At 38.9% G+C, this 68,390-nt stretch overlaps 8 protein-coding genes across 15 annotated transcripts in view; 4 read left to right on the top strand and 4 right to left on the bottom strand.

The window, feature by feature from the left end:
• Positions 1–13,628, top strand: part of LOC149942639 (aquaporin-9-like) — a 24,059-nt gene extending 10,431 nt beyond the window's left edge. The window contains exons 2-7 of the mRNA XM_090178517.1: positions 9,397–9,523; positions 9,684–9,821; positions 10,888–11,006; positions 11,094–11,311; positions 11,603–11,754; positions 13,182–13,628. Coding sequence (XP_090034643.1) covers positions 9,397–9,523; positions 9,684–9,821; positions 10,888–11,006; positions 11,094–11,311; positions 11,603–11,754; positions 13,182–13,207 — 780 coding nt within the window. The 3' untranslated portion in view covers positions 13,208–13,628. The remainder of the gene's footprint in view (positions 1–9,396; positions 9,524–9,683; positions 9,822–10,887; positions 11,007–11,093; positions 11,312–11,602; positions 11,755–13,181) is intronic.
• A 9,168-nt stretch (positions 13,629–22,796) lies between these two features.
• LOC149942638 (uncharacterized) lies at positions 22,797–25,706 on the top strand. Of its 2 annotated transcripts, none has more exons than XM_090178307.1 (3): positions 22,797–23,305; positions 23,375–23,692; positions 25,219–25,706. In XM_090178307.1, exons 1-2 carry the CDS (start codon positions 23,078–23,080, stop codon positions 23,690–23,692), a joined length of 546 nt encoding a protein of 181 aa, XP_090034433.1. In that variant the 5' UTR covers positions 22,797–23,077; the 3' UTR covers positions 25,219–25,706. The 2 variants fall into 2 exon arrangements, with proteins under 2 accessions (XP_090034433.1, XP_090034432.1); XM_090178306.1 differs by having other exon boundaries at positions 22,798–23,305; positions 23,375–23,700.
• A 13,371-nt stretch (positions 25,707–39,077) lies between these two features.
• On the top strand, positions 39,078–46,584 carry yata (N-terminal kinase-like protein yata). Of its 2 annotated transcripts, XM_090178456.1 has the most exons (16): positions 39,078–39,220; positions 39,476–39,589; positions 39,651–39,707; positions 39,774–39,854; positions 39,911–40,036; positions 40,106–40,311; positions 40,385–40,475; positions 40,545–40,859; positions 40,921–41,142; positions 41,208–41,300; positions 41,383–41,445; positions 41,515–41,779; positions 41,844–41,972; positions 42,045–42,190; positions 46,084–46,309; positions 46,370–46,584. In XM_090178456.1, the coding sequence occupies exons 2-16, from the start codon at positions 39,479–39,481 to the stop codon at positions 46,501–46,503; spliced, it is 2,265 nt and encodes a 754-aa protein (XP_090034582.1). In that variant the 5' UTR covers positions 39,078–39,220; positions 39,476–39,478; the 3' UTR covers positions 46,504–46,584. The 2 variants fall into 2 exon arrangements, with proteins under 2 accessions (XP_090034582.1, XP_090034583.1); XM_090178457.1 differs by lacking the exon at positions 39,651–39,707.
• A 458-nt stretch (positions 46,585–47,042) lies between these two features.
• On the bottom strand, positions 47,043–51,404 carry LOC149942636 (galectin-6-like). Its single transcript, XM_090180057.1, has 7 exons — positions 51,180–51,404; positions 51,017–51,108; positions 47,955–48,165; positions 47,786–47,896; positions 47,660–47,719; positions 47,517–47,602; positions 47,043–47,457 (listed from the first exon to the last, which is right to left on the bottom strand). The coding sequence occupies exons 1-7, from the start codon at positions 51,198–51,200 to the stop codon at positions 47,109–47,111; spliced, it is 930 nt and encodes a 309-aa protein (XP_090036183.1). The 5' UTR covers positions 51,201–51,404; the 3' UTR covers positions 47,043–47,108.
• Positions 51,405–51,849: 445 nt separating this feature from the next.
• Positions 51,850–60,147, top strand: PCB (Pyruvate carboxylase). Of its 3 annotated transcripts, none has more exons than XM_090180049.1 (19): positions 51,850–51,978; positions 52,050–52,148; positions 55,036–55,198; positions 55,277–55,461; positions 55,544–55,578; positions 55,650–55,926; positions 55,986–56,374; positions 56,441–56,603; positions 56,676–56,858; positions 56,927–57,161; positions 57,298–57,679; positions 57,735–57,880; positions 57,948–58,042; positions 58,106–58,355; positions 58,419–58,663; positions 58,728–58,907; positions 58,972–59,220; positions 59,277–59,420; positions 59,484–60,147. In XM_090180049.1, exons 3-19 carry the CDS (start codon positions 55,051–55,053, stop codon positions 59,733–59,735), a joined length of 3,558 nt encoding a protein of 1,185 aa, XP_090036175.1. In that variant the 5' UTR covers positions 51,850–51,978; positions 52,050–52,148; positions 55,036–55,050; the 3' UTR covers positions 59,736–60,147. The 3 variants fall into 3 exon arrangements, with proteins under 3 accessions (XP_090036175.1, XP_090036176.1, XP_090036177.1); XM_090180050.1 differs by having other exon boundaries at positions 51,866–51,956; XM_090180051.1 differs by lacking the exons at positions 51,850–51,978; positions 52,050–52,148 and adding an exon at positions 54,535–54,640.
• LOC149942635 (galectin-5-like) lies at positions 51,902–54,396 on the bottom strand. 2 transcript variants are annotated; one of them, XM_090180055.1, is made up of 8 exons: positions 54,306–54,396; positions 54,145–54,220; positions 53,987–54,075; positions 53,692–53,908; positions 53,520–53,630; positions 53,340–53,459; positions 53,187–53,272; positions 51,902–53,114 (listed from the first exon to the last, which is right to left on the bottom strand). In XM_090180055.1, the coding sequence occupies exons 2-8, from the start codon at positions 54,163–54,165 to the stop codon at positions 52,808–52,810; spliced, it is 951 nt and encodes a 316-aa protein (XP_090036181.1). In that variant the 5' UTR covers positions 54,166–54,220; positions 54,306–54,396; the 3' UTR covers positions 51,902–52,807. The 2 variants fall into 2 exon arrangements, with proteins under 2 accessions (XP_090036181.1, XP_090036182.1); XM_090180056.1 differs by lacking the exon at positions 54,306–54,396 and having other exon boundaries at positions 53,987–54,044; positions 54,122–54,163.
• Positions 60,148–60,160: 13 nt separating the features above from the next.
• On the bottom strand, positions 60,161–66,830 carry LOC149942632 (glycosylated lysosomal membrane protein A-like). 2 transcript variants are annotated; one of them, XM_090180052.1, is made up of 7 exons: positions 66,670–66,830; positions 62,058–62,144; positions 61,717–61,992; positions 61,080–61,277; positions 60,782–61,015; positions 60,457–60,716; positions 60,161–60,388 (listed from the first exon to the last, which is right to left on the bottom strand). In XM_090180052.1, exons 2-7 carry the CDS (start codon positions 62,133–62,135, stop codon positions 60,229–60,231), a joined length of 1,206 nt encoding a protein of 401 aa, XP_090036178.1. In that variant the 5' UTR covers positions 62,136–62,144; positions 66,670–66,830; the 3' UTR covers positions 60,161–60,228. The 2 variants fall into 2 exon arrangements, with proteins under 2 accessions (XP_090036178.1, XP_090036179.1); XM_090180053.1 differs by lacking the exon at positions 66,670–66,830 and adding an exon at positions 66,498–66,626.
• Positions 62,214–66,626, bottom strand: mor (SWI/SNF- related protein mor). 2 transcript variants are annotated; one of them, XM_090180048.1, is made up of 3 exons: positions 66,533–66,626; positions 66,292–66,460; positions 62,214–66,200 (listed from the first exon to the last, which is right to left on the bottom strand). In XM_090180048.1, exons 2-3 carry the CDS (start codon positions 66,302–66,304, stop codon positions 62,377–62,379), a joined length of 3,837 nt encoding a protein of 1,278 aa, XP_090036174.1. In that variant the 5' UTR covers positions 66,305–66,460; positions 66,533–66,626; the 3' UTR covers positions 62,214–62,376. The 2 variants fall into 2 exon arrangements, with proteins under 2 accessions (XP_090036174.1, XP_090036173.1); XM_090180047.1 differs by lacking the exon at positions 66,533–66,626 and having other exon boundaries at positions 66,292–66,517.
• Positions 66,831–68,390: the final 1,560 nt, after the last annotated feature.

The following is a 68,390-nucleotide window of genomic DNA, read 5'->3' as shown; positions in this document are numbered from 1 at the left end:
AATAATGCTTTAATTAGTTTTCTATCCGAAGGCGATCGCCCGCCGTAAAACGTTATAAATTATCGTTGAGACGCGTGAATGCCACCCTAAGGGGGTACGTGTTTTACCGCGGATTTTAAAATAAAATTATTTAACCCGTTATACTGAACCTTATGATTGATGGCATTTTTTGTATGGTTATTACCATAAGTTTATAAATTTTTTACATAAGTTTGCCAGTTAGTTGAAATTCTAATAACTAGGCGTGGTGTAGAATTTACGTCATATTCCGTTAATACGTTCTAGTCATGTCGTGTCACCAGCGAGAATTGACGGAAATTTTACCTTCCCTGTTAGGGTTAAACTCTCTTTAAGCGCGTACTCCGCGGAAGACCTTGACAAGTTCACGGGGTACACGTTTTGTAACGCTCATCAGGAACATCGGTGACTAATTGATGTTATCATTTTCTACAACTTTTTGCGTTTCCGGGTTTGACGTCATGATGCCCATTTGATGCCACCAGAAAAACTAGCTAGAAGATATGTTTTTTTTTATGGTGTGACGTCATACACGTTTTTCGTATAATCGGCGCCATATTTTAAAACACCGGTGCCTGAAAAAAAAATCATTGCTTCGCTACGATGTCATCAAGCAAACAGCTATCCTCAACTGATTTTCGTCACTGAAAGTACCCCATGATTACATCCTCAGCAAACCACTAAACAGCGCCAAAACCCTTTGGAGAGGTGACAAAAAATTCCAAAGGTTATGTTCCATTTAAAAACAAATTATCACCCCCCCCCCCCCCCCGCACCGCGCAGCTCGATACACGCGCTCTATATAAACTAGTTAGGGAATTGACACACTTAAGTGAAAAGAATTATAAACTTATGGTATTACGCTGGCCGCTAAAGTTGAAATGGGTTTTATTAAGCGGATGTTTTTGCATCCTGAATTTCGAAAACCATTCTAAGTCCTGTCAAAATTTGCGCCTCAAAACCATAGTCTAAGGCATGGCTTATTGATAAAAGACTCGATTTTCGGAGCGAGTCCTTTTTTATAGTGGTTTCAAATCCTGAAATTATTTCCCCCGAAAAATAACCTTAGGCTCGTATTAGCGACTCTTCCCCACTTTATATTCGGGTTTACGCAAAGTGCGAAGTTTCTCCCAAGTAAGAGGCTTATTTTTAGAAATAGCCAATGCGCGCTATATTACGCCCCCGAGAAACCTAGTTCATACTTTTCACATTTTCAATTTCTAGCTTGTGATTTTTTTTGTTGGTGAAATTTTAAATAGCTCTCAGTAATTTTGGGTCGCAGCCAGCGATTTTTTTTGTTCATTGAATCCGGAGAGAAAAGCTATCTCATCTAGACGTAATAGATTATTTTAAGTAGAAGAATAGTGTCTATCTCTATTTATTCGAATGAAGATGCGCGATTCTAAAACATTGTCGTTGAAAGAAAACCAACAAAAAATGTCAGATTAATTGATAGGGTTCATTTATAAGTTGGCTAGAATTGTGGCATTCTCTCGCCTCTCTTTTTTCTTCGCCGCCACCTCAACGAAAATACATCAGCAATTTTCGGTTTAGTGTGAATTATCTCGATTTCAGCATTCTTCCCTTGTGGCTTGTCCTTGATCGAAAATTATCTCTTTAATTAGCGCTTTCGATGTGGAAATTCCGACTCATTCAGGTCGATTGAGAAATAAAGCAAACACTCTAGTTTTTATTCATATTTAATAGATAATGCCATAAGTAAATAACATACGAGATAAGAATCCATCTCCCAATACTACTAATGTACTTCGTTAAAAATATTACTTTAACGGGCTGAGTTATCGACGAGGGGCTGATCACTCCGCGTAATCGGTGTACAGAGCCGTACCTTTGACTGTACTAATGGGATTACGCTTAATCTTTGAAGTCCCTGCCTTTGGCAGTGCTAATCTAAGCGTAATCCGGTGTACAGACTTCCTAAGAGTGGTTAGCCCCTCGGTTATCGAAATAAGTTTTGAAATTAAAATACCTTACATAGTGATTTACTAAAGCCAGAAGGCATATTAGGCACAGTTCGCGGGGCCTACGAAATGTTTGGGGTCTACAAATAGTGCTCGGAATTGTTTATTCATTATCCACAAATTTTCCGATTTATTTAAAAAACGTTGGTAAGAAGAATATAATTTTAACTTATTTAATTGTGTTTTTTTACGCAACCAAGCATTTATTTGAATAAAAGTGGCATTTATTTAAATAATAGGCTTATTCACTTCTATTGGTTATTTTAACTTATTTAAATAAATATTATTTAAATATCGCCGAGCTTATTTTATTCATGGATAAAAATTAATCGAAATCCGAGCACTATCTACAAACGAGATACGATAAAACATTAAAAAAATTTAGAGAGGAAAAGATGCATGGAGTCAACCAACACCGAAATCTTACCCAGTAGATAAGGTGGTTTATATAATATTTAAATTTTAATAGGAGTTATAATGGCGTCAAATGTTAAGCCACGTTAAGGTGCTTGAATTAGAAATTCGCGTCGGCGTAGAAGTTCGAGTTCATTTCAATTACCTGCCCCGAACCTGCGAAGGCGCACGTTTAATTTTTTTAGCCTAGCCGAGTACTTCTATCATAAGGCACATATTATATACTTTTGATAAAAGGTAGTTTTTTTGTTTCAATTGGTGCTACTCAAGAACACTCGAAAAGAAGAAATATCTTAATGAAAAGAGGGTCATTTTCCAAACTACGTAACTTTTCAATCAGTAATTATCGAACACTCATTAGCTCATCCTTTTCTGATTACGCAGGCACCTCATTCACCTTTTTTGTGAGAGAGAATTTTGCCACTTGAAGGAGTCAAACTCCGTGCCAACAAACGTCGCGTTTCCAAAGTTCGATTTTTGCGTAAGTGGGTCTGACGTACAAGAAGGCGCGGGGGGGGGGGGGGGAGGGGGGGGCTATCTTCGTCGTTGTCGCCAAACCTTCTTTTCCGTCATCCCATCTCTTCGGTGCACCCCTCATTCCCCGCGCAATGTTTATCTTTGGGCCAAGATTGCCAATCTCTATCGTTGGGCCGCTCCAAATCGGAGGCGCGAAAGTTAATGGGAATCCTCTCAGCCTCATTCGATTGTGATTCGACTCAATGGAATTATCAATTAAAATGCTAAGTACGACACTCACACGCCACCTGTTGCCGTTTGTAGGAACCCTGGATAATGGCGCGTGCTTTACATTCATCAGGTGTTCCATGGAAATACTAGAGATGCACCGTTATATCGGCCTATTTTTTATAATATAAAATAATAATAAAATAAAATAATAATAAATCATAAATAATAATAAAAATAATATAAAATATTTTCAGAAAAGCATTTAAAAATAAGAAATTCTCGATTAACTAACTAATGGTAATATTTTATTTGATTGGCGTACGAAAGGCTTCAGAAGCTAGATAATACCTTTTTAGACAGGGGGTTACGAGTGTAAACAAATAAAAAATACAGATATTCGATTTGTGATAGAAAATATGTATCACGTAAAATGAAATGAAAAATTAGAATAAAATGTATTACCGCTGATATTACCCATATCGGTGCCTCCCTAAGCTAAACCATAACTTTATAATTAATAATAAATAAAAAATAAATAAAAAATAAAACAAACAAAAATTAAAAATAATAGTAATAAATTAGGTTTCACATGAGTGTGTCGGTTTCTTTAAAAAATAGACTATTAATTTGGGTTTTATTGATGACAATTTTATTATAACATCATTTGTTTTGTATATTTTTACTTACTTTATGTGATCTGGCGCTGCAAATTTTAAACTAAAGACGTTGTCAAGTTGCACAAAATTTGTGGGTTTAAGTATTTGTATTCGCGTAATAACTATGTTTCACATAAATGTGTCAGTTCCCCGTCTTCCACGTGTTTACTGAGGGCCGTTTCAAGAACGACCGCGCATTTGTGGTCAATTGGAGACTAACAATTGTAAGTCATGAAGCCTTTTTGTCTCGTTGTCAAAGTGAAGACCAGACGAATAATCATGCCCTTATCGCAGTGTCGTAAACAAGGGGAGGGTTTCCGGGTCCAAACCCCCTCGGGTATACTAAAATTTAACCCCCTTCTCAACCACCTCTCAGGTATTTTACATAGTTAGAATCCCTCCCTGGGAGGAGTTTGCAAGTGCTCTAACCTTAGACCAAGAAACACAGGGACGTCTCGCTCATAGCATACCCAACGCTTTATTTTTCGGCGGGGCTTTGTTGCGGCTTCGGTAGGGAGAGGGGGGTTAGGTGATACAGATAGTCAATAGGCGCCATCCATGATAGGTAAAAATAACGTTTTTAAAGAACTTGAAAAAAAATAATCAGCTTAGAGTTACATATTTTTAAATTATTTTATATTTTTTTAATATTTTAGGGACACAAATATTAAAAAACATACCAGAAATTTCGTTTTTTGGAGCCCCGCTGTTGCAGGCCACGTGCTAACAGATTGTAGGGCTGTGCACGTGACTCAAATAGCCAATAAAAATTGACACACCTTCGCTACTAGCGACACAGCGCGAGATAAATAGGAAATAGGCAGCCGCAACGAAGCTTCGGGCTCGAAGTATCTACCGTGCGACGTCCCTATGTTTCTTGGTCTAAGCTCTAACCACTCGTTGAGGTTAACGATAATAGCAAGTGTATTTGAGCTGTTGGCTCGCGTGGCATGAAGGGCTTGTCACCACCCTCCTACGCGTTGTAACCCGGCCACCTGATTAAAGGCTGAAAAAAGTCGCTAGATGACTTGGGCCTAAGCTGGTGCCTTGGGTATTAGCCTAGCTGATTATTATTTATTTATTTCTGGCTTCGCCATAGGCTTATCGTTTTAGATATGTCGTTAATTCTACGTCACTCCTCGCCAGCCTCTCAGAATTTATGTCAATGAACTGATACACTAGTAATTATAAACTTATGTTCAAAGAGAAAATTTTAGATATTTGAGGTTTGGTTTTTGTTAGTTAGTTTATTGGTTAAATTAATTAAAGTCGTACGTGTAAATACTATCTAAGCAGTATCTGTAACAATCAAATGACGCTATTATAAACCAATTGTATGTTACTTAAGTCATTAAAGACCTTCAGAAATTTGTTTTACCACGAGAAAGAGAAATAAAATCACATTTAATCCCCAGTTACGTGTAGCAAAAAGTGTTCGGCGCGCCAACATCTGACAACTCGGAATGTCGCGTGTGGCCAACTGTAAAGGTTTAGGGTCGGCATTCTGGTATTTTTGTGAGCTTCCAAAATCTCAATGGTTTCTTCACAAAGTAACTTGTTCAATCGGCGTGCTAGCATTTTAAGAATCGCAATCGATTGTTGTACCACTGGTCCAAAAAATCAATGTTCCGTCGACAAAGTATCATTTTAGGAGAGTAACCAATATTGTTTATAATACATTGCTAGATTAAGTTGCGTAGGAAAGCAGACATCTAACGGGAACCAAATATAGGAGATTTACATAGTTTTCCATTTAAAAAAAAGGGTACAAAATTCAACATATCCATGGTAAAACCATAAAAGTATTTATTTATATATAAACGTTCATGGTCTAGTTTCTAGAATCTTTACTTCTCCCATAGTGAAATCAATAAACTGGACTTTAATTCCCCCATCGTAAAACTATCAGGGAAATTTTTTGGAGTGCAGATTGTAAAGGGCCACGCAGGCGTTTTAAAAATCTGGGTGAAAATCCAGCAAATCATATTCTGGAAATTTTCAAAATCTGAACGAAAAAATTGATATTTTAGATGAAATTTGTACCGGATTCGTAATATTATCCCCGAACCCTAAAATGAATACTAACAAGGAGACATCCCGAAGTGTAACCCACCGATTTTGTTCAAACTCGGGGTTTTGGTAGACGTTCATGTAACTTGAAAAATCCTAAAGGGAATTTATTCAATGGGCAACCGTTTTGCCATGGCAACGAAAAATGTTTTTGACAATACAAAATATTAAATTTTCCCATTGAAAATAACATGGGATTTTGACCTCAAATTGATCAAAAGTTGATCAATTTTGATGTTTTTATTGTCAATTTTTATTTCTTTTTTCTTTTTTTTGGCATTTTCGAAATTTTGAAATTTGTTGAAATTTTTGGGGCCCTAGGAATCGGTCAGAATCCCATGTTATTTTCAATGGGAAAATTTCCATTTGATGTTGTCAAAAACATTTTTCGTTGCCATGGCAAAACGCTTGCCCATTGAATAAATTCCCTTTAGGATTTTTCATTATACATGAAGGTCTACCAATCCCCCGAGTTTGAACAAAATCGGTGGGTTACACTTCGGGATGTCTCCTTGTAAGTGGAAATATGATAAAATGGTGTTTACTAGTTTCTGTCGCGGGAGAGTCGACCTGTTGAACGTGCTTTTGCGGGGAAATAAACTATGGTATCCGCCTCTCGTACACATTTCTGTCTTGTTTACGCGGAATATGAATGAACTAGAAGGGGCTTCTAACGCTCCTTATCTTGCTCGCATTGCGTTTTCCCTTTTAATTATATTTCCGTTAATCGTACATAATGAAACTAATTAACTCGGTGAATTCGTCCATATCGATTTAGCAACTTTAATTTCCTCCGTGCTTCTAAATGCCGAGAAATACGCTCCTAATGAAAGAGTCTTAACGTCGCAGGAAAGACAAAGGATTGTTCGATGCGTGAAATGTAGAACCTCGTTTATTTCACCCTTAACATTCAGCAACGACCGGCCACTAACGACTTAAAACATCCACTGACAAGTCAAATTGTCCAAGAAGCTAGAATTACCAAACATAAACGCGTCTTTATTGTCACTATTCTTAAAGGTAAATTAGGTTCCTTCGAGAAATTCTCGGCTTTTGCCAAAAATAAAAATCATCTCCGATTACTTAAAGGGGAGCCCTTGGCCTTAGTCAAAGCGCTACGTGGAAGAATTATTTATAGACGAAAAATATAATTTGAGAAGGGGGGGGGGGGTGGAGAGAGCAATTTTTCTCGTAGCGTGCGTGGTTGAAATTATACAAGACATCTTATATCCGAAATGATGAAACTGAGGAACGGATAAAAATAGAGTACTCGGGGCTGGAAGAGAGTAAGCTGCCTTTCTGACAAGGCTTAGCGGCGAGGATGAAAAAAAGAAAATAAAAGGTGGGACCAAAATAAAACACGCCACGAAGGAACAGGTTGATGGTCGGACTAGAATGATATTTGGCTGACGGCACGTTCCCGCAACACACCCTTGTCGCAGTGTCGATTATTGGCCGCTAGTTCGGTAAACGAAAGGTTTCGTTTACCTTAACTTCCCAAAAAGCGATATATCTTACGTTCAAATGATATCGCTTGGAATGAAATTTCGTGAAATTTCGCCTCGTTATCAATATGGCCCGGGTGGATTTTTTTGAAAATGGTACATTGGTATTTAAACTCTACTAATTTAATTTTATCTTCGTCGCGTTGTATAAGAAGGATTAAACGGCTTGAAAGTACGATAAAATAAAGGGGGAATTTCGCTAAGAACGCTATCTCGCTTTTAAAAGTTTCCGAATCGAAAGAGTTGGAAGCGTCGCCTTAAGTAAGAAATCCCTTAAACTGGAGGCGTTAATCTTTCGAATTGTTGCGTGGCCCCAAATCTTTGGAACACTTTGTTCTCAATTCGAAACTCCGCCAGGAATATCGATTGCTCCTGCAAATGACAGCGAGAGTTTATTTTCCAATAAACCGCGTGAAAGATTACATCGTAAACTGCCGTTGCAGATCTAGAAATAAGGACGACGGCGGTTATAAATGGATTTTCGCCGATGGATTATTAATAAACTAGCGAAGAGGGCGACGTTCCAGTCGCTCCTTCAATAGACCCACGCGAACGCTCGAAATTAAACGTCATTTGTGTGATTCAAAAACCTAATATAGTTTTACTAGGCTATTTTGAGACCGCTTTTGTGATATTTTGTGGTACATTTTGTAAGATATTTTGGTATTTAAAGGTAATTTTTAGGATAGTTTGATGTAACTTTGTTTAATATTTTGGGCTAATTGTTTGCGATATTTTGAGGCAATTTTTAGGATAGTTTGAAGTCACTTTGTTTAATATTTTGGGGTTAATTGTTTGCGATATTTTGAGGCAATTTTTAGGATAGATTGAAGTTACTTTGTTTAATAGTTTGGGTTAATTGTTTGCGATATTTTGAGGCAATGTTTGATTTTTTTTAGGTAATTTTTAGGATAGATTGAAGTTACTTTGTTTAATATTTTGGGTTAATTGTTTGCGATATTTTGAGGCAATTTTTGATTGTATTGAGGTAATTTTTAGGATAGATTGAAGTTACTTTGTTTAATATTTTGGGTTAATTGTTTGCGATATTTTGAGGCAATTTTTAGGATAGTTTGAAGTCACTTTGTTTGATATTTTGGGTTAATTGTTTGCGATATTTTGAGGCAATTTTTGATTGTATTGAGGTAATTTTTAGGATAGATTGAAGTTACTTTGTTTAATAGTTTGGGTTAATTGTTTGCGATATTTTGAGGCAATTTTTAGGAAAGTTTGAAGTCACTTTGTTTAATATTTTGGGTTAATTGTTTGCGATATTTTGAGGCAATGTTTTATATTTTGATGTCATTTTGGGGTATTTTAAGATAATTTTCGCGATATTTTGAGGTCATTCGAGGTCATTTTCTTGATATTTCGATTTCATTTTCTTTATATTTTGAGGTCATTTTTCTGGGTATTTGAGATAATTTTCTTTATATTTTGTGGTATATTTTCAGTATATTTTTAAAACATATTTAGGATATTTTGAGGCATCTCAGCCTACCTGTAGCTGTAGCGGTGTCGATGATCGCATCAAGACTCAGTTTCCCATACCAATACTACTCCTGAAGATGATGTAAAATGTCTAGGGGTATTCAGTAATTCACTGATTTATAAACCATATTTTTAGAAAGACCGTACTATTTTGAAAAATCAGGGATAACCTCAAGAGTTATACCATTAGCAATATAATGAAATGGAAACTTCTTTCGTAATATATAACGTCTTAGATACTTCTGTTAAAACAGTATGTTTTAAATAAACTTAAAGGCCGACTACATAAATCTTCGGTTTACTCTGTCTTTCACTGGAAGTAGGCTGACTGCATGGCACACGTGTATTGCAGTAACCCTACTTCCAGTGAAAGACAGAGTAAACCGAAGATCTATGTAGTCGGCCTTTAAATACGTGGTATGTCAGGTACTTGTGGTATTTTTTAACCCCAAATTTCTAAAGGGTGATGGTCCCGATGAAGGTGACTTTTAGCTGTCGCCAAAACTATTTGTCTCAGCTCGTTCCCCTTTTCGAAAGAGAATGACATTTTCAGAACGTTTTAATTATTTTTAGTTAATCGGTGACGCAGCCTTCGCGCAGACCATCCTGACGGGGAATCACGTCAAGGATGTCTTGGCCGTTGTCTTCGGATGGGCCATCGCTGTCATACTGGGCGCCACCGTCGCGGGAGGAGTGACGGGTAAGTGAAACGCCATCTGCCGTTTCTCTGGCGTTTTCCATAAGCCGTCCTTACCCGCGAGAACCACCGGATAGTTCGTCCCGAAGCTGCTGTAAAGGGTGGCGTCGACTATCGCTCGGTCGTTGGAAGAGGAATTTAAACGTTCTTTCCGTTCATTTAGGTGGTCATCTTAATCCGGCTGTCAGTTTAGCGCTGGGCACGATGGGTAAACTTCCGTGGAAGAAAGTTCCGGTCTTCATCGCCGCTCAACATTTGGGAGCTTTCCTGGCATCCGCCGTTCTATTCGTCACGTATTACGGTCCGTCGATTAGTACCATCAGAAGTGTATAATATGTATCTTTCGAGATAAGTTTACCCTCTACGCGTTTAAAATGAAACGCGTACCTTTGAAGGGTCAACGCAGATTCTATTATTTGCTAACTTCCGCCACATCACAATTCAAAATATACGCATTTATTCCTCCACCTAATTATGTAAAATGCAGAAATTACACCGCGTAGAGATATGTACTTATTTATAAATTATATTTTCCCGATGTCAGGGTGACCACAGAAAACTAAAAAACCTCTTTATAGGAAAATAGGAAATTTGTAGTCGATTTAAAGGATTTTATAGGAGATATATTTTTGCAAAATAAAGGAAAATATAGGATAAATTCCAATAAAATTACAGGAAAATATAGAATAAATTCCATTAAAATTACAGGGAAATACAGGATAAATTCCATTAAAATTACAGGAAAATATAGGATAAATTCCATTAAAATTACAGGAAAATATAGGATAAATTCCAATAAAATTACAGGAAAATATAGAATAAATTCCATTAAAATTACAGGAAAATACAGGATAAATTCCAATAAAATTACAGGAAAATATAGGATAAATTCCATTAAAATTACAGGAAAATATAGGATAAATTCCATTAAAATTACAGGAAAATATAGGATAAATTCCATTAAAATTACAGGAAAATATAGAATAAATTCCATTAAAATTACAGGGAAATATAGAATAAATTCCATTAAAATTACAGGAAAATATAGGTGTATTCAAAAATAGGCTAGGTGGACTTAAGCGTAATCAATCTTGGGGGCCCAGAGGATAGAGCAAGTTCACGCCGGTATACCCTACAAAAACTCAAGCTCAGGATAGCGGGTGAAAGCTAATCTTCAACCCGCAGTGTTCATTCTTCCGAAACGTCTTTTGCAAAATGAATGAGAGCCTGCTCGGGTACATGTTTCACGCGAATAACATTAGTAATACAAGGAGACGGATACGTGTCGCGTAAGAGATATATTATATACTTCAGATACAGCGTATATTCCCCGGGATGTCACTTAAGAATCTATCTATTTTTCTTAGACATGATCAACGCTTTTGACGGCGGCAACCGTACCGTTCTTGGCGAAAAGGGAACCGCTTTGATTTGGGCCACCTACCCTAGGGACACCATCTCTCTCGGAACCGTCTTCATCGATCAGGTTCTTAGGAATTCCTTTACGGCCCTAGTCCATTAGCCCTAATACGGAATAGAGTACCGTGTTCTTTACCGTATGGTTTTTCCACAGCTGGTTGGCACTGGTCTGTTGATGTTCACGGCGGCGGCCATTATAGATAAGAGAAATCTGGACGTCCCCAAGTGGATGCATCCCTACACTATTGGCCTGATGATCGCCGCGTTGGCCTTGTGCTTCGGACCCAACTGCATGGCGCCGCTCAACCCCGCCAGAGATTTCGCCACCCGTCTTTTCACCGCCATGGCTGGATACGGAGGAGAGACGTTTAGGTGCGAACTCGTCTCTAAACCCGTAGTCACCTTAAAACCAGTTTAAAGGGCCATCACTGTCGTTTGTGTTTCGCTAGTTTACTTCGCAATTTACGAAAAATATGATTGGTCGAAACCGCTATCAAGCGGTCGGAAGAGGAAGATCTCCTTGACTTCCAGCCCAGGTTTTTTCAAACACCAATGTGGTCCTTTAAATCGGTTTGGATTCCAATGAAATTGAGATCAAATTAGCATTGAGATAGTCCTCTTTGCAGGCGGTAGTTAAGCTATTGTATAAATTCTTCTTTGCAGTCACATGAACGGCCACTACTGGTGGGTTGGAGGCTTGGTCGGACCTCACGTCGGTGGCATAATTGGTGGTTGGCTGTACTATCTAGGAGTGGAGTTGCATTTACCCGAGCCAATCAAATCTGACGAGCACGAGCTCAAGGAACTAATGGAAGGTAAGGACCCTCGTGTTCCAATTTAAGGCACTTTGCGGGTTAAGCTCACGCTATAAACCAAATGGTTAGAATGTGTAAAGGCTGGTTCACACGGGCAGTGTTTTCCTGATTTTCTCTATTTTCTCGTTTTACCACCCTTTCCCGTTGTTCTGGCGCACGGGAAAACGACTGCACACACGGACAAAATTAAACGGATTTTTCCGCCGTCAGCGCTGCCGGTAAACGAGAAAACGGAGGAAAAAATGTTGAAATATCTCTACTTTTTTTCCCGGTTTTCTGAAGCACTTTGAGCTCGACTAATCAGCGAGCGTTTCGCTGTCACGGGATTTTGAAATTCTTTAAAAGTAGGCTTAAGAATTTTTGCGTCTACCACGTGACGGCATAACGCTCGCTGACTTTTCGAGCCCAACGCCCCTCAAAAAAAGGTTATCCGATTTCTCATTCCCCGGCAGCGCTCGCTGTGATAAAATCCGGCAAATTTTGTCCGTGTGTACAGTCGTTTTCCCGTGCGCCAGAACAACGGGAAAAGGTGGTAAAACGAGAAAATAGAGAAAATCAGGAAAACACTGCCAGTGTGAACCAGCCTTAAGACAACGTCTGGAATTCTACACGTTATTCCAACAAGTGTTCTAGTACGAGCTTAAAAGTCCACGTTTGAATTTTGAGGGTGAGGCTAAAGATGGGGATTAGACTCCCAAAATTCTACCCGAAAATTCTAAACGATTCTGTGGACCTTTAAAGGGAGCGTATTCGGCTTCGAAAAATTTAGATACCCCAGGTAGGTTGTATCATGCAGTGGCGTAGACAAGGGGGGTTTCCGGGTCCAGATCCCCCCTTCGGCCTACCTTTGACTGTACTAAATTTTCACCCCCTTCTCGACCACCCTCTTAACATTCACATACTTTTACCCCCCTTGACGAATTTCTGGCTACGCCACTGGTTGTATGGGAAATGTCAAATAAGGTGATCCACCGTGGTGGCGAATTAGCCAATAGGCGCACTAGACGCGTGCCTAGGGCTTCGTCGTCTGGGGGGGGGGGCTTCAAAAATTATATAGCAATAAAAAATACAAAACCACTTAAAAACGCCTTATGAAGAAATTGCGCCTAGGGCTTCAAAAGAACTGATCCACCCGTAAATTTGAAATTGTATTCTCCCTTTAACCTGTCTACTGTCTCCGCGACGGGCAGAAGTAGATCAATAACCATATAGCACAATCTAATTAATTATAATTTTCTATCAATTAAGGAATTCCACTTTTGTATAATACAGTTTTATTGATGATGCTCCCGAACGGGAAAGCGAAACAAGTCGTACTTTTTTAAAATTTTGAAATTGAAAAAATACAAACTATAAATTATACAAATGTAGAATTCCTTTCTTAAAATTGCCTTATCAACTTTTTAATATAATTTTCTCTATCTTAGGCAAGAAAAACCGCGCGATATGCTAGTGAAGCCACTAGATGATCTCCAAAAATTTACTACTACTAAGAAAGTGTTCAACTACGCCAAGTTTCGTCAAAACAATAAATTAATATACATATCTTGTACTTGTATCATTCAAATTTTCCCGCCAAGAACTTTCAAACGCAAACGAAAAAAACTGTTTTCAACAAATTCTAGTGGTACAGACTGAACGCGTCATCGTCACCGTCATTTTCATCAGACTTCATCCTTCCTTAGTTCAAAAAAAATGTGCCTTGCAGTACTTTAGTTTATTATATCTTCATCAATTTTGGACGTAACTACATTAGCCATTTTTAAAAAAACAAAAACTAATGAAAGTGTTGTTTTTTTTTCACATTTTCTTTTCCGAGTGTTTAATTTTGCGGTTGTAAATCCGGTTATCAAAAAGAGTCGTTCATTTTTTACGACGAAATATTTTAGATAAAAGTAATTTCAAAAGTCGAAAATGGTATGGAGTGTTTCTTTTCAATTTTCACAAGACATATTTTAAGAAGTGGTGTTATTTGGGGAAAATGCTGGTTACATTTATCATAAGTTATAAGCGTGTCAGTTCCACATCTTCGGCGCTACTGAGACTACATATTTTTGGTGGACTTCTTTTTGGGTGTGACGTAAATTTAACGTCACTCCGCGTAGAAGAATAATTTCGAATATAATAATAATACTCAGCTAAGCTAATACCAAGGCACCACCCTAGGATCAAGTCATCTAACGACCTTTAATGTCTTTATCCCTGGTGGGCGGATTACAATGCGTAGGAGGGTGATGGCAAGCCCTTCATGCCACGCGAGTCAACAGCATTAACCGAAGGGTGAGTAGGCTTAAGCTTAGTGGCCCGGAACGTCCCAAAAGGTAGGGAGGAGTCGGAGGACATGGCCTAGGCGAAAGCAAGGTAAAGAAGGGGCACTAATAAAGCTCAAGTATGCGTAAAAGGTCCGGGTTGTGTAATGTTTACTAGTTCTAAATTAATTAACACTGCTAAGCCTGGAAATTGTCTGCTTATGTTTAAACCGTGTACGAGAGACTTATGGGAAATATTGGTTTATTGTAAATGAAATATATAATTTATAATTATCAATTTGGAAGCGACATTGCGTGAACAGAAAGTACAAAATAAAGTTATCTAGAATAGAGAACATTAAGAAAACATTCGGCTCACTGGGTGGCCTACTGGAACAAGAAAAGCCGCGTTCACACATACCCTCTGCAACGTTGCGAGTGCTCCCGCAACGTTTGTATCCTTTTTTTTTGAGATACACAAACATCGGTGTCGACCCGAGGCCTTAGACACCAGCACACACACAATAACTGATTAATCAGGGTGTGATATGTGTAACGGCCACGCCAACGGTGGGATACGTGGGGACAGGTGTGGGGACACCCGTGGCGGAAGTATCCCGATCACCCGTTGGGGGATTGGTAGTCGTCCTCACACGGCCTTCCACAAACTCCGCCTCCCGGACGCCTGGGATTACAGGAGTGAGCCACTACTCCCGGCCAACGTTTGTATCCCGTCGTGTGAACAGTGATCGTCGACCATTTTGGCAGCAATTCGTGACGTCATCGAATCGGTTTTTGCGAACCATGAGCCTTTTTTTTTACAAAAATCGTCAATCGTGAATTTTTTGCGGCTCATAAATTTTGTATGCCTTTTTTAGAAGAAATTACTCGCAACTTTTTGTCTATTTGTTTAAAAAATCCAACAAATTTCTTCCGAGTGCATTCATTTTTAATTAGAATGTTTTGAAACGTCACTCAAATGCGTGAGCGGACGATCTCCTAATAATATGGCTATACTACACATGGCCACATGCCCATTTTTCTTCAAAACTCACTGGAAATCAAACGTGTGAACAAAAAGATTTCCAAACGCTAAGAACCGCAGCGAGATCGAAACGACGCAAAACGTTTCAGAGGGTACGTGTGAACGTGGCTAAATAGAACAAGCTGCACTACTGCGGTGTCCCGACGCCCCTTTTATAATTGGCTGGAGACCAAAATCCGCCAAGAAACCTTAGCGGTCACTCTATGGTGCAATACTAAGCAACACCGATGACTTTACCCCGCTCTTAACCCTTCGGGTCAGAGGTCGCCACTTTCAGATAATTCCGAAGGTGGGCAACGCGATTGAGGATGAGTCATCTAGGACTTCGCCAGCAGCGTGGTCGAAAAACCACGAGATATCTTTCTGAAGCGTGGAACTAGAGTTAGTTAGTTCCATGGCTGAAGTAAATTGAAAAGCTGTTAGGGACCAAGCCTACATTGGCGAGTGCAAAACATTAAATTGGGAATAGTACCACTAGAATTACAAAGGCGCGTTCGGGAGTCGTGGTTTCGCGAAACTAATTCTGAAATTTCGAGTCAGCGCACTCAGCCGTCAACTCTATCATTATACGGTGACGCCATCTATCACTTTCAAGGTGGAATATTGGAAAAAGTCATTTTCATAGGAATATATAGTTCCCGCCACTAACAGCGGATGACGCCACCAACAAATGATAGAGTTATCCCAATTCAATGGTGCAAGCGCGCCTTGCCTACAATGCTCATCTGCTCATATGTTTTGCGGACAACTTGTTGGGTGAAGAGGGCTAGATCAGGCGTAGAAATCAAGATACTGCGGGTGGTAGCTATTTCGACAAACTGTCACACTTACGCAAAGTATTTATAAACTTATGGTTGACGCGAACATCTCGTTATTGTTACAAATCCCAGGGGTATTAGTCCATCGCGGCTATACAATTCCCCTAAACATTGGCGGTATTTCCCAACCGCTGTTTCCTAGTTTCAATTAATTATAAATTAATTAGAAATTCTGTACGTGTTGGTTACCATAGCCTCATTAATCCGCTCTAATCCATTCATCGTGTCCCCAAAAAGGGAACCGACATTGTTTTCAATCCTTCTCGAGGAGGTAAACGAGAAGCGCTACAATCCTCCAAAGATTTGCTAATTTGAAATTAACGTTAATTGGAATCGTTACATTCACCTATGGCAGCGTCCAATGTAACTCGTTCGACAATTGTCTAGTTACGAGGAAGTCGTTGAAATTTGCTTACAATTAAATATTCAGTTATTGAATTTTTCCTCCGCTCGATTTATATTATCGAGTTATCCAGAATCTGTTTGTTATATTCCAATTTTCGCATACTTATTGATGTTTGCATTTCAAGCGAATAATTCCCACACCTTTCTATCAATATTTCAATAATTATGGCTCTGTAGTTTCCAAATTTAAATTTTACGACTTGTTTGTGTCATTCTCGTTCGGACGAAACAACGCCAATGGCTGGAAAATTTTATAAATTAGAATTAGTTTGAATTGTCCTTCCGAAATATTGATTTTTACTGCTCATTAAATATTTAAGAGTGATTTTGGAATGACGCGATAGACGGTTCCAGTGGCGTCACCAGGATTTCAAAACTAGAGGCGCTTAAGCCATAAGCCCTGCATGGTCAGGGGCGTCCCATTGAGTGATATGGGAGAGGGGCCCTCTCCAAACGGTTTGGAAGTTGAAACATCGAGGCCGACTAGGAAAAATAAAGTTTTGATGAGCTTTTTTAAGGGAGCATTTCGAAGAAACTTTTCTCCAAGTGAATTGGAAAATTTCGGAATTTTAGGAGGCGCTTTTCGGAAATTTTAGGTGGCGCTTCAAAAATGTTACAGGTGGCTCAAGCGCCGCCTAAAACACCCTAGCGACGCCACTGGACGGTTCATAACATTTTTAGAGCAATAGCTATTTATCCTGTGTATATTTACGGAAAAAATGGTAACGCTGCTGTTGTAAGCCGTGCTTGTGTTAAATTTGAATTAAGGGGATTACTACAATGGCAAATTTGAACTACCACCGGAGTCCCCAGGCTTTAGGTTTATTAGGGCAGCGGTTCCCAAAAGGTGTTCCGCGGAACCCTGGGGTTCCGTGGAAGGGTCACAGGGGTTCCGAGATTTCGCAGCGCGGTCATCTTTGGTCGTGGCAACAGTCTTCTATAAGATAAGTAAAAAAAATGAGTTGGGGTTCCGCCAGTATTAGCTGCATAATTTAGGGTTCCATAGCAAAAAGAAATTGGGAACCGCTGTATTAGGGCCCCTCTATCCAAGGTTTATAAAAACAACTTCGTATTATACCCCTCTATCCCCGTTTCGGACTCTTCTGCATTTTGGCAATTTCCAGGCCCTTAGGCCCGTCGCACACTGAACGGTTTTTCGTCTCAACAACTGTCGCTGGTACCGCCAACGTTGTTGGTACCGACGACAATATATCGCTCATTGCAGTCACGAAAAAATGGCGCTGGTGCTGGCGACCCGCTGTTACGACGAACGTCGGTTTCGTACCGACTTCAACTTCGCTGAACATTTTGACGCTACTCATGGGTACGTTCAGTAGCAGTCACCGAAAAACAAACCCGATGGATTTATATTTTCCACCGATGAGCTTTTTCGTCATAATGACGTCGTAAGTTGCTGAACGCTTTTATTCGATCATCGGCGTTTTTTAAAATGGCGTAGCTTTTATAGTAGTTTTACGTCAGTAATGACGTCAGTCATCGGAAAAACCGACTCTTCCAGCCGACGACTTCGGTGAGTAACCGATGACTATCGTGACGTCAAAACCGAAAACGCGAAAAAGCGTACAGTAGGAAACCGACATTCCATCTCTTTCTAACCAATTAGATTACGGCGGGATATTAATCATTTTTCAAATAGCAAATAATGCACGTGCAAATTGATTTATTTTGTTATATTTTATCATCCAGAAAAGAACGGGAATTAAATATAAATTAAATATAAAATTATTAATTTAAGTATTTTTATCTATTATATTTTTATTTTGAAAAAGTGTATTTGGTTTATCCAAGTATCCCAATAATCATTTAATAATTATTAATTATTATTGTTTAAAATGAATTTTAGGTAATAGGAAACGCAATTTAAGTCACGGCATTCAAAACAAACGAATGCGCGCGCATCCTACGTTGTTTCTGCTTCCGGTAGTAGCGAACGCGTAGTGCAGTGCTTCCACTTTGAGGGTATTTTACCCTTTTTCGCGTAAAATGGAACTCGAGAGGGATTTTTTTCGAGATTGAGGGTAAAGGGTAAAATGAGGGTATTTTGAACATTTCATGGGAAATTTAAGGGTATTTAAAAATTTTGAAAATAATCTACCATGAAATATAATTTCCCTTATTGACAAAGTGTAACTAAGTTGGCCGTAAGTGGAAAACTGCTTTTGCTTATGTCTCTGTTGTCAGCTTTGCCGATTGGAGCAGACAAAAATATTGTTTTCGTTCCTTAGTAAGCGAATTGCATGCCTACCATTAATATTAGTGTATTTTTCTTTGTAAAAATTAAAGAAAAAACTGTGATAATTAAACTACATTTTTATGGTGTTTTTTATGGGAATTTTCAGGGTATTTTTAAATTTAAAATGGGTAAAAGTGGGTATTTTATTGTTTGATTCTTGTGGGAATTTTAAGGGTATTTTTGAAATTTGGAAAGGGTAAAAGTGGGTATTTTTCAGCTTGTGTCTGGGTAAAATGATCTTTTGGGAGTGGAAGCACTGGCGTAGTGTGCAATAGCTAACATCAGCGTCAGCTTCTATTGGCGATGAAGGAAAAACTAATTAAGATTAAAAATTAATAACTACGTCACAAACATCGAATTGTCACTCCACCCTGACGGTGTGATCTATTCTCTCTCGGCCGCAAAATGTTTCCCCCCCAAAACTGTAGACCGTCCGTGTGAGGCAACCTTATGTTACCTCAACCAGTTTAGCTGGTCTTGACTGGAGACGCGATTGATCCCGTAACGGGATTATAAATGCTTAAGGAGGGCATCGAGCGAGAGCACCTGTATTTACTCGCCGACACGATGGGCGGAGGCTCGATCATGTGGCGAAATATTGACTCGTCAACTAGACTATATAAATCCGCTTCCATCGACTATAATCATTTTTGTCGGCGCTGAACCCGTGAGCTGCTCCGACCTCCTCCGCTAAATCAAAACCGATGGACGAGCGATCGTGAGCCAACCGAAATAAGGGACTTCCTGAGGGCTCTTTTTATCCCCAAGTCTATCAATCATTCGTCGCTAAAATATCGTTGATCGAATTAAGAGTCGTTTTTCGGGAATCCGAAGGGATTAGGATTCTCACTACTCAGGCGTGAACTATCTCGGCCACTCTATATAGCGCTCGTTACTCTGGCTTTCACGTTAGTGTTTCCGAAATGAATTAGGGCCTGATGTTGGGGCTATATTTTCTATCTTGATGGCAGACGACACTCTCTAAACGGTTTTCCAGTATTCGGCGGCTGTGACTGCCTCACCAACGCGGGCCGGTTTTTATTGATTAGCTTTCCAGAGAATCTGTATCGACGTTTAGACGACCATCTATCGCGTTATTCGCCCCATATATTTTATCTTCAAACGTGATTAAATCAATTAAGATAAAAATAAGAAACTACTGTAAAATATTTTTATTCTTAAATAAAATGTTAAAGTATTAATTATAATACATGGAGATCATCGGGACCTGTGTAAATAAATAAATTTAATTTTTATTTTTTCTTAATAATTATACACAGGAATCTGAAAATTAGTTTTATAAAATGATTAAATCGTTATTTAACAGCTATAGTTATTTGGTACCGTAAAGGATTTAACGTTTATGGGTTCATATTTTTCTAGAAATTTGGTAGCATAGTAGTAATTCGCTTCGTTTCGAAAAATATCATCCAATTGCCTGAATTTGAAATTGGCTGTCAATAAATAAAAGTCCAAAAATATTAATTTATTTAGGATTCGTAAATCCTTCTATTAATTTAACAATATATTCGTTTGTAGTAGCTGATGGTAATGCAAATAAATAAAATCAATCCATTTATTTTTTCGTATTTTTTGCTTACAAAGTGGAAGGGTCAAGTCATTTCTCCACTTATACGCGACCAAAACTATCGCTACGCCCCTTTGGTTCACCATTGAACAGAACCGTCGCTTGGGTAGGGCGAGAGGGGCAGGGGCCCAGGGCGCCAAAATGTTAGGGGCGCAAAATCGATGATTTTCATTTAAATTAGATATTGAAAATTTTAAAATATCTACTAAGGTTCTGGGGGCGCCATTTTGGTTTTTGGCCCGGGGCGCCATTTGGACTAGGTACGGCTCTGCCATTGAAACCTAGATAGGTAGCGACTGAAGCAGACACTATTAGGTTTTCGTTATCGTTATTCGTAAATTTGACTTTTTAAATCACGATACTTGCATTTAATATAATTTGTGCATCGTTTGCTTATATTTTTATAGGTTTATTGGAGAAAAAACGTTCTTATTACATTTTAATTGGACTGTAGCAGACGCTAGATCATCGGCACAACCTCAGAAAAGCTAGCGCCGTTACGCCACACAGCAGTGGCGTAGCCGGGGGGGGGGGGGGGCACGGGGGCACATGCCCCCCCCCCGAAAGGTATGGTCGTACGTACAAATATTTTTATTTTTTTACTTTTTTTTCAATGGTGTGCCCTCCCCGAAACAAAATCCTGGCTACGCCACTGCCACCTAGACTCGTTTCGGTGGCGAATAGGCCCCATTTAAATCCCCATCAAAGTCAAATATAGAGATTATAATGTTTTCTCTATATTGGCAAAGTTGTTGTCAAAGTTCTGGCAGCAATGCTCGGTAGGGGGCAAGACAGTCTGGAAGAAATATTTCAACGCTCTTCTTTCTTTAGTCGGAATCATTGAGTTGGGAATTTTAATCTAGAGGTCCAATCAAAACGTCGGATTTCAGTATTTCGCGAAACAAGTTTTTAAAAATAAGAATACTGCCGTCTGCTCCCAAATGACGAGAAAACTTTAACATTCAACCCGTGGCGCCGTCTATCTCTCAATGGTTCGTTCAAATAAGACGCGTTTTCCGGCAAAAATATTTTTTTTTCTCAAAAATAATGGATGGCGCCACGGGTCATATGATAACGTTTTCTCGTCATTTTAGAGGAGACGGCACATTCGAAATTTTCAAAAACTTAATACGCGGGGAGCAGATTTGATTGGATCTCTAGATTAATATTCCCAACTCAATGGTCGGAATACACTAGTATGTTTCACCTAGGAGCAGCAAACACAGCACCCCACACAAGGAGAACGCAACCCGTCAAAAGTCGTGGATTTTCTTTCGTACTATTTTCATTGGTTAGACGCTTTAGCGCCTGCTACCGTCGGAAGGGGAAAATTTGGATATAGTCTCCCCCCTCCCTTTCCGTAAAACGTGCCGCGTAAAAGTTCGTCCAATGAAATTTGTACACAACACGGCCTTAACGTGTTTGAAGGCTAACTGCGTTCTCCTTGTGTTTGTTGTTCCTAGGTTTCACTAATGACCATATAAAACATGACTTTGTTTAGGACGGAAAAGTTCTCAGAATATTTAAATGCAAAGCAGCCAAGGCTTATTGAAAATACTCTTAAAAAGGAAACAATCCTACTTTCATAAAATAATGATGAATTATTGAATCAGAACTTAACATTTGTAAAAACATTGCTGACGTTATCCTATCATCCTATATTTTCCTTTCTCACGGCTTCGTTTTGAGAGTAATCATTTTCGACGCGTTTAGCCTGTATTTATCAATATTACATCAAACTAAAACGGTGGTAATCTTTCCAACTAGTCAGTAGTGAGTGACGATTTTCCGGTTCCGTAACTTCCGATTACGCAATCACTTGGCGAGAAACGGTCATTAACCGATATCGTTTTGTGTCATACTTACGTTACTTTTGCTACTCTAATTTTCGTATCTTCTAATGTTATTGTCAGACGTTTTCTGTATAAAAATAGCTTTTATAGAATCATTATCAATGTACTGGGTCAAAGATATAAACGCGCGCCAGTCATTAAGCCCTCTTTGTTCTTGGAAGTTCTTTCACGGTAAGCCACGGTGGCGTGCCACAAATCAGTAGCTCTATAAGCGCGTTTCTCCGGAAGTGGACAAAGTATGGGAGAGACCCCGCTTCTGTTCCGGTGGCGCAGGGCGTGGTACCCCGAAGAAACCGCGAAGGTCGCGATATCTTTTAACCCTTTAAGGCGCTGGGGACCTCGTTCATTCAATCCTAGCTTCCGACTCTCGCGTGTTTCGATGGTGGCGAAGACGGGTGAGAAATGAAAAGGGTCCAATAACGCGTCAAGCGAGGCCCAAGGTCAACGACTATTGTCAGTAATTACTTCCGATTTCCTACTGTTATTAACGCCGGGTTTAACGTTTCAATCGTTTCCGGAAGTGAAAAAGCGGTATACTTCGTCTCCGGTTTAATATATTCCCTTTAACCTTGTACCAGATTTTATATACACTTCGAAGAAAACACACCGAGTCAGTGGAGCAGAAGCGCTCGTTCTAATCGCCTCCGTCGAACTCGAAGTAGTTTTGTAAACATTAGTTCGCGCCATCCCTCTGATAACTTTCATCCGAAGACTGAAGCCTATTTTGGCGGCTACGTACGAGACGCGACTCTCTGAGAAGGCTGTAGTGTTTATTGATTTTTCCGGTATCCCACTACCCCGATTCCTGCGAGAAGGCATCGATCGTTCCTTCCGTTCCAGCGTCTGAAGGTCCGCTCAGCTCGCATCCCGCAGTTTTCCCTCCGAATCTAGGGATTTGGCGAGTTTGCCACAGACGCTCCGGAGAGTCGAGGGAGGCTGCGGAGCATCAATCGAGAATCCGCGCGCGCGTTTTTGCGTCTTACTTTCTCCTTCCATCCTCCAGCCGTTTCGACTTAACCCTTTTAACGAAATCTTTTATCTTTGATTCGAACCGAATCGTGTATAAATTTCGCATCGACGCGTTGTTGTTTGTAAAAGCGGAGGAGGAAAGATGAGTTCCAACGGCGACGCCGATTCCAGCGTCAAAAACGACCCTCCGTACACGATCGACGAGAAAATCAAGCTTCCGGGAGAGCAGAACAAGGCTAAAATCTACGAAACTAAACAGAACAAAAAGATAATTCGTCTGATGACGGTGATGGCGTATGTCCTTTCCGTTTCAATGGCCGCCATCGTTTTGTCTCTATATTACGTATTTATTTGGGACCCCAAAATGCAGGTCAGTGTCTTTGAATGGATTTTTAAAGGATTTTACGAAATGGCAAATTCGTGTTTATATTTTCCGCAGTCGAGTAATAAGACGCAGGGTGCGTTGATGCCCTCCGCGGCGCCCCGAATCGGAACGGAACACCCTCCGTGCGCTCCTTCTTTGAACGTGGCGCCCGTTCAACCCAAAATAACGGAGTACATCTCGACGACGCAGATCTCCGCGAGTTCCACGACAAAGTTGACAACGGCCGGCGGCGCCGAGAAAGTGATACCGACCACTGTTTTGACGGAAGCATCCACGCAATCCGAAGTTAAGGGTACAACTGTCCAACGAAATGACGGAATGGTCACGGAATCTTATAGCGTCACTCCGCCCACGATAATGGAGAAAACATAGGTTCGATCGTAAGTTTATCGTGTCCCTCTTAAATACTTAAGTATTCCACAATACACTGCAAAATTCGCTTTAAATATGTACCATCGCAGTCTTACGCCGCTGATTTTTCAAAAGACGTTTTAAAAGAAGAAATACAAGTGCTGTAAAACTATTACAGGGGAAAATCGTTGTTTATAAATTAAATAAATATCCCTATGTAGAGTAATTTTCACTTTTTATATCGCCAGCGTATTAATAAGTGTGGTACATTTTGAGCCGTGATTTGCCGAGAAAATCGCGCCCTTTGAAAACGTCCTGGGGCTTGCGAAGGTACACGTTTCATTTTTATGACCAAGAGATATATTACATACTTCCGGTTTGATTAAATATCGAAATTCCCGATTTTGAATTTCACTAACTGATCAATTACACTCTGTACTAATTAATAGTAAGCGTTTAATTTCATTTGTATGGAAGATATTACCTTAAAGATAATTTGTTTTTATTTAGCAAATTATCGATATCGGATAGATCTCGAAGGGAACGCTTGAAATTAGAAAGTTGGTATTGATTATCTATTAGCGTTAGGAAGACCTATCGCTGCGAGCCACGGTTTGAACTTGTTACGCCTAATAACGCATTTACGTTGAAGGAAAGGGGATCACCAGTCACATAAGTCATCTACCCATTCAGAGAGCAGTCCTTGACTTATTGACTTAAACTCTGTCTTGTCTAGAAAATTATATTAACAAGGATCATTTTTCTGCCTGAGACCATAAATTAATAATGACATTAAACATAAGTGCGTTAATTCTTTCTGCGGTTTCTAGAAAAACCATGGTGGACTTCAGAATCTGTAGTCCACCAAAATCTAGTACCTCATTACCTCACCATCATACTAACAAGGAGACATCCCGAAGTGTAACCCACCGATTTTGTTCCAACTCGGGGGATTGGTAGACCTTCATGTATCATGAAAAATCCTAAAGGGAATTTATTTAATGGGCAACCGTTTTGCCATGGCAACGAAAAATGTTTTTGCAACACAAAATATTAAATTTTCCCATTGAAAATAACATGGGATTTGGACCTCAAATTGATCAAAATTTGATCAGTTTTGATGTTTTTTTTGTCAATTTTTATCTATTTTTTCTATTTTTGGCATTTTCGAAATTTTGAAATTTGTTGAAATTTTTGGGGCCCTAGGAATCGTTCAGAATCCCATGTTATTTTCAATGGGAAATATTAAATTTGTTGTTGTCAAAAACATTTTTCGTTGCCATGGCAAAACGGTTGCCCATTGAATAAATTCCCTTTAGGATTTTTCATTATACATGAAGGTCTACCAATCCCCCGAGTTTGAACAAAATCGGTGGGTTACACTTCGGGATGTCTCCTTGTAAGTGCCTACGGAGAGCCGTATAAATTATAGATTTAAAGTGAATGACTTCGTACTTGGTACGAACTGTTATGCACTTTTGGTGTTTCCCTTTCAACGTACTTTTGAAATATCGAACTTTGAGACCTGGTTTCTTATTTCTTTTCAGGAATATTTTCGAAATATTTTTCAATCGGCAAAGGGTTGTCCTAATACCTCCGTTGCAAGGGTAAATTATTAAAAAAAATAGTTTATAGAAATGTTTTATCATATTTTACTACGAGATTTCCACATATGTAGTTTATGTACGAATTGTTACGTAAATTATCGTTGAAATACAATGTTTTGAAAACTATATCTTAACCCATATTCCCAAGTTGAATTACTTATTTCGAAAGAATAGTTAATGAATTTGCCGCAATTTAAATAGAAGTCAATTTAAATTAATATTCATGGAAAGGAAAATTAGACTCGATTAAAGTTTTTCGAGGTTCCTTTGTAAATAAGTAAGAATAAAATTGTATTTGAAAACGATTTCCGCGCAAATTCTATATGTGTATTATGTGGCGTAGCCGCGTAGCTAGTCCTTTGCCGGACCTCTCAATATTTTCCTGATAGCAAAATAGCAGATACACCACTGGACGTCACCAATATTATTCGACCACAAAGAAAAATATTTACCCAGTATTATGCTGCCCACTACTAAAACAACAGCTCGATTTGAAAAGCATCTGGACATTGAAGTCTCTATTGAATAATCGCTTTTAACTAATTCGCAGTTGACTTTATTTACACGAATTGAAATACCACTTGCTGATACACCGATCAACAAAAGCTTTGAGCCATACTTGGCTAGTAAAAAAACACACTAGAAATGACACTACCGCTATTTGTAGATTCGTTTCTGAACCGCTATTTGGTAGACCGTTGTAGACGACGGTTTCTAGAGCTCCGAGTGCTTTTGTTTTTTATTTACTAAAATGTACAGGCATGAATGTATTCATTTCAACCATGAATATCGAATTGCATTCAGTGTTGCCAATGATCGAAAGTCGAAATTCCCATTGCTGGATAGTAAATTTCCCATGAATTCCATACCCCTATTTAGCCCCGCCCCCAACGAAAACCAATGGGAAACTTACCATAATTTTTAAAAAATTTGGAAAATGAACTGTTTAAATTAAATTTTATTGAAATTACTATTTTTAAACATTTTGGTTGTTAGGCCTATACACTCTTTTTCGCCCCTTTATTTTACCCCTCTTTCTTGCCTTCCGCTCGTCGGCCATTGCCTCTGCCCTCACCGGGGAGTCTAGCATCCACTCTTTGGGTTCCAGTAATGGAGGATGGGGCTGAAAGGGTAAAATCAAACATGGACGCGCCCAGGAAAATACCGCGAAAAAGAGTGTATACATTGTTTGATTAGGAGGCGCCGCCTTTATAATATTTCGAAAATCCCAAGATTCACGAAAATACACAGCTCTAGATAATTTTGAGCTTTCTATTGATAGTAAAATTTAAGAAAAATAGGATAAATAGGGGGGCGGGGGGAAGGTGATGATGATTTGTAAAAAGGCGCCCCCTACACAGAAAACGTTGCAATAACATTAATAAATTTACGTTAGTTGAAATTGAGCCACGAGCTCGAAAGCTACTGAACTTTTATTTAAAGTTTTTTTATACAAACCTCTATGTGTAAATCTTCTATATTATTAAAATAAAATCTTTTACATTTGACTGATCTCGAGCGCTCGTGATTGCCCCGATCACCTTCCATGTGGCGTGCTCGAATCTGCTCCGATCAATTGCTTTTTCCATTTATTGCTTTCGAGCGCCATGAGATCGCGCGAAACCGATCTACCTATTTCGACTGTTCAACGAATAGAGATCGCTCTTGTAGCAAGTTTTTTGTGTTCCAACGCACTCGGTCCACTTATTTTCGCGTGTTCCTTTCCAGCTTGGGAATAAAGAGATCGAATATTCGAAACATTCCATTTCTCAGTCAATCAGATTGAGATCAATTACATCAGCGACGGATTCGGAGCGAATCTTGAAGAGTCAAATGGAAAACACTGTAAATCAAGCTAAAGTTTGATAATTCACAGTAACGAAGGCTAGCCGCCATGACAGGGTAGAATCAGCTAGTTGCATGAAATTGGAAGATAATTTAATTGTGTTAGCAGTGCTACCAGTCAATTTTCAAGAAATTTTCTGAGTTGGCTCTCATTTTTATCATATGTAGCATCATAAGGCTATCAACCCTAAATTTGAATCGAAAGGCAGTGTTGGTTCAAGCAAACGACTGGCGAAAGTACAGCGCTAAATCCACCCGGTGGCGGAAAAGAGAAACGTGACGCGTCCCGCAATGTATGATGCCAGCTGCTTTGGTAAGAGAGAGGTGCGTAGAGAGAGAAAGGGGGAAGGAAGAAGCTTCAATTTATCTCTACCAGGTGCCGATACTATCGCCTGATTTCTTCTTTTTCGCCCGTCCAGTGGTGGTACAAAGGGCGCTATGCTCGTTTCAAACTTAGAGGTTATAGGCTTATGGTAACATAATAATTCATAAGTATGTCATAATGTTATTTTTCCAATGAAACCTTATTCACGGGGTATTAGGTCAACTACGTCACTTCCTGCTCCATAACGAAAAACGCGTCATCGACGTTATGTATGGGAAACGGAAGTTAATAGACAGTTTCAGAAAAATATCCCCAACAATGGTAGACTTTCGTGTAAACGTCATTTTAATGCAACACTTAACTGTTTAGTGAATCGCATTTTGAAAACGCCTAAAATTCTTTAACAATTCGAAAATTAGCTCTTGGCTCTTGCACGACTGTGTGCTGGGGGGCAATTCTGTAAAAAATCGACTGGGAATTCGATCTCGATACCCTATACCAAGAATGTATTGAAGTGACTAAGAATATTGGACTACATGATTCTGATTCCCATCCTCGCAGCCTTTGTAGCTTAAATTCGTCTGCTTTCCCATTCAAGTTTGCTATATGGTATAACCTTGAATGCGCCTTAAATGCAGACGAACTTTCTCCACAAAAGCTGTGAGGATGGTACCAGGGATTAATGCTATGCTGAAATATTCTTAGTAACTTCAATACATTCTTGCCTATACCATGTCGAAATCGACTTCGACAATTTGCATTGATGTATGCTTATTCGAAATCTTTACCGATTACCATTCGTCGAGATCTCGAAGTTCGAAATCTAGTTTTCGATCGAAAATTTGATTTCGAATATTTACAGAATAGGCCTCCTGGTCCTGTATTAAATTGCTTTTTGTTTTATGGTTAGATTAATAGCCCAGGATTATGTTTGTAGATAATGGAACGGTACGCAATAGACTAATGTAAAGCCAATAATTTCGTATTAATGTTTAATATAGTAACTTTATTTTCATATTTGTATCACAGGAATTACTTTCATATACTGGATTGTCATACTATAATAGGGCCTTGATATTCTTATGGTATTATCAAAACCTCGGGTACTATTTGCGTTTAAGTATCACAAAGTATTTAAGTTATGTGATAAATATAACAAGTTGGCAAGCCAAAATATACCTCTCCTCGGAAGAATGGTCCTATAGTGGTATTAATTTCTCGACACGATCCCCAAAGATATCTCGGCAATTCAGAGTTATTTACGAAAAACGTATTCTCGGTTCAAACCCTGCCCGGTATAAAATTTTAATTTTAGTTTTAAATAATTTAGACGAAACAATCGAGTTTAACTTATTCAGAATATTATAAATTAAGTAGTTACAACAGCGAGTTAGACTTACTAAAACAATGCACAATTGCATTTTACCCTTTTTACAGTACATGTTTATCAGTTGAATATAATACTAAGCAAATTTTAATGAAAGAAATATCTACAGATGGTAATTGTATTTTTCTCGCTTACGAAATACTTGCCGCATCTTTAACGCTCATTTTATTTCAACACTCGTAGACTTCCAGTTGACGTTGTGACACATACCGCATGAAAAAGACCAATGCCGTTAAATTTCCAATATCATATAATGACTCGCACACCCAGGAAATCATTGACTGCGTTAGAAATCGTGGATATCCAAATATCCACACCAAATATATTTACAAGAAGCAAAAACCTTACCATCAACAAAGCACAGAGAGCAACTTGACTAACCGCCAGCTCTTAAAGGAATAAACGTTAAATTATCTCCTTTGAATTAACACAACTATATATAGGTCGTTAATAATACCCGTAAATAAATAACAAAAAACTAACAAAGTGGACCACCCACAGGGTCTACCCTTTAACCCTCTTATCTCGTCTGACTGCGCTAAAACAAGATTTAACCTTTAAAATTTCATTCGTAAAAAAACAGATTAGGCCTTCATAAATTCATTCATAAAAAAAGACTTTATTACCTATTATGCTTACGATGCGTGTCTTAATTTCAGTGAACCTAAGCAGCTATCGGTGGTTCTGTGGTAGAGCGCTCGACTGCCAAGCCGAAAGGCCTGGGTTCGAAACCTGGATGGCGCATTTGTTTTTAATCAATAGAGAAACGCTAAATTAGAATTTCTTCGATGCAATAATTTCAATTTCAATTCTATTTCAATTAAACCAAAATTTCGGGTTCAAATCCCACCCGATGCGATTGCAAATTGATACTAAGACGAATACCGTGTACAACTGGTGGAGACCCTGCCATTGGACGTTGAGAGGTAGCATTACACTCAGCACTCGGTCCGTCCCAAAGTCATTAAGAAGAAGTTGGAGAGAAAACGCCCATACAAACACAACCGCAATTGAATCCGTTAACGCTCAACGTCACACGGTGGTTTTGCTAACCCTTCGAGAAACTGCGAACGCAGAGATCTCAAGAAACTGCGTACGCAGTGATTACACTTTGCACCGAAAATGCGAACGCGTTCGCAGGCCTGACAGACAGACAGACCCACAGACAGACACGGTGATTGTATAACCCCTCCTAGGGGACATAGTCCCCTCGGAGAAGTAAAAATATAATTGAGATAAAAATATTAATTTTAATCTTTGGCTTATAGAGTCTTATAGAATCGAATTTTCAAATTCAAAATTAAACATATTAGTATCGTCAGAAATACATCTCTGGTATCGTCTAATTCCATATTGTCTAAGATGGATTTTTGAACGTTTTGTAACTTTCACTGCGCCGCTGACTCACAACAAAAGAATGAAAAGACTATATAAAGTCTTTTAGCGTAGTGTTATATAGTCTTTGCTCAAATCTCTAGTAACATTGGTCTTTGCTCACTGACTCAGTCGCTTTGTGCTGCCGGGCATCCCATTTCCACAAAAAAAAACTCGCGGGAAAAGTGTGAGTGGTACTGAGCAAGGGGACTCGCGATTCAAACATAATATTGTTTGAAACTATTAAATATTAAACAAAACATCTACTTAATGTTTAGGAAATCTCACTATTAATTAACAGGTCCCAAGGATCTGTGACCCCTAGTTTTTCAATTAATAAACTGGTCCGAGCAATTAATGAACAGGATTTTGTCCTGTAGTCCTCAGGGGTGGGGTACATTTGGTCGACTCCTCATTTGGCCGACTCTTCATTTGGCCGACTTTTCATTTGGCCAAATGAGCAGAGCATATGGCCGACTAGTCTTTTAGCTGACTGCTCATTTGACCGACTGCTCATTTGAACGACTGCTCATTTGAACGACTGCTCATTTGACCGACTGTTATACTATAGCCTGTCCTATACTATGTCTTTAGTGTTAGGTTGACTTATGGAACGGGAAATATGTATTCAAAGTATTGGCACCTGACGGCGCCGCCGCACGGGAGAGTTTCGTTTGGCCGACTTCTCATTTGGCCGACCACAAAATACACGTTACGCCGACTGTCCATTTGGCTGACTGCACATTTGTCCGACTGAGAAGTCGGACAAATGGACAGTCGGCCAAATGGACTGCTCATTTGGCCGACTGAACATTTGTCCGACTGTCCATTTGACCGACTGAGAAGTTGGCCTAATGGGCAGTCGGCCAAATGGACAGTGCATTTGACCGACTGCTCGTTTGGCCAACTGCTCGTTTGGCCGACTGCTCGTTTGGCCGACTGCTCGTTTGACCGACTACTCGTTTGGCCGACTGCTCGTTTGGCCGACTGCTCGTTTGGCCGACTGCTCGTTTGGCCGACTACTCGTTTGGTCGACTACTCATTTCGCCGACTGCTCATTTGGCCGACTGCTCATTTGGCATTTGGACGATACTAGGTGCGTTTGGCTAAGTACTGTCCTCTAGGTCGCGTTTTAGAAGGCCCAGCTTGGTTATAAAGAACGGGGCTGGGGGGGGCGCCGGTCCGGCCCCCCAGCGCTCGAGCGAAGTGAGTGCGCGCCGCCGTTAGGCGCCAATACTTAGAATAAATTGCCAGTTCTATAAGTCAACCTAACACTAAAGACATAGATAAGGACAGGCTATAGTATAAGAGTCGGTCAAATGAGCAGTCGGTCTAATGAGCAGTCGGTAAAATGAGCAGTCGGCGAAATGAGCAGTCGGCGAAACGAGTAGTCGGCCAAACGAGTAGTTGGTCAAACGAGTAGTCGGTCAAACGAGCAGTCGGCCAAACGAGCAGTCGGTCAAATGAGTAGTCGGACAAATGAGCAGTCGGTCAAATGGGCTGTTCATTTGGCCGATGAGAATTTCGGCTAAAAGAGTAGTCGGCCAAATGAGTAGTCGGCCTAATGAGTAGTCGGCCATATGGTCTGCTCATTTGGCCGACCGAAAAGTCGACCAAATGAGCTGTCGGTCAAATGGGCAGTCGGACATATGAGCAGTCGGCCAAATGAAAAGTCGGTCAAATGAGGAGTCGGCCAAATGAGGAGTCGGCCAAATGCACCCCACCCCCGCGCACTCAGTTCGCTCGAGTGCTGGGGGCCGGACCAGCGCCCTCCAGCCCCCTTCTTTATAACCAAGCTGGGCCTTCTAAAACGCGACCTAGAGGACAGTACCTAGCCAAACAAATCTAGTATCGTCCAACCGCCAAATGAGCAGTCGACCAAATGAGCAGTCGGCCAAGTGAGCAGTCGACCAAATGAGCAGTCGGCCAAGTGAGTAGTCGGCCAAATAAGTAGTCGGCCAAATGAGCAGTCGGCCAAATGAACAGTCGGCCAAATGCACTGTTCATTTGTCCGACTGTCCATTTGGCCGACTGAGAAGTCGGCCAAATTGACAGTTGGACAAATGTTAAGTCGACCAAATGAGCAGTCGGCCAAACCAAAGATAATTTAAACTCGTACCCTAGATTCGAATACTGAGAGCTTTCCCATTGACGGTTTTGTTACGAAGCGTTTACCCTATTCCGGCACGTGACCTCAGAAAAATCGGGCTTCATCGGTTGCGGTAAGGTGCAAACCATGGAGTTTGTTCTGAGTTCCAGCGGAAAGTGGGTAAACGCTATCGGCAACGGGCATAAGAGTGACTTCGAATCTAGGGTACGAGTTTAAATTATCTTTGGCCAAACGAAACTCTCCCGTCCTCAGACCGTGCTATTTACAAGACTTTTAAGCAGACACGTCGTATAATAGCAAATCCAGCAGTTTATGAGCTTCTCGCGTTGACCGCTCCGTGGCTCTATGTAAACTGAAAAGGCTAAAACATATTCAAAATGGTCGCCGAATGGATTTTGTCATAGGAAGCCTACGTCAAAATTCGGCTTCACTATTTTGTTAATAACATATTACTTGACAGGTCTATTTTCGTGCAAATTATTCGAAAAAGTTTTTAAGTTGTTTTAAATAAGTCATTAACTTGCTTTCGGAAGTAAGTACTCAAAATTATTTTGCTTTAGGTTTTCTCATAAGCCTTTGTTGTTTCGCTTACGTCATAATTACACTAGACTCCCTCTTCTTCTTTTTTTCAATGGGAGAAGAAGAATAATTTCTTACAACTTGAGAACTTGTAAAAAATGACATTAATTAAACTTTAATAAATAAATAAATAAATTTACGTTAGTTGAAATTGAGCCACGAGCTCGAAAGCTACTGAACTTTTATTTAAAGTTTTTTTATACAAACCTCTATGTGTAAATCTTCTATATTATTAAAATAAAATCTTTTACATTTGACTGATCTCGAGCGCTCGTGATTGCCCCGATCACCTTCCATGTGGCGTGCTCGAATCTGCTCCGATCAATTGCTTTTTCCATTTATTGCTTTCGAGCGCCATGAGATCGCGCGAAACCGATCTACCTATTTCGACTGTTCAACGAATAGAGATCGCTCTTGTAGCAAGTTTTTTGTGTTCCAACGCACTCGGTCCACTTATTTTCGCGTGTTCCTTTCCAGCTTGGGAATAAAGAGATCGAATATTCGAAACATTCCATTTCTCAGTCAATCAGATTGAGATCAATTACATCAGCGACGGATTCGGAGCGAATCTTGAAGAGTCAAATGGAAAACACTGTAAATCAAGCTAAAGTTTGATAATTCACAGTAACGAAGGCTAGCCGCCATGACAGGGTAGAATCAGCTAGTTGCATGAAATTGGAAGATAATTTAATTGTGTTAGCAGTGCTACCAGTCAATTTTCAAGAAATTTTCTGAGTTGGCTCTCATTTTTATCATATGTAGCATCATAAGGCTATCAACCCTAAATTTGAATCGAAAGGCAGTGTTGGTTCAAGCAAACGACTGGCGAAAGTACAGCGCTAAATCCACCCGGTGGCGGAAAAGAGAAACGTGACGCGTCCCGCAATGTATGATGCCAGCTGCTTTGGTAAGAGAGAGGTGCGTAGAGAGAGAAAGGGGGAAGGAAGAAGCTTCAATTTATCTCTACCAGGTGCCGATACTATCGCCTGATTTCTTCTTTTTCGCCCGTCCAGTGGTGGTACAAAGGGCGCTATGCTCGTTTCAAACTTAGAGGTTATAGGCTTATGGTAACATAATAATTCATAAGTATGTCATAATGTTATTTTTCCAATGAAACCTTATTCACGGGGTATTAGGTCAACTACGTCACTTCCTGCTCCATAACGAAAAACGCGTCATCGACGTTATGTATGGGAAACGGAAGTTAATAGACAGTTTCAGAAAAATATCCCCAACAATGGTAGACTTTCGTGTAAACGTCATTTTAATGCAACACTTAACTGTTTAGTGAATCGCATTTTGAAAACGCCTAAAATTCTTTAACAATTCGAAAATTAGCTCTTGGCTCTTGCACGACTGTGTGCTGGGGGGCAATTCTGTAAAAAATCGACTGGGAATTCGATCTCGATACCCTATACCAAGAATGTATTGAAGTGACTAAGAATATTGGACTACATGATTCTGATTCCCATCCTCGCAGCCTTTGTAGCTTAAATTCGTCTGCTTTCCCATTCAAGTTTGCTATATGGTATAACCTTGAATGCGCCTTAAATGCAGACGAACTTTCTCCACAAAAGCTGTGAGGATGGTACCAGGGATTAATGCTATGCTGAAATATTCTTAGTAACTTCAATACATTCTTGCCTATACCATGTCGAAATCGACTTCGACAATTTGCATTGATGTATGCTTATTCGAAATCTTTACCGATTACCATTCGTCGAGATCTCGAAGTTCGAAATCTAGTTTTCGATCGAAAATTGGATTTCGAATATTTACAGAATAGGCCTCCTGGTCCTGTATTAAATTGCTTTTTGTTTTATGGTTAGATTAATAGCCCAGGATTATGTTTGTAGATAATGGAACGGTACGCAATAGACTAATGTAAAGCCAATAATTTCGTATTAATGTTTAATATAGTAACTTTATTTTCATATTTGTATCACAGGAATTACTTTCATATACTGGATTGTCATACTATAATAGGGCCTTGATATTCTTATGGTATTATCAAAACCTCGGGTACTATTTGCGTTTAAGTATCACAAAGTATTTAAGTTATGTGATAAATATAACAAGTTGGCAAGCCAAAATATACCTCTCCTCGGAAGAATGGTCCTATAGTGGTATTAATTTCTCGACACGATCCCCAAAGATATCTCGGCAATTCAGAGTTATTTACGAAAAACGTATTCTCGGTTCAAACCCTGCCCGGTATAAAATTTTAATTTTAGTTTTAAATAATTTAGACGAAACAATCGAGTTTAACTTATTCAGAATATTATAAATTAAGTAGTTACAACAGCGAGTTAGACTTACTAAAACAATGCACAATTGCATTTTACCCTTTTTACAGTACATGTTTATCAGTTGAATATAATACTAAGCAAATTTTAATGAAAGAAATATCTACAGATGGTAATTGTATTTTTCTCGCTTACGAAATACTTGCCGCATCTTTAACGCTCATTTTATTTCAACACTCGTAGACTTCCAGTTGACGTTGTGACACATACCGCATGAAAAAGACCAATGCCGTTAAATTTCCAATATCATATAATGACTCGCACACCCAGGAAATCATTGACTGCGTTAGAAATCGTGGATATCCAAATATCCACACCAAATATATTTACAAGAAGCAAAAACCTTACCATCAACAAAGCACAGAGAGCAACTTGACTAACCGCCAGCTCTTAAAGGAATAAACGTTAAATTATCTCCTTTGAATTAACACAACTATATATAGGTCGTTAATAATACCCGTAAATAAATAACAAAAAACTAACAAAGTGGACCACCCACAGGGTCTACCCTTTAACCCTCTTATCTCGTCTGACTGCGCTAAAACAAGATTTAACCTTTAAAATTTCATTCGTAAAAAAACAGATTAGGCCTTCATAAATTCATTCATAAAAAAAGACTTTATTACCTATTATGCTTACGATGCGTGTCTTAATTTCAGTGAACCTAAGCAGCTATCGGTGGTTCTGTGGTAGAGCGCTCGACTGCCAAGCCGAAAGGCCTGGGTTCGAAACCTGGATGGCGCATTTGTTTTTAATCAATAGAGAAACGCTAAATTAGAATTTCTTCGATGCAATAATTTCAATTTCAATTCTATTTCAATTAAACCAAAATTTCGGGTTCAAATCCCACCCGATGCGATTGCAAATTGATACTAAGACGAATACCGTGTACAACTGGTGGAGACCCTGCCATTGGACGTTGAGAGGTAGCATTACACTCAGCACTCGGTCCGTCCCAAAGTCATTAAGAAGAAGTTGGAGAGAAAACGCCCATACAAACACAACCGCAATTGAATCCGTTAACGCTCAACGTCACACGGTGGTTTTGCTAACCCTTCGAGAAACTGCGAACGCAGAGATCTCAAGAAACTGCGTACGCAGTGATTACACTTTGCACCGAAAATGCGAACGCGTTCGCAGGCCTGACAGACAGACAGACCCACAGACAGACACGGTGATTGTATAACCCCTCCTAGGGGACATAGTCCCCTCGGAGAAGTAAAAATATAATTGAGATAAAAATATTAATTTTAATCTTTGGCTTATAGAGTCTTATAGAATCGAATTTTCAAATTCAAAATTAAACATATTAGTATCGTCAGAAATACATCTCTGGTATCGTCTAATTCCATATTGTCTAAGATGGATTTTTGAACGTTTTGTAACTTTCACTGCGCCGCTGACTCACAACAAAAGAATGAAAAGACTATATAAAGTCTTTTAGCGTAGTGTTATATAGTCTTTGCTCAAATCTCTAGTAACATTGGTCTTTGCTCACTGACTCAGTCGCTTTGTGCTGCCGGGCATCCCATTTCCACAAAAAAAAACTCGCGGGAAAAGTGTGAGTGGTACTGAGCAAGGGGACTCGCGATTCAAACATAATATTGTTTGAAACTATTAAATATTAAACAAAACATCTACTTAATGTTTAGGAAATCTCACTATTAATTAACAGGTCCCAAGGATCTGTGACCCCTAGTTTTTCAATTAATAAACTGGTCCGAGCAATTAATGAACAGGATTTTGTCCTGTAGTCCTCAGGGGTGGGGTACATTTGGTCGACTCCTCATTTGGCCGACTCTTCATTTGGCCGACTTTTCATTTGGCCAAATGAGCAGAGCATATGGCCGACTAGTCTTTTAGCTGACTGCTCATTTGACCGACTGCTCATTTGAACGACTGCTCATTTGAACGACTGCTCATTTGACCGACTGTTATACTATAGCCTGTCCTATACTATGTCTTTAGTGTTAGGTTGACTTATGGAACGGGAAATATGTATTCAAAGTATTGGCACCTGACGGCGCCGCCGCACGGGAGAGTTTCGTTTGGCCGACTTCTCATTTGGCCGACCACAAAATACACGTTACGCCGACTGTCCATTTGGCTGACTGCACATTTGTCCGACTGAGAAGTCGGACAAATGGACAGTCGGCCAAATGGACTGCTCATTTGGCCGACTGAACATTTGTCCGACTGTCCATTTGACCGACTGAGAAGTTGGCCTAATGGGCAGTCGGCCAAATGGACAGTGCATTTGACCGACTGCTCGTTTGGCCAACTGCTCGTTTGGCCGACTGCTCGTTTGGCCGACTGCTCGTTTGACCGACTACTCGTTTGGCCGACTGCTCGTTTGGCCGACTGCTCGTTTGGCCGACTGCTCGTTTGGCCGACTACTCGTTTGGTCGACTACTCATTTCGCCGACTGCTCATTTGGCCGACTGCTCATTTGGCATTTGGACGATACTAGGTGCGTTTGGCTAAGTACTGTCCTCTAGGTCGCGTTTTAGAAGGCCCAGCTTGGTTATAAAGAACGGGGCTGGGGGGGGCGCCGGTCCGGCCCCCCAGCGCTCGAGCGAAGTGAGTGCGCGCCGCCGTTAGGCGCCAATACTTAGAATAAATTGCCAGTTCTATAAGTCAACCTAACACTAAAGACATAGATAAGGACAGGCTATAGTATAAGAGTCGGTCAAATGAGCAGTCGGTCTAATGAGCAGTCGGTAAAATGAGCAGTCGGCGAAATGAGCAGTCGGCGAAACGAGTAGTCGGCCAAACGAGTAGTTGGTCAAACGAGTAGTCGGTCAAACGAGCAGTCGGCCAAACGAGCAGTCGGTCAAATGAGTAGTCGGACAAATGAGCAGTCGGTCAAATGGGCTGTTCATTTGGCCGATGAGAATTTCGGCTAAAAGAGTAGTCGGCCAAATGAGTAGTCGGCCTAATGAGTAGTCGGCCATATGGTCTGCTCATTTGGCCGACCGAAAAGTCGACCAAATGAGCTGTCGGTCAAATGGGCAGTCGGACATATGAGCAGTCGGCCAAATGAAAAGTCGGTCAAATGAGGAGTCGGCCAAATGAGGAGTCGGCCAAATGCACCCCACCCCCGCGCACTCAGTTCGCTCGAGTGCTGGGGGCCGGACCAGCGCCCTCCAGCCCCCTTCTTTATAACCAAGCTGGGCCTTCTAAAACGCGACCTAGAGGACAGTACCTAGCCAAACAAATCTAGTATCGTCCAACCGCCAAATGAGCAGTCGACCAAATGAGCAGTCGGCCAAGTGAGCAGTCGACCAAATGAGCAGTCGGCCAAGTGAGTAGTCGGCCAAATAAGTAGTCGGCCAAATGAGCAGTCGGCCAAATGAACAGTCGGCCAAATGCACTGTTCATTTGTCCGACTGTCCATTTGGCCGACTGAGAAGTCGGCCAAATTGACAGTTGGACAAATGTTAAGTCGACCAAATGAGCAGTCGGCCAAACCAAAGATAATTTAAACTCGTACCCTAGATTCGAATACTGAGAGCTTTCCCATTGACGGTTTTGTTACGAAGCGTTTACCCTATTCCGGCACGTGACCTCAGAAAAATCGGGCTTCATCGGTTGCGGTAAGGTGCAAACCATGGAGTTTGTTCTGAGTTCCAGCGGAAAGTGGGTAAACGCTATCGGCAACGGGCATAAGAGTGACTTCGAATCTAGGGTACGAGTTTAAATTATCTTTGGCCAAACGAAACTCTCCCGTCCTCAGACCGTGCTATTTACAAGACTTTTAAGCAGACACGTCGTATAATAGCAAATCCAGCAGTTTATGAGCTTCTCGCGTTGACCGCTCCGTGGCTCTATGTAAACTGAAAAGGCTAAAACATATTCAAAATGGTCGCCGAATGGATTTTGTCATAGGAAGCCTACGTCAAAATTCGGCTTCACTATTTTGTTAATAACATATTACTTGACAGGTCTATTTTCGTGCAAATTATTCGAAAAAGTTTTTAAGTTGTTTTAAATAAGTCATTAACTTGCTTTCGGAAGTAAGTACTCAAAATTATTTTGCTTTAGGTTTTCTCATAAGCCTTTGTTGTTTCGCTTACGTCATAATTACACTAGACTCCCTCTTCTTCTTTTTTTCAATGGGAGAAGAAGAATAATTTCTTACAACTTGAGAACTTGTAAAAAATGACATTAATTAAACTTTTCGTCATAACTGAATTTAAATACATTTTTAAAAAAATTTTGATATTGTTATGAAACTACTAAAACTAACTGTGCATTGTTGTACCTTTTAGAGAATGTGGTCATTATTTTCAAGGGACCCATTGAAAGATTTTGCTTATGAAATTGATGAAAAAATTCTTTACTCAAGCAAATCTTCATGGGAGTTGCATGATGGAACGAAAAAAGTAACTACTCTATTTACACAGCTGAGACAAAAACTAAAAATGTTTCTGATGTTGCTTGCAGCAAACTCTTGAAAAAGTATCAGTATTTGTTTGTGAAGGCAGTCCAAATGAAATCAAAGTACCAAATTTAATTGATACATTAAAACACTCTTTGTATTATATTTCATGAGTTAAATATTTGTAGTTAACATGTGCCAAAGCTGCCGTGAAACGATTAAAAACGCTCCGTCATCCTAATGTTCTGAAATATATTGACAGCTTTGAGGTATGGTTACGTTAATATTTAAGTATGGGTATGGAATTAAATTATTTCCTTTATAGACTGACAAAATAGTGTATTTGGTCACTGAACGTGTTAGCCCTTTAGATGGTTTTTTCGAGTCCAATTCCAATTATACAGATGAACAAAAGACGTTTGCTACTTCTTGGGGCCTTCATCAGATTTCAGTGAGTATCCTTAATAAACATTAATTAAAATAGTTGAAAACTAAAGGTATATTCTGTTTTGCTTCGTAGAAAGGACTTTGGTTTTTGGTGAATGATTGTAATCTGATCCACAACAATGTCTGCCTTGAATCCATTTTCGTTAGTCTTTCTGGAGAATGGATGTTGGGTGGAATGGAGTACGTTGGCCCTACATCAGACAGACCACCTCCAAAACCCAGTTCATTAGATATTTATAGAGTACCGGAACACGGAACAAATAGCACTGGTCAAAAATGGTTTGTATAATTTACAACTACTTTTCAAAACTGATAAGTGATAACATTTAACTTTCATACTCTCATTTATCAGGTCATATGATAGCTGGGGCTTAGGCTGCTTAATATGGGAAATTTTTAACGGTCCGTTAGCAAATCCATCCTCTCTTAAAACGCTAGGAAAAGTAATTTTATTTTATTTTTAGAAACTGACAAAAACCTTTACTAACACACTAGGGTTCATTATTACTTAGATCCCAAAGAGTTTATCTCCTTTCTATTGCGAACTAGTAGCAGCCAATCCTAGCAAAAGGTTGAGTCCGGGTGAATTTATCACTAAATGCAAAAGCAACTCTGGTTACATGAAAAACCGCTTCGTGGACTGTATGATCTTTTTAGAAGAAATTCAAGTGAAAGATAGCAATGAACTCTCACAGTTCTTTTCAAATATCAGCAATCTCTTAGATTCCTTTCCAAATGATATTTGCAAATACAAAATACTTCCTCAACTAATAAATTCTTTTGAGTTCGGAAACGCAGGCTCAGCTATATTAAACCCTATTTTTAAAGTAAGTTTTTTGACGCTATCAGTGTAGCCTAAGTTTTGAATTTTAATTAAGCTATTTCTAGATTGGAAAACTATTGGAGAGTGACGAATATCAAAAGAAAATAGTGCCTTGTATTGTAAAACTGTTTAGTTCGAAAGATCGTTCCACACGAGCGAAATTACTGCAACAGATGGAATTATTCATACAACATTGTGAACCTCCGTTAGTTAATGACCAAATATTCCCTCAAGTTGCGCAAGGTTTTCTCGACACAAATCCAGTTATAAGAGAGGAAACCATAAAAGTGGGTTTATCTTTGCATATTGAAATAATTTTAAAATTTAAATGTTTTTTTTAATCATTTTTTAGTGTATGTTGCACATGGCTCCTAAACTAAATTATCACAATTTGAATGAAGAAGTTATGAAACATTTTTCTCGACTGCAAGTTAAAGATGAACAGGTATTTATTACATGTATAATGTTTTAAACCTACTATTAATCCATGTGTTAAGAAGGTTTTACAAACAATTAATGTAATTTAGGGTGGAATTAGGACAAATGTAACTGTTTGCCTTGGGAAAATATCAATTTATTTGCACCCTCAGGTAATTTTCACATTTACCAATGAAACAAAATTATTAAAGTAATTCATTTATGCAAAATGTTTGTATTAGGTACGGCAAAAAGTGTTAGTAACTGCATTTGCGAGAGCCATGAGGGATCCGTTCCCGCCATCGAGAATTGCTGGAATTATGGCTTTCAGTTCCACACAAGGTTTCTTTACAGTACAAGATTGGGCGAAGAAAATTTTACCAGCTCTCTGTCATTTGATGGTTGATCCGGAAAAAAGCGTTCGAGATCAGGCTTTTAGAGCCAGTAAAGTGTTCCTTAGTAAACTTGAGAAAGTATCAGAAGATCCATCCTTAATTGAGGAAATGGGTAATTAGGCTTAGTGACGCACCTGGTTAGGCTTATAATTTAATCATTTAATTTTTTTTTGCAGAGGCTAATGTTAATTCGGCCAGCGGAAGTAGTTCAGCCTCGATAGCTTCTAGTTTAGCTGGATGGGCTGTCACGAATCTAACATCAAAGTTTTATAAAAACTCGAAACCCAAAACTTCCCCGGATAAAGGTAAATTTTTTAATTATACTAATCAAGTTTTTCTAGTAAAACTTAAATTACTTTTTTGAATTGTACATCTAGAAAGTGCAAAAAGTCTACCAAGCTCAGTACATTCGAGTGAAAAAGAATCTTCAAGTGGCCGCGATATTTCTCCCAATACAATAAATCAAGATGTAACACCTTCTCCAAATGAAGAAAATCAATGGGATGACAGTGATTGGAATGAGGTTATTGTCCTAATATCACCCAGTGTTGGGCATTTTTACTGAAGAACTGCTAAGCTTGATTATCAAATACTCACTGTTTTCGGCCATTAAGTTGAGAAACGAAATCGACGTCACACCGTTTTCGGCCATTAAGTTGAGAAACGAAATCGGCGTCACAGTGTTTTTGGGCATTAAGTTGAGAAACGAAATCGGCGTCACACCGTTTTCACCCATTAAGTTGAGAAACGAAATCGGCGTCACAACATTTTGGCCCTAAGTTCAGAAACAAAATCGGCGTCACACTGTTTTCGGCCATTAAGTTGAGAAACGAAATCGGCGTCACACCGTTTTCGGAAATTAATTTGAGAAACGAAATCGGCGTCACAACATTTTGGCCCTAAGTTGAGAAACAAAATCAGCGTCACACTGTTTTCGGCCATTAAGTTGAGAAACGATATAGGCGTCACACGGTTTTCGGCCCATATGTTGAGAAACGAAATCGGCGTCACAGTGTTTTTGGCATTAAGTTGAGAAACGAAATCGGCGTCACACCGTTTTCGGAAATTAATTTGAGAAAAAAAATCGTCGTCACACTGTTTTCGGCCATTAAGTTGAGAAACGATATAGGCGTCACACGGTTTTCGGCCCATAAGTTGAGAAACGAAATCGGCGTCACACCGTTTTCGCCCATTAAGTTGAGAAACGAAATCGGCGTCACAGTGTTTTTGGCATTAAGTTGAGAAACGAAATCGGCGTCACACCGTTTTCGGCCATTAAGTTGAGAAACGAAATCGACGTCAAACTGTTTTTGGCCCTAAGTTGAGAAACGAAATCGACGTCACACCGTTTTCGGCCATTAAGTTGAGAAAAAAAATCGGCGTCACACTGTTTTCGGCCATTAAGTTGAGAAACGATATAGGCGTCACACGGTTTTCGGCCCATAAGTTGAGAAACGAAATCGGCGTCACACCGTTTTCGGAAATTAATTTGAGAAACGAAATCGGCGTCACAACATTTTGGCCCTAAGTTGAGAAAAAAAATCGTCGTCACACTGTTTTCGGCCATTAAGTTGAGAAACGATATAGGCGTCACACGGTTTTCGGCCCATAAGTTGAGAAACGAAATCGGCGTCACACCGTTTTCGCCCATTAAGTTGAGAAACGAAATCGGCGTCACACCGTTTTCGGCCATTAAGTTGAGAAACTATATAGGCGTCACACGGTTTTCGGCCCATAAGTTGAGAAACGAAATCGGCGTCACACCGTTTTCGCCCATTAAGTTGAGAAACGAAATCGGCGTCACACCGTTTTCGGCCATTAAGTTGAGAAACGAAATCGGCGTCACACCGTTTTCGGAAATTAATTTGAGAAACGAAATCGGCGTCACAACATTTTGGCCCTAAGTTGAGAAACAAAATCAGCGTCACACTGTTTTCGGCCATTAAGTTGAGAAACGAGATAGGCGTCACACGGTTTTCGGCCCATATGTTGAGAAACGAAATCGGCGTCACAGTGTTTTTGGCCTTAAGTTGAGAAACGAAATCGGCGTCACACCGTTTTCGGAAATTAATTTGAGAAAAAAAATCGTCGTCACACTGTTTTCGGCCATTAAGTTGAGAAACGATATAGGCGTCACACGGTTTTCGGCCCATAAGTTGAGAAACGAAATCGGCGTCACACCGTTTTCGCCCATTAAGTTGAGAAACGAAATCGGCGTCACAGTGTTTTTGGCATTAAGTTGAGAAACGAAATCGGCGTCACACCGTTTTCGGCCATTAAGTTGAGAAACGAAATCGACGTCAAACTGTTTTTGGCCCTAAGTTGAGAAACGAAATCGACGTCACACCGTTTTCGGCCATTAAGTTGAGAAAAAAAATCGGCGTCACACTGTTTTCGGCCATTAAGTTGAGAAACGATATAGGCGTCACACGGTTTTCGGCCCATAAGTTGAGAAACGAAATCGGCGTCACACCGTTTTCGGAAATTAATTTGAGAAACGAAATCGGCGTCACAACATTTTGGCCCTAAGTTGAGAAAAAAAATCGTCGTCACACTGTTTTCGGCCATTAAGTTGAGAAACGATATAGGCGTCACACGGTTTTCGGCCCATAAGTTGAGAAACGAAATCGGCGTCACACCGTTTTCGCCCATTAAGTTGAGAAACGAAATCGGCGTCACACCGTTTTCGGCCATTAAGTTGAGAAACTATATAGGCGTCACACGGTTTTCGGCCCATAAGTTGAGAAACGAAATCGGCGTCACACCGTTTTCGCCCATTAAGTTGAGAAACGAAATCGGCGTCACACCGTTTTCGGCCATTAAGTTGAGAAACGAAATCGGCGTCACACCGTTTTCGGAAATTAATTTGAGAAACGAAATCGGCGTCACAACATTTTGGCCCTAAGTTGAGAAACAAAATCAGCGTCACACTGTTTTCGGCCATTAAGTTGAGAAACGAGATAGGCGTCACACGGTTTTCGGCCCATATGTTGAGAAACGAAATCGGCGTCACAGTGTTTTTGGCCTTAAGTTGAGAAACGAAATCGGCGTCACACCGTTTTCGGAAATTAATTTGAGAAAAAAAATCGTCGTCACACTGTTTTCGGCCATTAAGTTGAGAAACGATATAGGCGTCACACGGTTTTCGGCCCATAAGTTGAGAAACGAAATCGGCGTCACACCGTTTTCGCCCATTAAGTTGAGAAACGAAATCGGCGTCACAGTGTTTTTGGCCATTAAGTTGAGAAACGAAATCGACGTCAAACTGTTTTTGGCCCTAAGTTGAGAAACGAAATCGGCGTCACAGTGTTTTTGGCATTAAGTTGAGAAACGAAATCGGCGTCACAGTGTTTTTGGAATTAAGTTGGGAAACGAAATCGGCGTCACAGTGCTTTCGGCCATTAAGTTGGGAAACGAAATCGGCGTCACAGTGCTTTCGCCCATTAAGTTGAGAAACGAAATAGGCGTCACACAGTTTTCGGCCATTAAGTTGAGAAACGAAATCGGCGTCACACCGTTTTCGGCCATTAAGTTGAGAAACGAAATCGACGTCAAACTGTTTTTGGCCCTAAGTTAAGAAACGAAATCGGCGTCACAGTGTTTTTGGCATTAAGTTGAGAAACGAAATCGGCGTCACACCGTTTTCGGCCATTAAGTTGAAAAACGAAATTAGCGTCACAACATTTTGGCCCTAAGTTGAGAAACAAAATCGGCGTCACACTGTTTTCGGCCATTAAGTTGAGAAACAAAATCGGCGTCACACTGTTTTCGGCCATTAAGTTGAGAATCAAAATCGGCGTCACACTGTTTCGGCCATTAAGTTGAGAAACAAAATCGGCGTCACACTGTTTTCGGCCATTAAGTTGAGAATCAAAATCGGCGTTACACTGTTTTCGGCCATTAAGTTGAGAAACGATATAGGCGTCACACGGTTTTCGGCCCATATGTTGAGAAACGAAATCGGCGTCACAGTGTTTTTGGCATTAAGTTGAGAAACGAAATAGGCGTCACACAGTTTTCGGCCATTAAGTTGAGAAACGAAATCGGCGTCACGCAGTTTTCGGCCATTAAGTTGAGAAACGAAATCGGCGTCACACGGTTTTTGGTCGTAAATTGAAAAATTAATTTGCACTTCGTTTTTGTTGACTTTTCATTTCGCGCTTTTTTGAGAAACGGAATCCCCCCCTTTTTTCATATTTCTTTGAGGAACGAAATCAGTGCTCCTCTCGTTTCTTACAAATTTGGAAAAATAATGGGGCTCTCTCCTCTTTTGGCACTCATTTCAGAAACTAAGTCGGCAATCTTTTAATAAACGATATATTTCTGCTTGGTTTACTCGAAATGTGCTTAGCCCGCTCATAACGTCTTTAAAATTTGGTGGTCATTGAAATTCAAAATATTTTTTTATTTACTCAGGACCCTGGCATTAGTATAAGCAATACAAATGAACTTGGCGAAGCGGATGGTTGGGACCAAGGCGACGATTGGTTGGACTTTAACATCACCAGGGAAACGCAAGAAAGTCCTAAGAGTACCTCACCACAAGACGATCTTAATTTGAGGTCTAGTCCTTTAGCGGCTAAAAGCACCGCTGATGAATCTGGTTCCGTTTGGGGTGAAACGTGGGAGGATCCTTTCAATGGTGAAAATAAAATTTTCGTCGCCCATATGACTCATATTCGTGTAATTCTTCGATTTTCAGCCAATGAAAAGAAGTTAGAAAGGGAAAAGCGTTTAGAGGCGAAAAGGATGGAGAATCAGAGGAAAATGGAGGAGCGTAAAGCAGCTCGTCAAGCTGTTAAAGGACCACTTAAATTGGGAGCCAAGAAAATGTGATAATTTTTCTTTTTATATAGAATGTGTTGTGTATATTATTACAGTCATAATGAAATTTTCAAATTATACGAAAATATAATTTTTTTATCATAAATTATACAATCTACAAACTTCATTTTCCCCTCCACCCATGCATAACTTGTAATATGGATTACCAATATCGTGATTCTACAGTTTTATCGGTTCGCGTCGGAATTACTTATTAATCAAGATAAATTAGCGAAATCAAATTTTTTCGTCGATTAAGGAAAGGTGCTTTTGTGAGAGAAAAATGTTCTTGGACTTTTAAAAATCTGGCTTTAACATAGCTAACGTTAATTCCTGTCAGGATGTTTTGGGAAAACCGATAAAAGGGATGGACATGTTGTACCGTTAAAAAAATCTGTACAAAATCGGTATTCGTTAAATTACTATAGCCAACATTACTCGAACGTAATTTACACTTGGATTAACGAAAAAGTGACGTCAAATTTCCAGGTCTAAGTGGATGGAATCGTATTTTCTTGGGGAGGAAGGAAAACAACTGTATGGTAGACTAATTTTGGAAAGTTTAAAAAAGTTTATTTGGCACAAAAAGTACAAAACCCGCGCGCCATAGTTGAAATTTAGGAATACTGAATGTTATAAACTAGAAGATCACCGTGGATTTGCATGCTGGTGATACGCGAAATAGGGAGCAATCTGTGTCGAAACGTTCCGCAAAGATTGCCGTTTGAGATGAACTGAAAGAACTGAGCGTTGATGGTGATGATGAGGTCGAATTTGATCAGTCGTTCGAACCACGAAAGCTCAAATTTCTGATGGCCAGATTCTTCTTGTTGCCAAATGTTATTCTGTTTAGAGTTCATGACTACCTTATCTTGGTCGAAACGCACATTGAAGTGAACCGCGATATCAGTGGCTTCCCCACTGGCGTGTGGCTGACGCTGGTCTGCCAGAAAGTCTATCGCGAATCTGAAAAAGCGTTCGAATTACTCGCATCGTTTAACCTCGGTAAATTTGGATAACAGTACCTTTTAGCGTAGGGTGTAGGCGCCCCGATGATTCGAATGGAAGAAAAGTTGAATCCATTTCTGAAGGGCTGCATAAACGGTATTGCCTACAAAATCAAGCTCTTAGCCGTAATCTAGAGAAAATATATGAATTGCAATGTTACCGGGTTATAGACTGGTGGAACGTAGTTAGAAGATGGTCCATGTGGGGAAACGCTCATATTCTTAAATAAAATGAAAATGAAATTAGCTGGTTTCCCATCTTACACTCTGAACTGTCAGTTGCCTACTTGATAATCTATTCGGCTCATATTAACGTCACCCTTTACAGCAATGGCTTTCACGGCGTAAAATGGCAAACGGTGTTTAAATTCCATAAGGTGATTACCATTTAGGGCGACCTAGTTAAAAATACTTTATTTGGGGTGTTTTTGGAAATTGTGCAAGTTGCGTTTATACTTTGTAACACTCCAGATCAGTTAGCACTATCAGCGCAAAATCTTGACGAGGTGCTAATTGGAAATAGGGCAGAGACTTTTCTTCTTCCATCCATTGTCCCTTCACATTTGAGTTACGGACAATTACTTTCTCATTTAGCCGGACACTGATATGAAAGGCCACATCGTGATCACAGTCCTTTCTTTCGCAGCACAAGAAATCTATCGTGAAGCTAACAAAAATAATGTAGCTTGGGGATGCATTTTCGCCCCCCTCCCCCTGGGCCTCGGAGAGCGGGCCCGGTAAAACCGATAGAAACGTTATTACTAGAAATAAATATACGTTATCAGGCGGCGTGCGAGACGGAAACACTAAAAGATGGCCGTTAAAACTGCCCCAAACTAAGTTTTATTTCGAGGGCCCCAACAAAGCCAATTGTCAATGACAGAAATGTGTGGAAAATTTTGCGTTTTCCAAATCCGCTTCATTAATTTCTGTTTCCCGTCAATAAAGTTGATGACGTGTTTTTTATCACGAAGTTGGAAGTGTCATAATTTACTTCCGGTAAACAAGGGGTACGTTCAGTTCCTCTAAAAAAGGGATCGATGCGCATCGGAAAATAAAAAAAGTTATTGTAGGACTTTTTGTATTTCCGGTTTTGTCGTCATGATGCCCATCGATGGCTAATCGGTGGGTACGTTCAGTTGCTCTAAAAAAAGCCATCGATGCGCATCGGAAAATAAAAAAGTTACTGTAGGACTTTTTGTATTTCCGGTTTTGTCGTCACGATGTCCATCGATGGCGCATCGGTGGGTACGTTCAGCAGAGTTGCCAGATGGGCGGTTTTCCGCCCAAATTGGGCTGCTTTGCGGGGGAAAAAACCTCTGGGCGGGAGGCGGTTTTTTGGGCTGGTGCCAAAAATTCGAGGCGAAGTAACGGGGTACCGGTTTTCCCCCTTTCAGCCCCATCCTTCATAACGGGAATCAACGTTCCTAGAAAATATAAGCTGGAACCAGCTTTGCAAACTGTGATGTTTTCAATAATTTTCCAAAATTATTTTCAAATAACGCGCCAATTCCCGTTCTATAGCAGAAATCGGTAATTTTTCTTGGGCGAGAATTTGGGCTCTTTTGGGGTTAATCAGAATTTGGCTTGTGCGAGAATTTGGGCTAGTTTTAAAGTTGGTTTGTGCGAGATCTAAAATATTATTCTGGCAACTCTGACGTTCAGTAACTGTCAACGGAAAAAAACCCGATGGATTTATATTTTCCACCGATGAGCTTTTTCGTCATAATGACGTCGTAAGTTGCTGAACGCTTTTATTCAGTCATCGGTGTTTTTTAAAATGGCGTAGCATTTATAGTAGTCAGTCATCGGAAAAACCGACTCTTTCAGCCGATGACTTCGGTGAGTAACCGATGACTATTGTGACGTCAAAACCAGAAACGCTAAAAAGCATACAAGAGATAACCGGTGTCATCGGTGAGAGTTGTTGAACGTACCCGGTGTTTTCGTTGTTTTCCCAAAAACACGGTCGCGAAGCACGTGGAGAATATGGCTTCAACAATGGAAATGAATAATGTTAACTTTGTTTCGGTGACTTTAACTTTAACTCGCGAAAATAGAAGCTACATCTTTGAAGCACCTATAGAAAATTACCAGAAATTGATTAATAAAAAAATTAATTTACTGAGAGCCGTGTATAGATGTCACTACTATTCGTAATGCTTATTGATGAGGGGAATAAAGCGTACAGTAATGTTAAATTTTTAGTACCGTCTATCGCCTTTAGATGTCGCTACCTTTCATAAAATCCATCGATGGCATCGTTTAAAAAAATAGCATAAAATAACTTTCACGTCACGATGCTCATCGGTAAAATCACACGAGACAAAAATTCCGTACAACTGGTACGGACACATCGGAAAAATCGCAATCGGTTTTTTTTCGCATTGGTTTTTAAAATTTTACAGCAACTGATATTGTGTCCGCGGGCTCGGTTGCGCTTTTCTAGAAAAATGTTCCTTCTTTATGAGTGCTAATGCTACTATTGATTATTAAAGACTTAACTGTTTAAATCTATTATTTTTTCATATATTTTAGTGTTTTTTTTTTTCATTATATATTGTTACTAATATTCGGGCCATACGGCTAAAAATGCTCTAGCCCTGACCTTAACCTTTATTATGTCAAATATGGTAGAAATACATATATTCTTATCTACGCCACTGAATATTCTGGCGCTGCCTCTGGGCTACACGGGCCCCTGGAATTTGTACCAGCTTAACTCGTAGGGCTCGCCCCTTCCCCGAAAAAGAAAGTAGGTTTTACCAGAAGATTTTAACATATCCCTTACCAGAAAAATATCGATCTAGGTTTTTAAAATAAAACATTTATCTTCGCAAGCTCGACACGGATTCCGTTTGTCGCGAATTTCCCACATAACTGCTCAAACTACTACTACTTCGCCCGTAAGTAACAATAATATTATGTTACTTATGCTTGGGTTAAACATGGGCTACGTTCAGCAGCAGTCAACTGAAAGAAACCCAATGGATTTGATATTTTCCACCGATGAGCTTTTTCGTCATAATGACGTCGTAAGTTGCTGAACGCTTTTATTCAGTCATCGGTGTTTTTTTAAATGCCGTAGCCAATCGACAAGATTTGTAAAAAATCCTTCGAACTTTGTAAAATCATAGACAAAATACATTATTATAAACAATCTACCCTTTTTCCACAAGAGTAAGTTGAGGAAGAAGTAACATCGCGTTTTTACAAGGGCATACACTACGTATTTTACCACTAAGACAATTCGTTGAACAAGAAAAACTTTCCATATTAATTCTAATTAAATTCCAATAAAAGCAACTAGGCAAAGGTAACAGAAACTCCGTCCCTTGCGACCGATATGGAAATTCGAATTTCCGTGAAACGACCACGTGTTTTTTTAAGTTTCGTATTACCAAAAATCATAGGAAAATAAGAAAAAAAAACAGGCATACTTCTCAAATCACCCCCTACAACTCCTTAAAATTTTTGCATAACCTTTTGAAACACCCTGTATTTCTGTTTTTACTAACCGTTTAGCACGTGGTGAGATAGTTCCATTAAAAACAATACCCTTGCCGATGTGAAGTCCGGTTTTCGGAATAGGGCCAATGTAGGGTATAGACTATAAATATAAATAAGATTTTCATACGCACGCTACCAATATGGGAAAAATAATACAGGTTAATAACTTACCGGATTTACCACTACATCCATTGTTCTTGACAAATAATTATCAGTACAGGGGCCCAATAATGTTATAGATAGTTAAGAGAATTTTGAAAGTTCGTAGTAGAAAGCGTAGCGTTTCGTCCGCCCACCAAGTGACATGTAACGCGAATTGATAGAGGTAGAGAGTATTTCATTTTTGGATGACATACTAAAGCACTTTATTCAAGGTCGTTGTACGAGGGGCGGGACAAACAGAAAAAAACTTTGGGGGAAAGTAAATATTGTTTTACAATAATACGTCATTTGATGTAATACTATAATTATAATAATATAATAAATGTATAGAAAATGTATCGTGTAAGGAAATTATGGTAATTTATGGAATTACTAACTTTCGTCTTTAGTGGTGAAAGAATTCCGAAACACTTCATCGGGTTATAGAACGCACAGCTGACAGCGGCCCCATTTACCGCCGCGAACTTTGAACCGATCAAACAAGCGTGGAATGATAGAAAATTCCCGGGACTAGTTACGAAGTCCTATAATCCCAAACGTCTGGGAGGCAGAAAATGTGGATGGCTGTGTGATTGTCATACTTCCGCCACGGGTGTTCCGTCCCTCTCCCCAAGTATCCCCCCGTTGGCGTAGCCTTTCCACATATCTCACCCCTGATTAATCAGTTGGAAAAGCGGACTAAATGTTGCCCCACACGTCACAATCGTTAAATGAAAAAAATATAGAATATGTTCATAGAATGAAACCATTTATTAACCAAACAAAGTGTGGGAAACAGACTGCTCTGTTAGCAAAAACCAAACTTAAGTTAAAAAAGGAGAAAACCTGTTGGCCATAAACGTTCGCCATAAATTTTAATTATTATCTTCTCTCCTATAGGTGGGTGTTCTAGCTACTAGGGAGATTCTTTCATTCTTGAAACAACTGTGGAATGATTACAACGTTCTGAATAGCTGGACTGTTTCTTCCTGCCTATCAGTAAGGCACCTTTCATTTTTTCTATTATTCTATCACAGTTTTCTTAGGAAATATTATTAATTCCAATTTAATACCATACCCATAAAAGTTTTATAAAAATCAAGTATAAGTATTCATCCCTTTTGGAACATGTACCCTCTCTAGTTTGGTGGTTTTAATTTTTAAAAAACGTTTGGAAGATGTAGGGAGGGGGGGAGCAAATACCTTATTATAGTGACTTTGTAAAAATATTACATAGGGAAAATTTTGTGTATAAATCAGTTATTTTTACATCAGGTGGAGTAATAAATGCTGCCATTTTTGAGCCATGATTTGATCATTTTTTTCAAGTTTTCTGATTGAATTTGCACTTCTCAAAAAATCCGAAGGTACATGTTTCACTTCTACAGTTAAATGGATACTTTACTCAAAGAATATAGTATATACTTCTGGTAAAATCTAAAAACGCTTGAAAAAATAATGCCATAATGTGAATCAATTTAAAATTATAAATTAGTAAGTTGACACTTTTCAGGAAGACTTGATAAGTAATTAGATTTATCTATATTTTATAATAATATAATAGCTTTTAATTAGCTTAATAAAGGTATTTATATATTTTGGCCAGTTCAGGCGTGTTTTAAAATGGGTATGACTTAGTGGGAATGAGAGAGACATTGTTAGATGAATTGAATGGATGATAGAATAACATCTTCATCTATACGCATATCCACAATTCTAGAAATTGGCATTAATCTGTGTTGGAAAATTCCGTAGAACTGACCGTTGGCGACAAATTGAAAACCTTGATTGCTTATAGTAATAACCAAGTCAAAGTTGACTCCTGGCTTAAATATCATGGCTCCATATTCTTCAGGACCCCAAATATTATTGATTTTTGAATTTTTCACAACTTTACGTTGGTCAAAGCGGAAATTAATATGAAGAGCAATATCTGAATTTTCCGTTGTAAAATCAATTGAAAACCTAGCATGTCCAAAATTTATAAAATAAGTTTAGATATTTGAGTATTAGGAATGTTTTGAATATCTGGCATACCTATGCGCAGAAGGGGTGGGCCGACCACTTATGCTAACCACCAAAGGTTGTAAACCATCTTTGAATGTTTGAATAAACGGGATAGACTGTGGAATCAAAGCCTGTTTCATTTTTTGAAATCTGAAAGGTTAGGCTTAAATTAATTCAACTTACTGGATTGTAAAGGGGGGGAAATTGGGACAATCCAGGTCCAGTTTGACAGACAATTGGCATATTTTGGGGTATTGTTGATGTTGGATATCCTACTTTACCAAATTTTGGAACATTCATGGTCTAAATATTAAAAATATTTGTATTCAAATATAATAGCAATAATTAATCCATGCTGCTTACGTGATAAGATATTTTACTTATCAGAACTTCCCCCTTAATGTACAAGGATTTGACAGAATGAAAAGGAAAGCGATGTTTGTATTCAGCTACATGATGGCCATTAATAGCAATCTATCGAAGTATATGTATTATTAAGTGAGCGATAATGGTAATTTTGTTTAAGGGTAATCACTTTATAATGGGTTTCTTCGGTTAAAATTATCAACTCAAATTTTCTACCAGCTGCCACTGGGAAAATTGGTGGGTCTCTTTCCTCTTGCATCCAACTTTTATTCAAATAAGAATTGCGCACTATTCTTTTCTGATCAAATCTAACACTAACGTGCATTGCAACATCACTGTTATCATTTTGGTCTTTCTTTTCGCAACATACTAGGTCAACGTTAAAGCTTCATAAAAATTGCATTAAATTATTTAGATACTAAAACAGAAAGAAAAGTTAAATATGGACAACCAATTTTACTAACCGGTAACTGTTAGATGGTATAGAACCATCTATGATTACAGCTTTTCCTACATTTAAACCTTTTGGTATAAGGTCAAAATAAGGAATTCCCTGCAATTAGTTACAAATTGTAAATAACTAAGTGAATTTTATTTACTTTGTCATAAATGATTAACATACGGGACTTATGACACAGTCCATATTTTCCAGTAAAAGTTGTTGAAAAGTTGCCAATTAAAATTTAGAATATGATAGTCTAGAAAAAATTTGGAAAATAATTCTTAGTGGAATTTTTATATCGATTTATAACTAATATGCTTTAATTGTTAGAGTTTTGTTACCATTAGTGTTAGATGGGAGTAGATGAGAGAATGATAAGCATTGTAGGGCTGTAGGCGCAACCGGACTCTGTTTCTGCTTTATTTTCTGCTGCATTTTTCTCTGTTTTGATTGGTTTAGCTCACCAAAACATTTTGAAAGTATGGAGGGCGTAGGCCGCCGTTTCGGTTTTGCGCAACCCAGCATCATTAGCACGTTATTGCGTAATTTTGCCTAAAAATAATGCGCGCTACCCAGGAGGTACTGACTGCCAAAAGTTACACTTGTAATGATTTGTAGGTTAAATTGGTATAGTTGAATTAAAGCGCGGAAAAACAAGGTCAAGGCAAGGCAACGGGTAGGTTGTTGGATTTTGAAGATTAAAAGATTAGTGTCATAGTTGACATTTTTAATTTTAATTTTAATTGATTCACCTTTGAAACCTATATAACCTCAAATCAAATTTTGAACTTTGAAATATAAGATTCGGAGTTAACATTGATAAAAGTCTATACAGTATTTTTCTTATACCCCAGTGTCTAGCCTCATTTCCAAGAGTAACTTGAGTGATAAACTTTAAATATTAAGGCTTTTAGAAACCCAATTTCCTCGCTTCACAGCCTGTATCAATAAATAAATATAAAGTAGTTTATTATTTTTCATTAGGTTAGTTTTATAACTCTTAGGTAATTTAGTCAATATATTCATTTAGTAAATATTTACAAATTGTTGGATATTTCACTTTTTCTATAGGTTAAATAAGTAAACATGGCTGGTGTGCTTCTCCTTGTTAAACATTCGAGACATTCTGTTTTTCAAATTCCTCAACGAATAGCTTGTGGATTATATAATGGCCGCTTCCAATCCACGCAAGTGGAATATAAACCAATTAAGAAAGTACTTGTAGCCAACCGAGGTATATTTGTTCTGAAATATGTTATTCTGGTATCTTGCTACCCAATCTTTGATATTTAACCATCGACCATTATTCCAGGTGAAATTGCCATAAGAGTTTTCCGAGCATGTACGGAATTAGGCATACGATCTGTTGCCATTTACTCAGAGCAAGACAAAATGCACATGTACAGACAGAAAGCTGATGAATCTTATTTGATAGGACAGGGGCTGACACCTGTTCAAGCCTATCTCAACGTTTCAGAAATTATCAAAATTGCTCTTGTACTTTTCACCTTTATCTCATGACTTTTACCTTATAAGTCTTAAAACTTGTTAATGGCTTCTTATTTTTCTTTGCTTCTAGGAGACAAATTGCGATGCCATTCACCCTGGTTACGGGTGAGTATTATTGAAAATAAATCCAATTCAAATAGTGTGTTTTTTTTTTAAATACTATTCTTGTTTGTCAGCTTTTTGTCGGAGAGATCTGATTTTGCTCGTGCCTGTATTGAAAATGGTATTACCTTTATTGGGCCATCTCCTGAGGTCATGCAGAGAATGGGTGATAAAATTGAAGCTAGGAAGTCGGCCATTGATGCCGGTGTTACAGTTGTTCCTGGAACTGATGCCCCTGTAACTGATTCAAAATCTGCTGTCGAATTTTGTAAAAAATATGGTTTGCCAGTTATGTTGAAAGCGGCTTATGGAGGAGGTGGTCGTGGAATGAGAGTTGTCAGAGAAATGAAGGTAGAAAATTTTTACTATGTGCACCCTCTCCTAAATTAGGCTAATTAGTTTTTTTCTAGGATGTTGAAGATAGTTTTAAAAGAGCCTCCTCCGAAGCACTAGCTGCTTTTGGAAATGGTGCTATGTTTATTGAGAAGTTCATTGAAAAGCCGAGGCACATTGAAGTTCAAATATTGGGTGACAGAGCTGGAAATATAGTTCATCTCTTCGAAAGAGATTGCTCTGTACAGCGCCGACATCAGAAAGTTGTTGAGATTGCTCCCGCTGTTAATTTAAATGATAAAGTTCGCAATCAAATGACGAGTGATGCTGTCAAGTTGGCTAAATTTGTCGGCTATGAAAATGCCGGCACTGTGGAATTCTTGTTAGACGAGTCTGGTCAGTATTATTTCATCGAAGTGAATGCGAGACTTCAAGTTGAACATACGGTAACTGAAGAAGTTACTGGGTAAGGAAACAATTTCTTTCAAAATGGGCAATTCAAATCCTTAATGATTATTTTTGATGTATTCAGAATTGATTTGGTCCAGTCTCAGTTAAAAGTTGCCGAAGGCTTTACTCTCCCTGAACTCAATATGAATCAAAATGATATAAAGGTTCAGGGTTGCGCTATTCAGTGCCGCATTACAACCGAAGATCCTGCGAAACAGTTCCAACCCGATACTGGTAGAATTGAAGTAAATCGTTTTGCACAACATAATTTTAATATTTTGAGTGGTATTGATTTTTTTTATTTAATGTTATTGTAGGTTTTTAGAAGCGGAGAAGGCTTTGGAATTCGGTTAGATGGTGCTGCAGCTTTTGCTGGGGCTATTATTTCTCCATACTACGATTCTTTACTTGTGAAAGTCATTGCTCATGCCAGTGACATGAAAGCTGCAGCTGCCAAAATGAACAGAGCTCTCAGGGAATTCAGAGTCAGAGGAGTTAAAGTAAGATATAGTAATTAATTATGAAAGTACTAGTTAATATTCAGACTGAGTTGCGTAATTATTTTCAGACAAACATTCCATTTTTATTAAATGTTCTTGAAAACCAAAAGTTCCTAAACGCTACAATAGACACTAATTTCATTGATGAAAATCCTCAACTTTTTCACTTTTTGCCCAGTCAAAACAGAGCCCAAAAACTACTCTACTACTTAGCCAACGTAATGGTTAATGGCCCAATGACCCCTCTGGCTACTGGATTAAGTCCAGCAGAAATCCACCCTGTGGTACCTGAAATCATCCCTGGTAAACTATATTTAAAGGAAAGGGTCAGGCTGAGAAAAAAATTTCAAAATGCAAATCTTTTGCTTAGCTTGAGATTTTTCCTTTATAAAGACGTTTTTATCAAGAAATGGCTTAAACTGGTTTTTACTCTTAAAAGGATCCAAACCCCCTCCTGGCTGGAGAGATATCCTAGTCAATGATGGTCCCGAAGCTTTCGCTATGGCGATTCGTCAACACAAAGGCCTTCTTTTAATGGATACGACTTACAGAGACGCTCATCAATCCCTGTTAGCCACGAGGGTGCGAACTCTCGATCTCTTGAACATATCACCTTTCACGGCCAATAAATTGAGTGGCTTATTTGCGTTAGAAAATTGGGGAGGAGCCACCTTTGATGTTGCCATGAGATTCCTCCATGAGTGCCCCTGGGAAAGACTGGAGAAAATGAGACAAATTATTCCAAATATTCCTTTCCAAATGTTGTTGCGAGGTGCTAATGCTGTGGGATACACTTCGTATCCTGATAACGTGGTCTTCAAGTAACTGAAATTAATACTGTTTCAGGGAATTATTCTTTATCCGTTTTATTTTTAGATTTTGCGAGTTAGCCAAACAGTGTGGAATGGACATTTTTAGGGTTTTTGACTCCCTAAATTACCTCCCAAACTTAATACTTGGTATGGAAGCTGCTGGAAAAGCTGGCGGAGTTGTTGAAGCCGCTATAAGTTACACAGGAGATGGTAAGGGCAAGAAAAGATGATTTAACTTTGAAAAATTGGCTTCAAAACAACTATTCAAATTTTATAGTATCTGATCCAGCCCGCATGAAATATGACTTGAACTATTACGTAAAGCTAGCTGATGAGTTGATAAAAGCTGGAACGCACATTCTTTGTATTAAAGTCAGTCAAATCTAATTGTATAATCTATTAAAGTATTGAAATAATTCAATTTGTTATTTGTAGGACATGGCTGGTCTTTTGAAGCCATCTGCAGCCAAATTACTAATAACTGCCATAAGAGATAGACACCCTTCAATTCCAATTCATATCCATAGTCACGACACAGCTGGTGCTGGTGTTGCTTCCATGCTGGCCTGTGCCGAAGCCTCGGCTGACATTGTTGACGTCGCTGTAGACTCAATGTCCGGTATTACTTCTCAACCTAGTATGGGTGCTATTATTGCTTGTCTTCAAAGAACTCCGCTTGATACTGGTAAATTGATTCTTCAATTACATCGGATATCCAATTCATTTTAATTTTTTTTAAAACTAATAGGGATTGATATGAAAACTGTTAGTGAATATTCTGCTTATTGGGAACAGACTCGTAGCCTTTATGCACCGTTTGAATGTGTAGTTGCCATGAAAACAGGAAATGCCGATGTCTATGAAAATGAAATTCCTGGTGGCCAATATACAAATTTACAATTCCAAGCTTTCAGTTTAGGTCTCGGAGCCAAATTTGAGAAAGTCAAAAAAGCCTACATTGAAGCTAATAAACTTCTAGGAGATGTTATTAAAGTAACCACTAACCAGTTATATAATTAGATTTTTCATTATTTAAAATTGACCAATTGCTTTTTAGGTTACCCCGTCTTCTAAAGTGGTGGGAGATTTAGCCCAATTTATGGTACAAAATGGACTCTCGGCCCAAGAAGTAGAAGATAAAGCTGAAGATTTAAGTTTTCCAAGCTCGGTCATTGAATTTATGCAAGGATACATGGGAATGCCTCATGGTGGGTTCCCTGAACCCCTACGATCTAGAGTAAAACTACCAAAAATGAACTTATTAATTATGTATATAATATTGGTTGCATGGCTTGTTTCAGATCTTAAAAGGATTAACTAAAATTGAAGGAAGACCAGGAGAAACGTTAGCACCTCTTGATTTTACTAAATTATCTAATCAATTGAAGGAAAAACACGGACCGGTGATCAAAGAAACTGACGTTATGAGCTCGGCTCTTTATCCAAAAGTGTGTGATGATTTCCTGACGTTTAAGAAACGTTACGGGCCTGTGGATCTTCTTGATACTAGGATTTTTTTGGTTGGACCTAAAGTTGCGGAAGAATTTGAGGTTACAAAACAAAATAATTTTTGTATCTTCATTTGCTTATATTGCCTTATTTGTAGGTTACTATCGAGCAAGGTAAAACCTTAGCTGTAAAAACATTGGCAGTAGCTGAGGATGCAACCAAAACTGGGGATAGAGAAGTATTCTTTGAGCTTAATGGACAACTTCGATCTGTTTTTGTCAAAGACAATTCTATCGCTGAAGTAATTTTTTGCCCCCAAAATTTTTGATTTTTCAAAAGATTAATGTAAAATTTTCCATTCCAGGAAGTTCACCTTCACCCTAAAGCCGATAAGTCCATTAAAGGATCAGTAGGGGCACCCATGCCAGGAACAGTCATTGATGTGTTGGTTAAAGAAGGACAAAAAGTCAACAAGGGAGAGCCTTTAGTGGTCTTGAGCGCCATGAAAATGGAAATGGTTGTTCAAGCTCCACTCTCTGGAGTTGTCAAATCTGTATCCATTCAGAAAGATATGAAGCTTAATGGGGATGATCTTCTGATGTTTATAGAAGAGTGAAACGAATTGTAATCAAACTTTAATCCAAACTGAAATGGTACTCATTTTTTTTGACAATATCTAAGCATAATTTTATGGGGAATATGTAGAACCGAAAGCAAAATGCACAGGTTTGTAAGATACTGATTGTAGGGGCATATAGCTTACCATGATTTTAGGTTTTAAATTAAGTGGATTATATAAAAAATATCTGTCCATTCTATATATTTGAGCAGGTAATTTTCTTGCTCATTTGGGAAGTATCTTAAATGAATTTGTCTAGTTGTTTTTTTTTCTACAAAGGTTTATCAATTAGCATTGTTATTGTACATAGAACTTATGGAAACCAAATGATGTTTAGACAATGTTAAATTTATATATATATATACTATAGAGTTTTGTTTATAAATTTTTTGCGTAATGAAATATTCTGCGAGTTATTTACATATCTTCATACTTAAGGAAAATTTATTTTTACATCACAGTCACATTATCTCCTGTTAAGATTTTTAAATTAATTATCGTGCTGCTTCCTCTTGCGCTTAAGATAACATATGTATATGAAGCTTGAGATCATAAGTAGAATAGGGATACCAGAACCGAAGGCAACTGTCATAATGACCATGATTGAAAAGGTTTCATTTGTTGGAACACCTACTCCATAGACAAATGACCTAATTGAAAAATAAATTATATATAATTATATAGTTATTATAGACTGGTTTCACTCTTGATCTTATACCATGAAAGGTGCTTATATTTAGTGTAAAATCCGTCTTTTGTGGTGCCAAATGTAACGTTGAATTTCTGAACTTTTTTATTGGTAAAATAGCTATCAGCAGTACTGTTTATAGTATCCATAGGTTGGTTTTCTTGCAATTTATTTAAGTTAACGTTGGTTGAATCAGTCACTGTTAATTCATTACTTGTGTACGCAACAGGCTTCCAGGTTAAATAGGTTCCAAAACCAAGTTGGCTTTCTATGGAGCTAATTTGTACAGCCTGTTTGTTGATTAAAATGATTAATCATAGGCTGTAAAATGTTTAAAATATTCAGACTCAATTACTTTAAATACTCCTGGTGTGTATTCATCATTGAGAGTATCTTGTTCATTAATTTTCCATTTTCCAATTGTTTTTGGATTTTCAGAAGTAATTAATATAGTTTCTAGGCCATATCTAGAATTGTTCAAGTTGGTGGGAAGGTTTATCAGTTTAATGGTTATTTGGGAGCTATTTGAATTTCGAAGCAATTTTGGAATTAATGAATCGTGTTCTTCTTCAAGTCCTGTTACATCAAACTAGGGGATAATTTTTTTTATTTGTATCCATCTTTCAAAATTAGTTATAATATATATATATTACTTGTAAACTAATAAGTCCATTCTCTATTAGTTCATTATTGTAGCTTAAAGTATTGATAACACTTTGAGCATGACTTGTTGAGGAAACTAGAGTATAATTCGCTGTGTCCCAATTTAAACCATCTAATTCGCTATAAATTGTTTCGTTAGAGTTCCAATCCGCAATTCCAATATCGCTTTCATCATTAAATTCTATAAGCTGTAAAATGTGATAAATGAAATTTGATCGTGAAATGAGAAACCATCTGAAGTAAATACTAGAGAAGTAACAGCTGTAAGATTTTAAATAATTTACATCATTATAACAATTAAATGGCCTATCTGAAATTGCACGTTTTCCTAGACCTGCTTTGAAGGGAGTAGAACCTTAGCAGGAAGGTCTAGCTTTTGCCATACAAACTTGCACAAGTTGGTATTGGTTAAACATCAAGTTTTTGCACGACTTTTTAGACTTGACTTCATAGATCATAGTAGTGCCCCTTATTAATGAATTTGAGGTGTGTGCAATTTTTAGTTTTAATACTTGATAGTGATAGACAACGTGGTCAATACGGTTTTAAATTTCCTAGCATTTAATGAATATAAATTTTCTCTAATATTAACTTTGGTTGTTTCTCTACAAAATCTGACAGTAGTGCCTTAGAAATAATGAGGGCTGATGCATAAAAGGGAGGTTCTGTAAAGACAAAAGCCCCAGTTGATGAGTTGAGCAGGTGTTCCCAGTTAATGGTTAATTTAGATGAAATTGTAGTAAGGAAAACTAGAGATGTGGGTGCTCCAATTGTACTCCAAATATAATGAATGCTGTCTTTAGGTCCATCAGCTCTAGTATAAACTAAGTTATGAGATGAAGTATTTTTCGTTTGGTTCCAACATTCATCTCGATCACAGTCAGGGTTGAGTATGGTTGTAAGCTGTAATCAATCTAAGATTTAACCTCTATTAAAGTGTAGTATCATAGGGTAAATAAACTAAATACCTGTCTGGGTGCTGTTCCATGTGTGACAGAAGCGAATGAGACAAATATTGAAATGACCAGTATTACTGAAGTTGCCATTTTTTAAACCTGTTTAAATATTGTTTAATTTAAATTTAAAATGTATAAAAATTGGCTTAAATCTAATGAATGACACGATTCACGAGTAGGAATTTTATTTTGAACACTATTTCCAAAAACACTTTCTACCCAGTGGTATATTATTACGATTCTACATTCAATTAAAAGAAAAAGTATCAAATAGTCCATTTAAAAAATAACATTAAGCCAACAATGTGAAATGCTGTAAATTCTAAAAGTATCACTGATCAGGTGTAGAATTTGGTTCATTTGCTGATCCAGAGTTGTCAACGGGTGCTTGGCTTCCTGGAGTGCAAGGGTTTTCTACTGGGGGTGTTTCACTTCCCATATTTTGTTGAGGGGGCATTGGCGGGGCTACACCACTAGGAGGCATAGGGTGAGGGGACATTCCACCCATTCCAGGTCCAGGTTGCATTGTACCCATGGGTGTTGGTGGTCTAAAGTTACCATGCAAATGCTGACTACTGTCTGGAGTTGGATATTGATGAGATCCTGGACCCTGAGGCTGCGGTCCAGGCATAGCTGAATAAGGGCCTGCCATTGGCATGTTAGGTCTAGGAGGGCCTTGTCCCATAGGATGTGGGGGTCCTGGAGGGATATTCCCCACACCACCAACTGGAGGTGGTAACATTGACTGGTCAGGTGGACCGTGACTCATAGGTGACATATGAGGACCTCCCGGTGGTTGTTGCATCATGGGATTCATATTTGGTTGGTTCATGTGCGGTCCATGCATAGGAGGAGTGGGCATTGCCTGAGACATTGGCATATGAGGAGGCATCATAGCTCCAGTTGGATAATGAGTTGGTGCTTGTGGAGGAGGTTGATGGTGATTTGTTGGCATGGGAGGAAGGGTTGGCCCAGCTGACGGATATGATCCAGGTACCGTCTGACTCGTAAGTGGCATCCTTGTTGATGGAAAAGGTCTAATTTGCTGTTGAACAGGAGCAGTTGGTGGTGCGGGTGGTGGTAAATTTGCCGGTTGCGCTTGAGGAGCTGTAGGCTGATTTGTTGTGTTTGGTGGTTGTGTGGAATGTGGAGGGAATGAGTTAGCCGCTGGAGTTGGATCAGAAGGTGCTACAGTTGATGGTGGCGGATCGGCGGTTGAACCAGTAGTCGCAATAGAGGGCGTTGAGGTTGCAGTGGTGGAAGCTGCATTTTGTTGAGCAATCATGGCAGCATGTGCCTGTTGCCTGGCTCTGAATTCAGCCGCCCTCAATTGCTCCATGTGAAATTGTTGCCTCTCTTGAATTAATTGTTGACGTTGATATTCCAAAGTCTCTCTTTCCCTATCCATAATAACCTCCAACTCTTCAAAATGTCTCAACTTTATTTCAAGTTTTTTCATTTGAGTCTCTACAAGCAAAGCTACTAAAGATTTGATTTTACGTTCCTCAACTGCGGCAAGGTGTTTTGCTTTCACAGCCGCTGCCCCTAAGGCAGCAGCGGCAGCAGTGGATAACTGAGCATCTTTGATTAATCTGTCTTGGTCAGTTTCTGGTATTTTTGATGCAAATTCACTATCTTCTTCATCATCCTTTTTATTCGTACCATCTATGGTGGAGGATTCTGATTTCTCTGGTTTTTCCTGTTGAGCACTCTCATCCATAGCTTCCACATTCTTCTCTGTTGGGGGCCCACTTTTTTCTTCTTTTACAGTGTCAGTATCCATTTGCTCTATTTTATCTGGAGATTTTTCCGCTTTCAACTCCATGCTTTCTTGAGACTCCGAGGTCTCTTTCTCAGACTTCTCTGTGTCATCTTCAGTTTTATTCTCAACAGTACCCGCAATTCCAGTCATATTCAAACCTGCTTTTGGATCAGCATTGCCATCAACGGCTGCCGCTTCTACATTCTTGAGATGAGCATCCAACAGCGCCGACGGTACTTCATCTTTTATCTTGGCAAACTCTTCAATGGCTGCTTTGGCAGCTGCTGAAGCTACTCTTGGGTCAACTACAGATGCCAAGAAAGCAACAGTTGACATTATTGGATTGCCTGATTTTGAAAATGGAATTGGTTGATAAGCCAATGGACCAAGAGCTCCTCCTCCCAAATTAGGGTCATCGAGATAAGGGTCTTCAATTGGAAGTCTCAGAAAGTGAAGAATACATTCATCTTGCGTCCTACTGCCAACGTGTTCACAAACTTTATTCCAATCATCTTTATGCATCTCTAAAGCTTCTAAAAGTAGCAGGGTCTCTTGTTCATTCCATTCCCGACTGACAGTAGCAGCAGCTTTATTCTTCATATAAGCATTTTTCTTCGCATACTGGTCCATTCTCAAGCCGAAGTTGTCACTAACAGATGATTTTGAGGCTGTGGAGTCTTCTTTAGTCTCGGAATCTTTGTTTTTATCAAGATTAAGAAGCTGTTGGGTAGCGGACGTCTGTTGACTTCTAGGCGGGTTCATAGCCTGAAGACCTGAAGGAGTGTCTATAAGAACATGAAAATGGGAGGTCGACGGTGGTCCCATAGGTGTGGGCCTACTGTCAGCATCTACTTGGTAATTTATGAGCCCCCATTGCTCCAAAAAGGCGTGTACTCTCATGATAGCGCAAACGTCTCCAGCTAAATTTCTTCTACAGGCTGTAACGGTGAGATATTCTGTTGGATTGAGCCTGTATGTGTCAACCATAAAATTTCTGTAGGCAATGTAAACTTCGGGTGTTTTTGATTTGTTTTTAGCATTGAAAAATTCCGGCATAGCTCTTCTTTCAATAGCATGTACACTGTTGTAATCGTACCAAGCCGAGTAACTGGGAATTATGATGTGATTAGCTTGTTCCATCACATTGTCATCCTGCGCATCATCTTTATCTTTGTCAACTCTCGCCTGAGAAGGTGAACCAGGTCGTGAGGTTTTAATTTTTTCTTCTTTTTCTGATTTGTCATCTCCTTCCCCGCCATCTAGATCAGTGACTGTACCACCTTTTAAAGGCTGAAGCTCATTATCTTTTGTACTTCTTGGTATGTTTATAGCCTTTGGAAGACTAACTTCTTGAAGACTTGGTTCCGGAGATGGATCTTCCATATCTTTTGTTAAATCATCAGATTCATCATCTCCTCTCAAATACTTTTTCTTTCCACCAACAGCTGGACTTCGACCGCCTTTTCTCTTGCGTTTATCAAGGGGAGGCGAAGGGGAACGCCTCCTCTTTTTCCCTTTCTTATCTCTGCGATCTCCTTCAGAATTTAGCAGCTCTTCCAAAGTGAATTTTCCCCTGGGCGACCTTCTTTTTCCAGAAGGGTCAGTCTCAATTTCGTAATCATCTTCATTCATCCACTCATTATACTCATCCAAATCAAGCAGCCATCGTGCGTTCACTTCATAAGGTCCAGAATGGGGTCTGGGAGATTCTGGTTCTTGATCAATATCCAAATTGGTCACCCAAGTATCGTAACTGTCAGGGTAATAAAGCCAATGAAGCATGATATTTTTGTCCCTTTTCATGACTACTCTAACATATTCCTCAGAGCTATCTGTGCTGGGGATGGTAGCGTAAACTAGATGACTAGCTTCATCCAATGACTCGGCAATGGTTCCTTGATGTCGTTTTACAACATCTTTCAGTCTCATCGCTAATTGCTTCTCTACTTCGGGCATGACATAAATATGGGGAAGAGAAAGACACTTGTTTTGAACCAACGTTTTCTCTATGGTCATAAACATCTCTACATTTCTATCCATTCTAGATGGAGACTGAAAATCAAATCTTCTCCATCCCTGTTCACTTTTGAACTTGTAAACTGAGGCTAGAATGTGACAAAGAGATCCCCCTGGTCTAAATTCCAGAAAGCATTTCATAGGGAGCCTTGTCAAAGGTGGTTTGCTGACTGTGCGACCAAAGGCATCTTCTTGAAACTGAATCAGTTGCACAACCAAACTAGCCAATCCTTTATTGGTGGGTGGTTCGGCTTGGGTGTATTTCTTACAGTTCTTTTGAAGCCATAGCCTCACGGTGTCGAATTGGGCGACAGTTTCGTTAGAATCGAAGAACTTAACGTTGGGCCCGCCGTCCTTTTTGCGCGCTGCCGCCATTTCTGCAATTATTATTAACGGCAAAGGCTTAGATTCATTTCAATATTTTTATCGAAGAAATGCTTTATTTTTTACGAAGGTTCTTATATTTACCTTCATCGGACATTCCAAAGTATCTTCTTTCGTAATTATAAATGTTTTTTTAGATTTTACCAGGAAAACACGCAGTTTTTTTTATTACGATAGCGCTTAACGAAAACGCCTACTTGGCCAAGTTGGCTACACTAAAGTATAATGGCGCCGAGAAATTTTTAACAAAAACCTATAAACTTGAGAAAAAATACAACTGAAATGATTACATTTCAATTAGGTAACCAAAGATCAGGTAAACCACTGATTTGACGTTTGAAAAGACGCCGACAAAAAGCTCTTATAACCCTTTCTCTTCAGTCTTTGTTTAAAAAAAAACCTTTAGGGGGAGGTCCGAAGCAGTCGATCGCGAGGGGCGGATCAAATGAAAAATACGCTTACCGTAGTTCCAACGAGAGATTCGACAGACGCACTGGCCGAGAACGCGGGTTTTTCAATAGGGAGTTAACAGTCTTTAAGCATAATTTTGGTCTAAGAGGAGAGAAAAATTCTATGACGTAAAATATTTATTTTAGGTTAACACTAACGCCATCTACTCAATGTTTTGATTTTGTAAATATTTGATATCCTAAGATCTCACACCTACTGAGTAGGGTAACGTGACGTCCTATCTTATCTTAGAGGAATAATAGATGAAAGTCTCCCTTGGAGACACAAGTCATTGACTAGCGTTGTGAAACTTGGCTATTTTTTATGAGGTAGGAGCTTACTCTTCGAGCATGAGGCTGATTGGGAACAACACTAACAATCGTCTCAACATAGTCGTTATCCCTAAGTATAAATAAATAAATTTTTACTTTAGGTTAATTTTAAAAAAATAACAATTTTTTATGATAGAAGATGTTGACGTCCAGATATTTTTATAAATCGAATAGAAAATATGGTCAGGCTATCAAAACTAGTGGCAAACACGGCATTAAAAGGCAAAAACCTAGTAAACGCCAATTTTTAAAATTTCGAGTTAAAAGTAAATTCAAGCAAGATTATTATCCTTGATTTAAGTAAAATTTACACCTAATTAGCGACTGAAACGAGTTTAGGTGGCGTAAGGGTGCTTATAGCTTCTCCAAGGTAGTGCCTATGTTATAGCGTCTGCTACAGTCAAAAGAAGTCCCAAATAAACTTATCAAAATATAAGCAAACGATGTAAAAATTATTTTAAAATGCAAGTATCATTATTTATAAAGTCAAATCTACCAATAACGATGAGAAAAAACCTCGGAAAACACTATAAATAGCGTCTTCTTTAGCCGCTACCTATCTAGGTTTCAATGGTGAACCAAAGGGGGAGTAGCGATAGTTTTCGGTCGCAAATAGAAAGATTTCAGTCGTCCAAATAGACCCGTAAATACCATTACATTATCATAAAAAAAATAATGTTAATCGAAGTAAAGAAACTTTTCATGTTTTTAAAAATGGCATTTACTAGATTTTGCCGTGGAACAGCCGAACAGTGCTAGTGATTCTAACCAATACAGTATCCTTGTTCTAACTATCTCAAGTTGATGGCGCTAGTATCAACCGGAAAAATATTTACGTAATAGCAATTTATTATCCTGAACACTTTACAGCTTTTGTTGATCAACTTGTCTTCCAAATGTGTCTACGAAATAGGTAGAGACCAGCGTGCGCTATATATTAATAGAGGTAGACCGAAGCCACCCCGTAGCAGTTTGCCTCCCTTTTGCGGTTTTTTAAACTTGAAAATAAACTAATATCTCTATTTCTATAAAAATTTATTTGAAGTGAGAAAACTTGAAGAAAGGCTTTTTTATCTAGTTATAATTTATTAACGTAGTTTTTGTAAAAATTTACTATCAGAATTAGAATCTATATTATAATTAATGCTATAATAACAATGTTTATTACAGGAAAAACAAAGTAATTTAAATTTTGAGAGAATTTGTTTTTCTAAATATTATTTATCAATTAGGATTTATATATTTCTAAGATAAAAATGGGAACATTTAGTTTTCTGTTAATGAATCAATAGCTTTTTAAGTACTCGATATAGTTTATTTATTTTTCTTATCCACCACAACATTCGAAATTAAAAATTTTTAATCACACTCCAGAGTTAGTGATCGGACTCCACTTAAGTG

This window comes from Leiobunum rupestre, chromosome 6, assembly GCF_980474605.1.
Source record: "Leiobunum rupestre chromosome 6, qqLeiRupe1.1.hap1, whole genome shotgun sequence".
Classification (NCBI taxonomy): domain Eukaryota; kingdom Metazoa; phylum Arthropoda; class Arachnida; order Opiliones; family Sclerosomatidae; genus Leiobunum; species Leiobunum rupestre.
The sequence above is the reverse complement of the archived record's forward strand: the minus strand, read 5'-3'. Positions and strand labels throughout refer to the sequence as shown.

Coding starts and splice junctions, on each gene's coding strand:
- LOC149942635 (XM_090180055.1), bottom strand. CDS start 54,165: ATGGACTGTGTCATAAGTCCC. Junction 53,631..53,691: donor CCGAAGAAACCCATTATAAA/GTGATTACCCTT, acceptor ATACTTCGATAG/ATTGCTATTAATGGCCATCA. Junction 53,273..53,339: donor TTCCCCCCCTTTACAATCCA/GTAAGTTGAATT, acceptor TTGATTCCACAG/TCTATCCCGTTTATTCAAAC.
- LOC149942636 (XM_090180057.1), bottom strand. CDS start 51,200: ATGGATGTAGTGGTAAATCCG. Junction 51,109..51,179: donor TGGATGTAGTGGTAAATCCG/GTAAGTTATTAA, acceptor TTATATTTATAG/TCTATACCCTACATTGGCCC. Junction 48,166..51,016: donor ATCTCACCACGTGCTAAACG/GTTAGTAAAAAC, acceptor TATTTTTGTTAG/CTTCACGATAGATTTCTTGT.
- PCB (XM_090180049.1), top strand. CDS start 55,051: ATGGCTGGTGTGCTTCTCCTTGTTAAACATTCGAGACATTCTGTTTTT. Junction 58,043..58,105: donor CGCACATTCTTTGTATTAAA/GTCAGTCAAATC, acceptor TGTTATTTGTAG/GACATGGCTGGTCTTTTGAA. Junction 58,356..58,418: donor AAGAACTCCGCTTGATACTG/GTAAATTGATTC, acceptor TAAAACTAATAG/GGATTGATATGAAAACTGTT.
- LOC149942632 (XM_090180052.1), bottom strand. CDS start 62,135: ATGGCAACTTCAGTAATACTGGTCATTTCAATATTTGTCTCATTCGCT. Junction 61,278..61,716: donor CAGCCCTCATTATTTCTAAG/GCACTACTGTCA, acceptor CACATTTTACAG/CTTATAGAATTTAATGATGA. Junction 61,016..61,079: donor ATGGACTTATTAGTTTACAA/GTAATATATATA, acceptor ATTATCCCCTAG/TTTGATGTAACAGGACTTGA.
- LOC149942638 (XM_090178307.1), top strand. CDS start 23,078: ATGAGTTCCAACGGCGACGCCGATTCCAGCGTCAAAAACGACCCTCCG. Junction 23,306..23,374: donor TTTGGGACCCCAAAATGCAG/GTCAGTGTCTTT, acceptor TATTTTCCGCAG/TCGAGTAATAAGACGCAGGG.
- yata (XM_090178456.1), top strand. CDS start 39,479: ATGTGGTCATTATTTTCAAGGGACCCATTGAAAGATTTTGCTTATGAA. Junction 39,590..39,650: donor TGCATGATGGAACGAAAAAA/GTAACTACTCTA, acceptor TGTTGCTTGCAG/CAAACTCTTGAAAAAGTATC. Junction 39,708..39,773: donor GCAGTCCAAATGAAATCAAA/GTACCAAATTTA, acceptor AAATATTTGTAG/TTAACATGTGCCAAAGCTGC.